We start from the raw sequence: 72,089 nt of genomic DNA, 5'->3' as shown, positions 1-72,089 counted from the left end.
TAGCGAGATTACGTTGGCGCAATGGAATTTGGCAGACTTTAAAAATCAGCGCCTTTGTTCCCTGGATCCTGATACCAAGCTCCAGCTTCGACATGGCTTACCACGACGTCAGGTAACTCATCTGTCGCCTATGGCTTGGTGTAGCTTTTACCAATGCGTAGTCTTACCTCATCAGAATGGCCACAAGTCCAGATTCTGAAGTTTGCGGGTGCAAAGAGGCGATAGCGCATCATCTGTGTGATTGTCGCCGTTTCAATGCACAAAGTCCACAGCACCACGCTCGACAGGATTGATAACCGCCCCCTTACGGAAAGCAGAATTATTCGACCCTGGTCTTAGCCTTCGTCGGTATCAACTGTTTTAAAACCGCTAGTGTGCTTTTTAACGGAAACGGGATTCTCTGAAAAACTAGAATGTGCGAACTGATAGGTTCCTTTTTTCGTCTTCTCGTTTTTTTGATCTGCTATTGTTTTCTTATCTTTTCTGCCCTCACTCCATCTCCCTGTGCAAGCTTCCTCTTTGACCTCTTGCTTTCCTTCCTTCAATGTCTTCTTGGGGCTCTTCGATGTTTACTTCCAGTTGGTTGTCAGTTATCCTTCGAGGTGTATAATTAAACAGTTCGAAAGCTGAAGTCTCGAGTCCAGCATGGAATGGTGTGTTGACGTCGAACGTTGGTTTGGCAAGGTATTCACACGAGAAGTCGACGTCGCCATCGGCATTATAGCGCAAAAGCGGGGGCATTCGACAATTTGCTTTCTCAACAAGTCCTTTGGTCCATGGTGCATATGGCAAGGGGTAGATCTGTTCATCGTAGAATATTGGTACCCCATTTTCGCTCCAATCTACGTCCCTGTCTTTCTATCTTTAAGGTTGCGCCTAAAATTTTTTATTCCATGGCTCGTCCAACAATTCTCAGCTTCCTCTAAAGCTGAAGCTCCACGCTATACTGCCCGATGTGTGCCAAGACGAATTAAACAGCCAACAGCCTGCCAAGACGAATTCTCGTTCTCTTGGCAGGCTGTTGAACATTACCTTCGTCTTCCCCAAATTAATTTTCAACCTTTATACTTTGTCGGCTGAGGTCCTCAATGATTTATTGGGAGTTATCTCCATTATTTAAATAGAACATTGTCACCTGCAAACTGGAGGCTGCTGAGATTTCTACACATTCAGTCTCCACGTGTCGCATAACTGCGTGAACGCATTGCACATGACTTCCGCCTCACAATCGCTGTTAGGGGCACTGACTAGATCTAGTACACAAATAATAAATGGCTGCGAGGGCGGCCACCACTGTGGCTGTCGCGATAGAGCACAGCACACGCATAAATCAGGTGATATTGGTTTGAATACCACCAGCGGCAAGTGGGGCTTTTTCCAGCATTCATTTACCCTTTCCTTTTTATTTTTTAACGTAATAATCAAAGTATCTGTTAGTTTTCGCTATGCTTTCCTTGGCTTCACTGTCGGTTGACCTCATGAGATTGTATAGATAACGCAAAAATCGAGCCTCTCCCGGCGCCCCTGATTCTCCTCGCTCATAAAATTGGTTACGAAGTATTTGCGGCGCAAGCACGCTTATCTGAGAAGAAACGGGGAATGTTACGCCACGACTACCGCAATCGCGCCTCGTTCATTCTGAGAAGCGAAGGAGTTTCCTGAAAGTCATGGGGAAGCAATGCGAGTGAAGAACGCCGAGTGAGAACGCTCCCACGTATAGTCGCTTTCGACCCTCTCAGAGCGAAGGAAGTGGATGCACATTAAATCGAATGCGACCAGGCATGAACGGCATCGCCTTGTTTCAACGACTGATCGCCAGTGCAGCACTTGCAGCAGACCGCTTGACACCTTGTTTAACGGACGGCCTCGAATAATTGTAATTCCCGCCATTCAACGTCTCAAGGCTACACGCGCCGTAATGCAGGGGCTCTTGACTTACACCGGTGGCGTTTGTCAACGTGCTCCGAAAGCCTAAGAAAGAGGACGCTCTTATGTATTCGGGCTTCATCGCACGTCGCACTCGGCAGACGGTTATCACACCCGCGATCCAGGCGCAATGCCAAGACGCGTTACTCGCTCCGTTCCTCAACCCGAATGCGAGTATTTACATTTCGGAGTCCTCGAATACGTCCGGATCGGGACTCGGAAATGTGGTACTAGTCCTAGTGAACAATGCGCTTTGGGCTCGATAGAAAGAAATTAGGGCACGGAACAAGCTGGTCAATTCGCGCGTGCGATCGCCAATCGGAGCTTACCACTGTTCTTCTTCTTCTTATTATTATTAGTATTATTATGCTCTAAGAACGTTTTTATAGATGAACCACATGGCTTTGTGTCAGGGCGCTCCATAACAAAGAACCTGGTCATATTTACGATCCATGGTTCCAGTGCGGTACATAGTAGGCACGAATGAGACATTCACAGGCACATTACCTAATTATTAGCCAAAGATGATTCAATGGCCGGCGACTTGGTTTTCGCCGCTACTTCGTGCACCGATAAAGAGTGAAGCAGATACAAGCGAAATACTTAACCTGGAACCACAGTCGATCACCACATGGCGCAACTAAACCCAAATTATTCGTCCATAAATTTCTTCTTCAATTTAGAATTTGCACCCTTGAAAAAAGAGTTGAATGACGGGTTTTTACTTGTGAAACTTGCGATCTCATTACGAGGCACGCCGTAGTGGAAGACTCCGGCAAAATTTCGGCGACCTGGTGGTTCTCTAACATGCACCTATGTGTTTTCGCATTAGGCCGCCATCGAAATGCAGCTGCCGTGGCCGGAATTCGATCCCGCGATCTCGTGCACAGCAGTCCTGCACCGCAGCCACTAAGCAGCTACGGCGGGTCACTCTTGAAACGGTTGATTGCATTGTACCTTCGTCGCTTGGCTGCGTTTCCGGCTTCACGACATTCATCATCATGCTGCTGCGTTCGGCGCTTGGCGCTGAGCGTCCAGAACCGGATGTTAATCCGTGGCAAGTGCATGACGCCGTTGTTGACAGTGTCGCCTGTGTTCTATTCGCGGCTCCTCGTATATGCCCGCTGATCTTGAGGAGTCCTCACAATACGCGGCGTTCCCATAGCACTATCCCAACACAAATGAAATGCCTTACTGCATACGCGGTGTTCCAGTTAACTTGGACCAAGGCTTAAAAAAAACCCCACTAGCTCTAGAGAAATTGTACCGACTGCATAGTAGCCGTAGTCTTGTGTACTTACAGGCAGTATATTTTTCAACACAAAGTATTGGTTAATTATTTGCTTTCAATTAATGAACTTTTTAACTATCGCTTGAATCGCCAACATATCAGCTACAAAGTTGTAGGGAACCTCAAATAACCTCTGAATCAAGCATTTGTTTCGTGCTTACATTTACGTCCTTCGTTTTGCCGAGAAAAAAAAAACAAAAGCGCGCGAAACATAAAAAATTACCGACGATTACGTTACTTCCTAATGCGAAATTTGAGCGCAGCAAATAAGCTGTTTCACCTTTTCGATAGATTGAGGCAAAGAAATCGAGCAACACATGTATGCGCTATCACAGAATTTTTTTTTATTTTTCACACGTATTCCTTTAACAAAGACTCCACTAGGTAAGCTTCTGCTTCGGCGGCACGCACCTCTGGATTCTGACGGCGACGGCGCTGGGCCTCTGCTCTGGCAGCTCGTTTAGCAGCAGCAGCAGCAGCAGCAGACGGAGGACTTCCATCGGTCGTCTCGCTCATGGCTCAGAAAGAACTGGCAGATAATTTCGCAGTGGCGAACGGCAGCGGCAATTTCGGCTCGGGCGGTGCACATATACAGATCCGCCGCCACCGATCTGGCTCTCTGATTGCCACCGCACAGGGGTTGCACTGGAGGAGGAGCGAAGAAAGGAATTAAGTTCGAGCCGGCGCTTTGACAACCGGAGACTCGCAGGAAGAGGGGGGAGGGGGGCGGCGTGTACACCCAGCGGCAAACGATGGGGGCAGAAGCGCGCGCAGCAAGCGGACAACACGATAAAGGGAGGAGGGAAGAGATAGCAGCGACTGACTGATGCCGCTGACGCCGATAGTGAGTCAACCCCAGCTGCGGAGTTGGTTTCAGGGACAACGCCGCCGATGCCGACACAAACAATATGATACCCTCGCTTCCGCAGCGCTAAGAACCAGGTCTAGCCGTGGGAAGGTGGTCACGTATTCGCCGACGTGCCGGGGCCTACGTGAAATAACCGGCGTGTCGGCAACTGAAGAGCACCCTATCCGCCACACAAGAACAGAGGGGGGGGACCCTTTCCTCCTCTTTCTGCATGGCGGCGACGGTGTTCTATGCAGTCACGTTATCTTGACTCTCTAGCGGCGTCAGCGGCATCCAGCGGTATCAGTCGGTCGCTGCTAGCGCTGGGGGGATGAAAGGGGGGCGGAGCTGGTTACGAGGCCGACGACAACGCCGACGACGACGCGAAACCCAGGAACGGACGCCAAAGAGCTGCGCTCTAAAAAATGCGAAATAGGTACGCGCTAGCGCGCTGCCACTCAAGCGCTCCCAAGCGATAGCCACGGATACATGTGTTTACTAGCGGCGGCAGCTCGATACAGGGCTTCACGGCATGTGATGGTCGTGGTATCATGAGAACACGCAGCTGATTCATTCACAAGCGTAGCGGAGCCGTAGGGGGGGAGGGGAGGGGGGATGTTGAAGCCAGGAAACCGTGACGGCGCACCTGGAACTAATTTTAAGCACTCCTCCTGTTCTGTAGATAGGCGTGCCAGGAAGTTCTGTTCCTTTTGTTCCCTTTAGCTAAAGAAACAAATCTTGCGCAAGCTATGTCCATCTAATGCGTTTTGGCGGATCTGTGCAGTCAGTATATTATGTCGATTACGTAATTTTTGCTTGACGTGTCAGTGCGATATAATAATGGAGGATCTCAACGGTACCACGCCAGTGACCTGCTCTTCAAGAAGACAGCCATGCCCTTCGCGAATGATCAGAAGGCTAAAATGATCGTGGCTCTGGGGGCGGCGCACGGCGATAAGAGGATGACAGCCAAGCTATTCCGGATGTGGCATTGCGGAGGACACCCTAGTCCGTCACCAATACCTAGGACGTACGAAGTCCTTTGCGGGACGGGTAACTTCACAAAAAGGCGACACAGGACGCCGACGGTAGTTCAAGAAGCGGAAACGGACGTTTCGGTATTCTTTGCTGCTAACCCTCACGGTAGTATACGCCACGCCAGTGCGGAGACCGGAATCTCAAGGTCATCAGTGTGGAGGATTTTAATAAAAAGGTCACGTGCACCCGTACCATGTACATCTCTATCAGAAACTTCAAGACCGAGGCTTGGAAAAGAGACTTGGCTTTGCCAACTGGATTTTCACGAAATGTGAAGCAGAACCGGAATTTCTCACTCGCGTGCTTTGGACAGATGAGGCTAATTTCTCCGGAAACGCACAAGCTAATCTTCACAGTGCGCATTACTGGAGTCGTAGGACTACTTACTGACTGCCACAAACACTACATCAATACCAGTGGTCGTTTAATGTGTGGTGCGGTATTTTTGATGGCAACATCATCGAACCCATCTTTTTTGACGACATCTAAACGACGCAACGCTACGTAGCGTCAGCGACATCCTGGAGGGCCTCGTGAAGGACGCCTGTTACAACGTTCCACTTGCATACCTTCGGAACATCTGGTTTTAATACGGTGGTGCTCCTGCGCATAGTAATAGTCAGTCTCGAGCCGGTATAGATCTGTACCCTGGCCCGCAACGTCGCCGGACATGATGCCGCTGGAGTTCTTGTGGGGCTACGTGGAAGATGGCGTGTATAGCAGCGAAACTACAACGCCGGATGCCCTAAAGGCACAAAAAAAGGAGTCTGCCGCGAGATTCCGACGTCGTTGGTGAAAGCTGCAGCGGCACAAGTGTTGGGAAGAATCAAGTACTCTATTGGGCTTTAGACGGGGGCGTGTTTGAGCACGTGCTATAAGTGGCAGTGGAAAATAAGCACTACAAACTGGCGTAAAAAGTGGCTGTTTAACGCACCATCATGATGTCACCCTATCCTTACATAAGACAAGCTTGTGACATAGGTAGAAACAGGTGAAAAACTACTTTGTTTTGCCTTTTTTCCGGAGTTAAAGAGACAGAAAGCGTAAATGGCTAGAGCAGTTGCACCTTTGGATGTTTCTTAGTGGGCGTCTGAGACGCCTTACGTGCTTTTGGTTTATTTTTCATTGAAATAAACTCCTGAGTAGCTCATTTCTGCTCAACCGGGAGGTGCTTTGTTTTTTTCTTTTTTCGTGTTCTTTTGCGAACTGTATTTTTTAACATTGGTTGGATTTCTTTTGTAGCTTTGTTTCATTGTACGCGAAGGCTAAAGCTATGCCTGAGTGCTGGCGCTTACCCCACCACGCTATTTAGCTCTCGAAACTTCTCGAGCCATCCTTCATGACGAAGCCTTGCACCATGCGGCGATAAACGAATGTGGCCGTATATGTTTCAGAGGTTGCTTGGAGGCACTTGAGTACGGGCGTGTGAGCGCGCATATATTTCATATTTCGCGTATTTCGCGGACTTTTGTTTTTTTCTTGGAAAAAACAACCAGGCACACTTCACCACGGAATAAATGCCTGATTCGGACGTTATTTAAGGTGCCCTAAAGCTGTGTAATTGACATGTTTGCGATTCAAGCATGTTTCAAGCATTCAGAAAGTTCACTAATTAAATACAATTAAATAAGACTTCATGATGAGAAAAATACTAGCTGTAAGTACACACGAATGCCGCTACCACGAAGTCGGTGCGATTTCTCTAGAGCTCTCGGATACTTTTTAAAAATCTTGGTCTCCAAGTGGGACACCCGGCATGTATATATATATATATATATATATATATATATATATATATATATATATATATATATATATATATATATATATATATATATATATATAGACAAGACGACTTTCCGCGACTGAGCGGCAGGATATCAACGCTCAGCACACACAGACGAGCTGAGCTTATATACATATATATATATATATATATATATATATATATATATATATATATATATATATATATATATATATATATATATATATAGGGGTTTTCTTCAAAGTTCAGCACGCAGGACCCGACGTAAAATACGCAGGAAAGAGACGACGAACGTTTTGGGAGACTTCTTTTTCTTACTCAACGTTTTCGGCTGGTGGACCAGCCTTCGTCAGAGAAGGCTGGTCCACCAGCCGAAAACGTTAAGTAAGAAAAAGAAGTCTCCCAAAAAGTTCGTCGTCTCTTTCCTGCGTATATATATATATATAGTTTGGATGTCGCAAATGTAGAATATTTTCTGACGACCCGCACACTTTACGTTTACGTGTATAATGTATGCGTGTAAGAAAATTCTGTACGCCTAATTATACCGCACGTACTGCTCTAAATGAACAGGTTTATTCCAGGATTCCTGTAGAAGGATCGACATTTGGCGAGTTGGTACTGGTTGAACATCTTGAAGGGGCAGCGCGAAAAAACGACGACAGAAGGCAGGAACACACAGGACAGCGCTGAACTCACAACTAACTTTATTCGAAGGCATACATACACTTAAGTACACAACCCATAGCCACGTGCTCTCCCATCCATGGCGTCATATCAGTGCGCAGGCAAAAAAACAAAAACACGCGAAACCATTTAATCTAATACTACGTTATGGAGCTGCTTAAAAATTCAAATTCACTATCATGCAAATTTATCGATGGCATGCTTACACAGCGCGACCCTTTTTTTCTGATATAGAAGGCCTCAATAATCTCCCTCGTAGTCTGATTTTTGTGCGTGAAAAGTGAAAAGTGCGTGAAACAGGTCGTTGCCTCAATATTAGATTGTCTGAACATAGGCGCTCACTAACGGGTAATGCCTACTCGCATGTCGCGCGGCATGGCTCTGAGCATGGGTGCACTCCAATATATAAAGACACCACATACTTTTCACGCACAAAAATCAGACTACGAGGGAGATTATTGAGGCCTTCTATATCAGAAAAAAAGGGTCGCGCTGTGTAAGCATGCCATCGATAAATTTGCATGATAGTGAATTTGAATTTTTAAGCAGCTCCATAACGTAGTATTAGATTAAATGGTTTCGCGTGTTTTTGTTTTTTTGCCTGCGCACTGATATGACGCCATGGATGGGAGAGCACGTGGCTATGGGTTGTGTACTTAAGTGTATGTATGCCTTCGAATAAAGTTAGTTGTGAGTTCAGCGCTGTCCTGTGTGTTCCTGCCTTCTGTCGTCGTTTTTTCGCGCTGCCCCTTCAAGATGTTCAGGATTCCTGTCTGCGTCTTTTGTTGCGAAATGAAGGAGGCATTGCGGAGATCACGCCCTATGTTGCTGAAATATGGGCTTATAGCATACACTCTAAAACAGTCGCCCCCTTCGGGGTGTATATTTGCCACACAACAATAATCGTCATGTGTATTGTCCGCATTTCCTTTCTTTAACGCGGCGAGCCCGGTACTTTCCAGTAACGAACGGCATGCGCATTATCAGCGTGACATAGCATTCTCTACAGGAAGGTAACGAGCACAGCATTTTCAAGAAAGGAAATGCGGGCAAGACAAAGGACGATTATTGTTGTGTGGCAAATGTACACTCCAAAGGGAGTAAACTTTTCTTAGAGCATACATCACTCTTTCTGTTAACTGCTCGTTCGTGGTTGAATTTCAAAGAAAGTAAGTATTTCGTGGTGCATACATTTTAATTCCACATTTGGATGCGTTATTGCTTGTCTTGTCCAGGTACAATTCCAATAGATGTCGCCTACTTCTTTGCCAAGTAGAAAGTATAGAAATTGGGGGATGGGGGGGGGGAGCCACAGTCTGTCGTTACAGCGGCAAAACTTGGCGCATGTCTTGTGTCAACCACAGACTTATGGTTTCACCTTCACAGTGTGAGACGACGCCACTACTGTTCTGTTGCGACAAATTCTATTCATGCTATGCTATAGGCGCTGCAGTAAGAAGTCGCCCGCAGAGAAGTAATACACTGGGCCACTGTATTAGAATGTGTCTACTACGAAATATGAGTGCCACCGAGCCAGCAATTTAGCCAGAATAATACCGCATGCATACCTGGCATGCCACCTGTAATTTGATCGAGATGTCGCACTAATGGTCTATGGAGCGGTCGTGAGCGCTAGAGACAGCAGCGTGAAGTTAGGGGCTCATTTCCCTTAGGAGAATGCTCCATTAGGAGCATTCTCCTAAGGGAAAGGAGCCCCTAACTATAGAAAGGAGGAAGGAGCCCCTAATTATAGAATGCTCCATTAGGAGCATTCTATAGTTAGAGCATTCCAGGGAAGGTTTAAGAACACGTTATTGAAATCGTCGTTAAAATCTTTACTATTTTCTTTATTAAATGTTCGTGGAAGCTGATCCAGTTCGATGCCCGGCTACCGTACTCGCTGCGATCGTTGCGACTCGAGTGGTGGTTGCATTAGGGCTTGTTTACGCTTGAGCCGCCTACCGCCGTTGCGCATATCGAACACTTCTCCCCTCTTCGGTGTCTCATGCTGGTCTCAGTTAACATTTCGGCGTTGCAACCGCGCTTCTTCGTTTTACGATGCTTTCGCCGTGTTTCTTCCAATTATACCAAACACAGCAGTATACGAGGACGAAACAGGAAGTGATCAGTTGCAAATGCTTACGCCTCATTTAGATAACTCTCACAGCAGATTCTGCGCGCAACTTTTCTTTACAGCGAGAGCTGTAGCTCACGCCTCATTTCGATAACTCTCACAGCAGATTCTGCGTGTAACTTTTCTTTTTTTACAGCGAGAGCTGTATATGACTAACCTTCCGTAGTTTTTACGGCGTCCGGCAACAGCAAAGATCATCATGTGGGCCGATCCTGGTGGTAGTGCAGAAAAGGTTCCAACCTAATGGCACATAACCTTGACGACAGAATGAATTCTTGACGGTAGAAAGAATTCCATTTGCGCCACGTGCACTGCTCACCGACTGAAACGCGATACTCGGATGGTATGGCGGCCAGTGATTCCTTCGCCACCGGTGAGCGCCGCGTGATCGCTGAGGAGGCCCAGTTGTGTCGCGATGCATCGAAATGACGATGCGTTTTCGTGTGACACAAAAGTGCTTGAGCTCAATGTCCCCAGCCTCCAACGGCGACGCAATAAACTGCCGGCCGCCGTGCTGTCTGAGTATTGCGTTTCAATCGCTGGGCCCTGCACCTATTCGCATGCTGCCTCTGAAACCGTGATGCGTTCAAAGGGTCCGTCGTACTCGCTAGTGGACAGCAACTACGCTTAACGAAAGGATCGGTATAATTTGCGCGCGGCTCCGCATGTGGGCGTGCGTGCGTGCGTGCGTGCGAGTTAATCCAGGTTTTCACTCGTGTTTCGACTCTTTGTGCACTCACATAAAGCTTCGCTATAGGCAGATTCCAATTCGTTGTATATGCTCCATTTTGTCACTTGTGCGTTCATTTTCTTCGACTTATTTAGGTCCATTGACTGCGCTTGTTTCTTTTTCGCTCTTTCATGGCATCTTTCATATTGTTTCTGCGCTTTCTTTGTTCTGCAGCCAGCGAAGCTGGGTCCAGTCTATAGGCATTGGTGCTCTTTGTATGGTCTGGACGTCTACGAATGGTCCATGGTAGTGGCCTGCGGTAAGTTTTATTTGAACCGCAGGACATTTCCGAGTCTCACAGTATCGGAGCGTAGACAAACCATAGTCGGCCAAATCAGTTCTGTCAAGTTCGTCTTTATATATGCTGCCTGAAGACCACAATGTTGCATATAGAGCCCTTCGCAGTATAGTTTTTTACACTTACCCTGGCAGAGCAGTAGTGTTGCAGGACATTTCACGAACCCTCGGTCATCCTTGCCAAGGACGCAATTTTACTTTATCCCTTGTTAACACATGCGACTTCTCAAAACTACGGTAAGCAAAAAAAAAAAGCAGAGTATGTTGTTTGCAATGACTGGCTTTTATTGTAATAGATCCTGAAAAGAAGGGAGTAACGGAAAAAAAGAAAATTCATTGTCAGATTTATTGGCGGCAAAAGTAGCGATAGTAACTGCTATGGACACGAGACGGACGACGACGGGCGGGAGAAACGTACGGCTCAGGGTCGCTAGAGATTGCGGCACATTTTGAAATATGCCTGGCGCGGCTGTCTGTGCCGTCGCTCATGCGACTCGTGACGCAATTTAATCGCCTGTTTCTTCGAATTTCGCCGTCATGTGCGCTCAGCTTTCAGACGGCGCATGTCCCATAACGCAGGAGGGTGTACAAGTTACGTCGACGTGAGCAGGCTACTAATACGTGAGCCTCACGTTTGCCTCGGTAAGAAACAAGCGAAACGTGGGAAATTTGTCTCGCTCGCCATACCACGCATGTTAGGCCCTATAGGACCCAACCCAATAAGGGTGTGTTGTGTTTCGCATACATATGTGTCTGTGAAACACACGAAAGGAGATAGGAGTGTTCTTTTCTTCCATAAAACAAATTCGCCCCGACCATTCCGAAAATAGGTACCTCAAGAGTTATTATTCGGTTAATGGTGCAACGCACGACAGCCCGTTTGCTGCAGCACTGCTTCTTACAGCAGCGGAGGTCATCTGACCACTGCACTCATGTGCCTGTAACTCGCCACTTGGAAAACAGCAAGCAATAAGCTCTCTTGTTGGATGTCTTCTTAGTTCACGTAGCGGGACCATACACACATCGAAAAACAAACAAACAACCAACAACAAATGAAGTTTGCGGTAGCCTTCTGATCTAGCCTTGAATATGAAGGCTCGAGCCTTCTGAAAATAAACTAAAGAGAGTGGTTACCACGACGCAAAAGAACTGAATTTACTTTCGGGATACGAACTACGAATGACATCAGCCCTGTTTAGAAATTGCCACGTCTGTAGCAGCCATAATTTTCATAATTTTCCTTTTTTTCCCATGCCTTCTTCTTTAACGCCCGCCGCAATATTATTGCATCCGGAAAGCAATTCACTCACGAAACGGTAATTATGCGTGGAACGTAACTTTCCTCTTTCTGCCTCACTGTTCTTTTTTTTTCTCTCTCTCTCTCTCTCTTTTAGAGGGCAGTTGAAGCCGGAGGGTTCTTGGTCTAAGGAGCCTTCCCACCTCCGGGTGACACCGGGCCTTGCTCGGGACACTGTTTCGATCAATAAATGTTTCTTTCTCGCTCTCTCTCTCTGCTGCGACAGACGCTGTCCGTCTCGCACTCTCAATGTTGGCGTTACGCTGACACTTAATATTCGCTCGATGATGAACGTGGCCGTGGTCTTCATCGCACTGCTAGCTTTGTTCTCACAGGAAATCTCCCAGAGAAAATTACAAACCACCGTACACGTGAATATGCAATAGAAAATTTTTGATATTTACATGATAATCTCCAGCCGACCTTCAACTCCCCAAGCCTTAGCTTTTGAGAATGCATTCACGCGGAAACGAGAAGAATGTGACAGAATGCCGCTTAAGCAGTGGCATTACGTCAGTGGTACTTTAGGTGTGGTTTCGATGCTGCATAATACAAAAGCCAGCTTTTTCGATTAATGGGACATTTGAGGCTTTCGCATCAAAGAGAAATAGAGTAGCCACAATACTTTCGTCCTCAGTCTTGTAATGGCAGCCAGTTAAGGACATAATCGATTCTTATCTGCGGGTACCGGATTCCTAAAAAAAGTGGGATAGCCAAACACTCGCGAGTTCTTCGCGCGCGTTACAGGATGGCAGGCGGCCAAAAGTAATCTGCATCACTCCGTCATTGCCCTTAGAATTAGTAACAAAATATGACCGAGTTACTTCTGTCAGGTTTCCTACACACTCCGTTTCTGCACCACCTTTCCGGTGGTGACGAAAAGTGCAGGGAATTTCTCAAAGATTTACAGTACTAAACATGGCCTCATGATGTGTGTGTGTACTCCTCATCATCTATAATGGTAAAAACTCGTCAGCGGTAGAGAAAGAAAGAGCTAGATTCAGTCAACCAGAACGACGAAACTTCACGATGGCAAAGCCAACGCATAGACACTTGAACCGGCATACATTAATCTTATTTTACGTAACAAAGGGACTTCCTCATTCGGGCACCTGTGATTTATTCATATCTGGTTAACCTCCCTGCCTTTCCTCTTCATTCTCTCTCTCTCTCTACGATAGTTATTGGTGTGATAGCCAGATCTGTGTGGCGATAGCCCGTCATGGACAGTACGTAGAAAATGCATTTTTTTCTAAACAGAGGTAACCGCCTAGCATGAAGTGTCTCATTTTATTCGGCATGCAAATGATGTCTACGTTCTCCTCCGAGCGTTACCCGAGTTTTGTGTAGGCTTTGTTATTGTAGGATTTTATTACCAGTGTTCCTTACCCTTGCCGACATACCCTTACCCTTGCCGAGGAATAGGCACAGGAGGCAGTGTCAAGAAGCGACATTGCTAAACAAATTCAAGTATATTCACAACAAGACAGAGCTAACGAGCAAGGCATACACAAAGCACACAAAGCACAAGGGAACGACGCAGCCGCTGCAACAATAAAGAGTTTTAGGAGTTCGTACGTGAATCACTATCCTTAAGTTAGCGCTGCCTATAAGTCAACAAGAAGGTCGGCGCTCTCATGGCTAGTGTACGTTCACTTAGGCTCTGACGGGCAGGTATGGCGTAGCTCGTGCTGTTGCCGCTCGTTCTGGTGGCCTGAGACGGTGCGAGGTTGTCGCGATGGTGGGCGGCGGCGGCTGGTGGAGATGGGGGTGCAGATAACACGTACCAGGGCCGTGCGTCAGGGCTGCCTAGTAGTTGTCCCAGGCACTCGTACAAACCCAAGCCTGGCGTTCGGCACTCCTCACTCGTACAACCGTCCTCGACCTCGGCAGTGAGCCTCAAGTATTACGGAACCCCAGGCGGCCTCCGATCTCGCTCCTGCTGAGCAGTTCCCGGTAGGCTGCCTTGGTCGCTGGCTCCCGAGCGTTGGGGTCTCCAGGGAAGTCAGCTGCGCCTGATTTCCGCTGATGACATCCGTCGTCCCTCTTCTGCCGTCTGTCTTCCCCTCTCCCTTTCCATATACTTTTTAGGAGCACGATTGGAATACATGGCCGAATCGCTGCGCGCCGCATCTTCGGAGCACCACGAGGCCACCGTACATTGAGCCAGATGATTAGCACACGCGGTCCAATTGTGATTGACCCCGCCGCCACACTTCGTCATCATCGTCTTTCATATCTTTTACAGCGAAGCTGTATGCCTCTACTCTCCAATGCATTTGTCGTGTCCGTGGGGCAAAAAGTGCCTGGGCAAAAACCCAGCGCGCCGCGTGCGCCGCTGGGTTTCTTGCAGCACCACCAGATCGCGCTTGCCTCCTCGCATCCGCGGCAGCAGTGGCGCCTGCCGTGTGGAGGAAAGAATAAACAGAACCAGAAAGCTCGCCTTCGTCCAAAGAGTTCCGAGTAAGCTTTTCGCGGCAAATATTACGGTTGCGTAAGCTGCAGTTGCCGGGAAGCGGTAACTGTAGCATACGAAGCAGGAAATGACTTAACTAGTTTTCAACCGTAAAAGAAGAACCCACCTAGCAACTGATTTCATTTGTGCTCGAATAGCTCAATGGAAAGGCCTCGCATAGGAAGCCCGAGGAGCAGCACCACCACGATGAGCGGCGACGGGAACAGCTGCCTCAATATGCACAACGGCCTCGTGCTCAGGCTAGGTAGGACGCAGCGGTTCCTCCCCAAAGCAAGCCACGCACAGTTAGGACGCCTGAAGAGCTGCGCGAATACGACGAGCGACGAAATGATGAGCAGCGTCAATATTCATAACAGCATCATGCTCAGGGCTCGGCAGGACCCAGTTCTAGGCTACGTAACATTGGTCTATTGGATCAGGTGATATGCCATGGCTTCGCTAGCCAGCCACGTGCATAGCGTGGACTAAAGCCCATTTTTAATGAGAGCCATTCCTGGCGTCACTCCAGGCACTTCGCGGTAGATAGGTCGGTTGGCAGGTAGGCGCTTCCTTTCTAGTCTTGTTTCAGACTTCTGTAATAATATATTCACGACCGACACTGGAATTGACGCTTGGAGCTAACTCTTGGACAGCAGCCCAATATTCTAACCCCTAGGGTACGATTGCCGGCGTAATCCTCTCGTGCGAAAGCCAACAAGCATTTTGAGACGTTTGGCGCCTGCGTCACTTGCTAGTTTCTCGTGTTCTTTCCTGGTAACAGCTCGCGATTTGAGACGCTGTGTTAAACGGATGATAATGATACAACATTTCATACGAAACCTAGAACAGCTTGGGTTAAGGGAAGACTGCTTAGGTCCCTTGTTCGGGACATTGTTGACAAAAACCGCTGCCCCTGCTCATTCAACGAGGGCTTGTTGCTCCTCCAGATCCGAGCTGGATAGGGCTGCCTCCCAGACCTCCCACGTTGCCTGATTCATTATGGCAATACGGCTATTTTACTGAAAAGCGCGTGGCATATGGTATAGCTCTACCTTCTGGCTACAATATTTGCACCGCGTCGAAAATGAATCGGGCTCAATGGTGTGAAGCTTAGCCGCTTTATTAAACGACATAGTTTGGGGCCGACGGAGGTGGGAATTCTGATTTATTAAGACCCTTAGTGGGCACCGTGTGCCTTTGCTTCTCAAGGCGGGAATGCTATGATATCTCTGAGTATATTTGTAACGAAGAGGAGGAGCCTATATATGTAAGAAATGGAGGAAGTAGAAGGAGCCCGGCGAGTAAATGATCGGGCCTAAGCGTGTGCACGCTGGCTTTCCTTAACCCCCTGGTGCTCTAGTACTCGTATCAGCTGCCTCCCAGCGGCTCGAGCCCTAGGTTTACTCTGAGTTTTGCAGGCCAGCGGCGTGATTCCACGACGCATATAATTTTTATGAGCTGAGTGCGAATCTGTAGAAGATGCACTCCAACGCGGAGTGCGTCGCGGCCAGGGCTATCGCCACTTCCTCCATAGCCAAGGTTTTTCAGCAAATCCGTTTAACGGAGCGGCCCCGCATCTCCCAGTAATTTCTTCGTTGCAGCTAACGACACGTAGAAACGCGGAGACGTTGTACCGCTTTCATGATCGGCTCAGGTGAAAGAAGGTCTAACACTTCATTGTAGGATTGCAAATGCCCTCGTTGTCTTAACATACATCTCATGATATAGCCATAGGTAGTACGTAAGATTGTGTAGCACTTATGCGCAAATCGCGTCACAATTCATGTTTCTCTCGCTCTGCCAGATCCAATACCTATGAAGAACCCAGCAAGCAGCATGCCTTAAGCTCTTTCACCTTGTAGGAGTGCCCGTCATCGACACACAGACTCTTGTGTTAGGCACAGAGCTGTTCGTCTTACGCAAGCACATTGGTCCACCAGGCAACGGTTTGTGTAATAAAAGAAATGCTGGGTTAGTGAGCTATCAGGAAAATGCTTCAATCGCTCGAAGACCGAGAGAGCGCTGCGTATAACAGGTTATTATGTCTCGTCGAGGCGCTACAAGGCTTTGAAGATGAAATAGTAAAAGGAACATCAATATGGTTATCGACAGTTGGAGACGCATGTCACCTCAACGAAGCTACTTGCTGCGCAGAAATGCAAGCAGACATCTTCCCCGATTTTCTGGTCACCGCGATTATGGATCTTGGCCAACGCTTGAAAAGAGCGTAAATACTTCAGGGGATATAGTAGAGCAAGACCAAAATTTAGTTTCCTTGACAGCAATTTCTTTGGTCCAGGCTTGTAAGAAATTACTTCCAGTGGTTTTTAACGACTTTCCAAATACCCCTTCATTTTCCTGTGCTCACAGGCGGACACATTGTGGCAGGAGGTTGATTTAGTGCAGTATTTTCTCGGCGACACAATGGACTACACGCAATTGTTCATATAGTGAGTCAAAAGCTGTTCCGGAATTTGCTGCTGCCCGGCTACGTGTCGGTGAAAGCACTGCCGTTATCGTGGCCTCTTGAACTTCTGGACACTCTCTAGCCATCGCAGAATTCTTCCGTGCCCCTTGATAAGCATCCTGGCCAGCGCATTGCACAGATGAACATATCCCACAAATGATCTCGGCTGTAAGCAAGTCATCGATGTCATACGTGGTGATGTCTGTGCACCAGAAAGCTGGAGATGAAAGAACACTGTGAAACGATAGCTAGGTCAGTCACCTGTCGTTCATGTTGAGAAGACCATTGATGGGAATAATTATTCAAGAAGTTGTCTTTCTGGGACGTTCGTGACATCGTAACCTCGCAGACGCCGCGCAGGTCGGTCAATAAGAAGAACATGATGTCCTTTGCATGCTAGAGTCAAGAACAAGTTTCTGTTACACAGAAATGATTCCTTCAAGGTCTCAGAAACTTGTACTCGGGAATATGTAGGATCCTGTCGTATGTATTACAAAACTTTGGTAAGCCCCTTGCTGAGGTTTCTGCTTATTTTTGACAATTATTCATACCGGGGAATGTAGATACCTATATTATGTTCGTTTCGCACATCACATTATTCGGGAAGCGATGTTTAAGCATCCTCAGAGTACAATCTGTGAGTCAGCGTTGCAGACCTCTCGGTATGCAGACATCTCGGAATGCAGATCCTTACTCGTAATCTTGATAACAAAGCTGACGTCATAATTTTTACTAGCTTTTACATAGCAGCAAGCAAAGGTCAATAATTTGTCCCGCAGTCTCGGCAATGGTAATCTTGCTCCCACAGGCAGCATTCACAATGAAAGAATAAACATTCACCCACGGTTACCATACTTCATGCGAAATTTGAGTGCAGCTCTATATGTGTCTTCAATTCGCTATGTATTGAGGCAAATAATTTAAGAGGCACATGTAGCAGAGCCGGCGATCGTCGAAAATTTCATATGCGGGTCAAGCGCGTCGGCTTTTGTACATGGCTCGTGGAAGGTTCAAGTGTAAACACTGGTGTCGCGTGGCTTTCAGAAAGTACTACACAATTCGTGTCGCGCATACGATTAGATTAGAAAACAATCGCGAACCAAGGCAATCGAAACTAGCGCGAACGAGAGCTGACGCGAGCAAATGATGGTGCGAAACGAGCGGTCCGACTGAGACCAAGTACGAACGAGTACGCATCAAGCGGTCGGGCGGGTCCGCATGACACCAGTTTCCCGCGAGCACATCACTGAAGAGGCCGCTCTCGCTGTTCGCCGCCATTCGCGACTCTCGTCTCTCATCTCCTGCTCCGCGCTCGGTCGTCCATCTTTCTCTGTGCTCGCTCGCTCGGTTACGCCACCGACGCCGACGCTCGCCGTAGGAACGGGCGCCTAAGAGCTGTGCTCTAACACGGCCATTGACTTGCCGATCTGGTGATGACGGTTCCCGTTCACGTCGGAGCTCCAGCGGCTGACAATTTGCACAAGCGAAGCCACACATTGACGCAGCTAGAGGTAGAACTGATACTTGAAGGACTGGAATAATGTTTGTTGACACTTTAGTGTGCACAAACCATTTGCATACAGATGCTGGCTGCGTGAGCTTTGTGGAGCGCTCGTAAGGAAAACGTTCGTTCGTTCACTCACTCTTTCGTTCTTTCGTTATTTCATTCATTCATTCGCTCGTTCGGGCTATTCGCTTATGCTGACAATTAGCGCCGATTGTTTCTGCACAATTTTCTTAAGCGAGGCCTTCACTGCAGTTTTGCACATAAGGTTTAACACACCACAATTTGGCTCATCATGATCTCCAGTGCAAGGGGACGTCTATACGACGCTGTAACTGTTTAGGGATGCACAGGAAAACATGATTCACACACCGTACTTTCAACTGCCTGGGTAACTCGTCTGCTTCAAAAATCGCTTTACGCAATTCGATCGTACGAAACAGTTTGTGTTTGAAATACGGATTGTTGTTGGTAGTAGCGTTAGTAGACCTTTATGATCGATGTCCGTGTCCACATCGTAGATGGCGACAGAAGTGGCGTTGCTTTGAGGTGCATTGAACCAGTGGATAAATATTTTCCCCATCTGAGTCACAGATTTCATTGTCAAGGATAGTTCGTCGAGGCGCATTAAGAGCGATTACACTTCTCGCATTACTTATCACTACTGCTCTGGCGATAGGGGTGTGAGCGAACAGGTTTGTTATGGCATGGCTTATTGACATGAAACTTACACAGGCTTGAATTATGGCGGAACAATTTCTTGAACAGATTATTTGTGGCCTTGCTATAGCCCCGGTCAGATTCCTTGGCGTTCATGCCAGAGAAGCTCAATGACCTTGGCAGCTCATTTATATTTCTTCTTATGTGGTTGTGTATCTGTCGTCGGCGATTTCACCCTGGCATGGCAATATGCCCCTTCTCCTTGTTCTTGCTTCTCTCTCTGTCCTTGTCTTTATTTAACGGTAAACATGTGACGCACTAAATACCCATTAGGTTAAGCTCAAGTTCCTCTATAGAATCCATACGTGCGAAAGATTTCCAGCTCATGCCAATTACAGCGCCGATAACGATCGCCACATCACTCATGCCTTTAAGCTCGTAGGCGCTGCTCAAGATATATTTTCTCTCTACTACGGTTATAATCATGTTCGTTGATGTGCTCATGCTATAATAATCCTGCAGATATCGCCGTCAGCTACTTATGAGATTCTAACGCCATTATTTCCTTGCAAGGTTCTTGTGGAATGTTGATTGTTCGAGAATGTGCTTACGTCCATGTAGATTAAAAAGTACTATGTACAGGCACGTGTTTAAATGTTATGGTATTTTTGGTGCATGCCTTAGACCAGTGAAACGGTATTTTTGGCAGCACAGCGCGGTCAGATGAGACGAGATCAACGTCTCGGCGCCAAGTTCTCGTGCTTAGAAGCGGCTTGACGTTGTTATGAGTCACGCGTGGCCATGACGGTACCCCGCCGGCGTGTCGTGACCAAATCGTTTATAAAAATAAAGCAGTTTCTAACTTCCTTGGTTGGGCAATTGGCGCACCGGCGACGGAATACGAATGCGATTACGCAGCTCTTCTCACAACAGCGCGTCCATTTTCTCGTAATTGACTTCAGGGAAAAAAATCGTTGGAGGAAGAAATGCACGAAGAATATGCAAATGCTAGCGTATATGAGCCGCGCCTGTTACTCGGTTTCCAACAGTTCCGCAGGATAGTGTCATCTGCGGGAGTTTATTTATATGACATGCTTATTTTGATATTATTTTTTTTGTTATGAAGAAGTTACTATGAGAAGAAACTCGCCGTACGGATGTATTCTATCAGCTGATATTCATTACCAAGTCTTCTTGAGGATGAGTCAGTCCTGTTTGGGGGGTGATCAAAGTTGAGGAAAAAGGATCGATGGTAGGAGAAAGAGTATCCTCTTTCTCTTGCACTCGATTCTTTTACCGAACTTGCCCAATAGCTTGCAGTGTCGGTCGGTATAACACTTTTACAAGAAGAGCAATCAGGGCTAGGTTCTGCGGGTCCTCGAATGTAGAGATGGCAGTTTGGCTGAGTTCTTCAAAGGAGTGGGCCGGTGCTTTTTTGTCTGATATTGGATTTGGGAACGCGAATGCGTAGTCACTCTGTGCGGTTAAAGTAGTTTCGTGAGCATTATCTGACCAGAGGGGGCACTAGGTGTCAAGGGTAACGCTTTCGATCAAGCTGACTCGCGATTTTTTTGCTCGCAATTCCAGCATGTCGTGGAATCCGTATATTTTCCGCAGGAATCGTGGTGTGTACTTGAAATGAATGGAAATTTGGTCAAGTAATTTGGCTGCTTGAAATAATCTACAGGTTTTTATGTAATTTGTACATACATGCGTGTGGCAGTGGAGGAAGTGTTGCGGCTTGTTGCTATTGTTGTAGCTCATAGTTGCGCGATGATGCGCGAGTAGGAGAGGGGAGAGAAGTGTATTCAATAGGTGTGCCCCTGCCTACCATCCCTACAAAACCCTTTCTACTAAACTGTTCCTCAAGCCTTCCCATATTTCCATATGGTTCCGATACAGATTTTATGAAATTTCCTCACAATTCACATAGAATGCATACAGATTCCATAAGAGTTACATGGAAAACTTATGAAATTATTGGAGTGGCACACTGAAGGTTTCATTAAGGTTGTAAATTCTCTAAACTGGGCCACTATTTTGTCCTGGGTGCAGGCTGCGTGTTTAGGTAGGCGTTAGTACTGCTGCGACGAGGGCTAGTTGGTGAAACATCATGGCTAGGCGTGTTACTTAACGCTTAAGAAGGCCGAACATAGCAGCGATAATAAGAAAGACAAGGTAGCTCATCACCTTGTCTGTTTTCTTGTCTCCTCTAACCTTCCCTTATTAAGCCTTAAGCCGAGGGTCATCATCCCAACTAGGCTTGTTTTGTTGGCATTTGCCTGATCAATTTCGCGTAGTAAAATTTACCGAGTTTTCTTTGTTAGGTGCGTGTTTATGAAGTCACGTGTCGTGCGCTCTTGCGTTTACGGATACCCACGAGCCTTATGACACTGCAAAGCCCATCGACTTGGTATATAACTGTACTTTTCTTATGTGACAGGGGGTATAGCACCACCAGCTGAAATCCTCTCACGCACGCAGGCACGCAGACACACACACACGCACGCACGCACGCACACTTTCGGGTACAACCATAAAGGAGTAAATTGCCGCGTGCAAAAACCTCAGGATACTATTCCCTGCCATGATGAAACTCCATTGATAAACAACTTTGTCTCTGCACTTCAATTTTCATTCTTCTTCATTCTGCGATAATCTCTAAGATGCATTTCGTGAAAGTGGTAGATGTATAAAATAGGTCGCCGTCAGAAGTGGTCGCGTTGAAGTTTTATTACGGTCCTTTTTTGAGCACAGGGCTGTTGTCGAAGTTACTTTCGCGCAGCTTATGTGCAAGGCTTCGTAATTTTTGTTCCAGAGTGGGAAAATGCGCTCCTGTTTACATTTTAAGGATCATACAAAGGCTTATTCGCACTCTGATTTATTTGTGAGCCACATTCGCCTCCGAAGTTGTACGTTTACCTGAAGCAGGCACACATCGTTTCGTTTGCATGAAGCGGTTCTCACGAAGTACTCGTCAGCGTCTGCTTTGTGAGAAGTTATGCTGCTGTCCATTGCGGGTCTCATGTGCAATCCCCCAAACGAGGAATTCGTCAGATAATTGATAAGCCATGCACAACAATTTTAAGGGCCACCAAAGGAATGAGAACATTGGCATTAAAACAATTATTGCCTCGTGGCGTACTTAATGATTCACGTGGTTTAACGTACCAAAGCAATGTATCTGCTATAAACGACACTGTAGTTAAAAGGTGCCAAGTTTGTTTTCCCCACTTGAGCTCATTTGACGGGCCCACAAAGCACGGTATTCGAGTGTTTTTTGCATTTCGCTCCTACCGGAATGCGACCATTGGGATAGCGAGCCAGCCCCGTGACCTTGCACTTATAACACCCGAGCGTCATAGCCAATGCACCTACGGGTGAAGACTAACACATTGTTGGCTATCGTTCATAATGACTTCATTTATGCGAGGCTAACTTTTGACGAAGCTGTCACCGCGTCCACAGTATTGATTATAAAGAATATTGCAATAGATGCTTTGACGTATACATATAGTAATTTAACAACTCAAAGTTAGGTGTCCCTACTAAAATTTTCGAGAGAGCATGAACACAGAAATGCAGCCATGCGATAGAAATTGAATAATTGTTTGAAGTCACACAGTACCTGCTAATGCAAGCTGGAAAGTACTGGCAGTATTCACCTCGTACGTTGTTGGGTAATATGGCGTGTATGTAAGGCAAAAACAGTGTCTCATTTGGAAAGCTTGCCACTTTTCTGACGTCGAATGAAGCATTTATCAGTTAGATTACGATGCACTTGTCTGATTATCTGTAGGAAGGGATCACAAGAAACGCGATATAAACTGCACAGAACAAGGTATACTTGCAGCGTCAGCTTCTGAGAGCTCATCTGGGTTCATTCGGGTTCTCTTTAAGGACGCCACTGGGGTTACGAGTCGATCGCACTACAAACAATCGGTACGGGAAGACGCTATAAAATATAAAAGCGAAAATTTACGGGACGTACTCATTCCTTATGTATACAATAATGAATGTTCTAAGAGTCCCGTACAATATATAAGGCCGTTATTACAAAAGCTACATCCAATCGTGGTAATACGAGCGACGGCTGTGGCATCATGAGGAGAGTCGTGTAAAATCTTCTAGCAATCCTGACTGGAACTCTGACAGATCTCTGTGACTCATATGAAGTATACAACATCAACTAAATATTGAATTTTGTCAATCTTCGCACGTCTTTCGAAGTTTGCACACAGTTGACGCTGTTCGTGATGCTTGCATACTCAAGTCCCAAATAGATGTGCAATTTTTTTGCGTGTGTGAAACAAGCGTTACGTATGATCCGGTCATTTTCCACATGGCTACATGCATCCACATGCTGTATGAGACATCAAGACAAAACCATCCAACAAATTCTTTGCACGAGAAAGGAGTTGTGCGTTTATACCGATAAACTTGGCATTTCTTTTTTGCAGGTTATGGCTACATGTTGACGTGCTCGTTTCAATTTACGGTTAAAGCTGGCGATGAGAGTCGGTGATCGTGTTGACCCTCTTGCTAGAAATAATTATTGCCGACCCTCTTGCGAAGAAAATTTATTGCCGACAGATCCGTCTTTCAGTACATCAGGACGTGATATGAGCCTTTGTAGCTACACTGCTTGCACATTGCGTTATCTTTTGCTGAAGGCAATAATTTCGCCTCTTCTGAATCCTTCATTGAATAATTATTTAATAAATGATTCTTTTTTTAGTAACAGGAGATTCCAGGCTCAATAGGCGCAAGCAAGGAGAGCCAAAATACGAATTAAATACACACAAAAAAAGTAAATTACATTAAGGCTATCCAAAATCTGTTGGTTGAGATCAGTCGGCATGGCTGACCGTTCCAAAAAAACGAACTCAGAGAAACGAAATACGGTAAGCATGAACGTGTAACGTGCTTCACTATCGTATAATGTTCGATACAGCCATTTACAATGGCATTACTGCCAGTCCTCGAGTTGATCGGTCGGTCTGTTCACAGCAGTTCTGCAGGCGGTGCACCATATCAAATTTCACATCAGCCCTATAGGCTGGCAATTAGGTGGCGTATATGTTCTTAAGCACGCACCAAGTAGGCCTGCAGCAGTTCTTGTTGAAGCGCAAGCCCGTGCTGCGTCTTGGCACGTTAAAAGCCCAAACTTGCCAATGGAGGTTTTCTAAGTACAGATGAAGCACCACGAAAAACAGGGACACAAGACGTTAAAAAACATGAATACACAGATTGCTATTTTTTTGTACCTCTACAACGCTACGGTTACGCCGTTAACTTGACAACTACGTCTTACGTCTCATGCTCGAAACTGGAAAAATAAAAGCGCATTTGCGCCAGAGCGTAAACATTTTCTTGCAGTTAGTGTAATTATACGTCTCGCACACCTTCACACTCCAAAAACGAGCTTGTTCTTCTGCGAAGAAAGCGCCAGATCCGTATCTCGCGTGCCTCGACACTAAAGAACCAGCGCTCAGCTACTAAGAAGTGCACATTCAGCGTCCCGCAAGGTCTGCATTTTGAACGCATCAGCGCATTCCGTTTTAGGAGGGAAGAATTACTCCGCAGCACGCAAATTGTAAGAATTACTCCGCAACACGCAAATTGTTTTCAGGCGGCACAAAGCAACGCTTCATGGCTTGCGTTCTGAGAATCGTTACAAAGCCGTGAGAAACATCGCGAGAAAGACACACTCGCACACACGCACTCGCACACACACGCACAAACACACACACACACGCACACACGCACACACACGCACACGCACGCACGCACACACACGCACACACACACCTCTCTGTCGAGGGAGTTTGACAAAGCTCTATCGTAAATAAAATTCGAGGAACGCACGTCTCACGCTCATGAACATTTAGGCGTTGTTCTAGAACAACGCCTTTTTGTTTTAGCTGTCAGTTTTTACGCTGACCTCCTGAGTAGACGTTTGATTCGCAACAGCAGTGTAGCAACGCCGCCTTCGACGGCAGCCGAATGTAGCGCCAATCTAGCACCTGGTGCCGATACTAGGGCCCGTATAATGTTAACCATTCCTTTCGTTCAATTCTTTTCCTTTCTTATGACTCGTCGTTCGCAACCAGCCGGCATAACGAGGGTAGTCTCGGACCACTGATGAATCGCGAAAAGGAGTATGATTGTAATATAATCTTCGCATTACTCCAACCCAAGTGGCGTTGGTGATGCAGTGGCGCTGCGGCACATGGCACCGCCATTGCGGCGTTCCGTGAGATCGGTAGCAGAACAACGAGATGTATCAAGTCGAAGCGGTGCCGATGGGGAAAACCAGATTCGGCAGCATTGCAGCTCTAGAAGGAAGAGGGCCAAGGAGACAGCATGTGCATTCAGCAAGAAAAACGAAGAAAAGGAAATCAACGTAGAAATGAGAAGAATAGGTTTTGAAATAAAATATTATGAAATAAAAATAATGTAAGAGAATGAGTAGATAATATTCAATATTTAATAAGACAATCGTTTTTTTGTCTTTAATGAAACGGTAGCTTGCAATAAAACCATCCTTATATCTGAATCGTAGCGAGAATGCCTCAAATGAGGCTGGCAAAGTTAGGGATAGCCCAAGTTCACCAAATTGAATTTTAAACGTTATCTTTGCCCGAAACATCGGTGCCAGGATAGAAAACATGATCGATAGATTCAGGTACATTGCAAAAGTAAGACTGAAGAGACAAAGTGGGAGCTGTCTTATGTAAATGAAACTATAACGGTGGAGAACGGTAGAGCGGTTTTGTAAAAAAGCAAAAAGAAAACATCATGTTATTTTCAAGGAAACCAATTATTATTCCATGGAAACATCGATGCTAAATTTCATGAGGCGATGTGAGGGCGGATTTTGCTAAATTTTAATATATGGAGAAATTGGCCTAGCCGCAATAGCATGCAGTTAGCCCTGTAAAAATATTAACAGTATATCTACTATTGTATTCGAAGTTTATGGTAATTTTGTGCTTTCATGTGAGTTCATGATACTATGCTTAGATTATGTATTTTAGTTACATTAGGTGTTGTCACTCTTGATTGTTATGTACACCTTTCATGCATCGCCTCCCTTACTGTATGCCGCACTTGGGATCTGTAGGACATATCAGAATACGTAAATACATCAAATGCCTCAAAGTAGATAAAACAGAGATAACAGGGGCATCGAAGCATGCTCATACGAGTAAATCCGCCATTTCATTTCAAGTACAATTCATGATAACCAAGTGCTGAAAGCGAACAAGCTTGCTCTAAGCGTGGAGAAACCACTGAACAAAGAGCTTTTATAATTGTCGAATTGGAGGATGCAATAAACGCCGTGCCCATGGAGAGCGAGTAATTCATAGTACCAGTTAATGAAGTACTTTGGGGCAGTCTTTATGAGGCTAAATAATATATCGGCCAGGCAAAAGTTTAACACAATTTCTAGAAATCTCTTTTAATTCCATTTTGAAGTCTGGTAAGATATCATTCGAAAGGGAAATTGGACGTATGCAGTCTAGTGAAGGGTCGTAATTGCGTATGTACAAATATATGACATGAGGGCTGTGTAACAATGAACGCGTTGCGTTAAAAAATGTGGATGCCTCAGTGACAAATACATATGGTAAACGTCTCTTTGAAAGATCACCTTATAAATTCTTAGAAATGTCGGAACCCAATGTGCGCGCAAAATACAATCTAGAGTGAATACATAAGCTTCCTGATACAAGATAGTGCTGGCAATCAATCTAGGTGGCCCAAGGCATAAGCGTACAAGTGTAAGTTTATCTAAATTTACAAGAGATGTACCTGTATAGGCGGAGCGGAACAACGGAATATAATACGCAGCTGAATTTCAAAACGGACCGAACATACATTCAACATATCATCCCTAAAGTATCAGTGAGTACTGCAGATGAGTGACAGTGAGCGAGCCGGCACAGCAAACCAATGACACACTGTGCCTCAATTTGTAGTATGTTCAATGTGACTGCGCGAGCAAAGCTTGCCACTGTATGTAACTACAGGGTACTTGGCCAAGTAAACTTGAATGATTTTCTGGCAGCGTTGGCGAGTTACATTGGCACGCACATGCGGAAAGTCAAGAATATCACTTTTAATGACATTTAACAAATGACATAAGCCTCCTAGACGATGAGCAAAACGACAACAAGGTGAAAGCAGGAGCCAATGTTTCGACAAGTGGACTTGTCTTCTTCAAGGCGACATATGCTTTCCTCGCCACAGTATACATAGGTGGGGTTATTCTAAAGGGAAGAGGATGTAAGGCGGGTGGGTGCAGCAACGAGTGAAGGTATGTTAGCGTGTCGAATTGAGAATAAAGGAATGGCTATGCAAAGGACAGGGGACGTCTAGCCTTCCTAAGTATGCCTATAACAACTGGTGTAATGAGGGTATACCAGTTGCAGGTGTAAAAGAATGCAATGTCATCTGCATAAACATAAACGTGCACATTACGAGACAGATTAATTCAACTTAGTAAAATATTAAATAAAACAGGAGGAAGAACGGCCCACTGCGCAACAGCTTGTCGGCTTGTATTTAGACGTAGAAAGACCCCGTTTTAAAAAAATAAAACTCGTTATATGTGAAAAATTTATACATTCGAGTTGTTTCGGGAAATTCATATGTGAAACTTATTCAAGACAAGAAGATACTCTAAGCTATCGTGTGCCTTTGATACACCTATCGTCATTAAAGCTGTGTACTCTCGTTTGCGGTGAGCAAGTTTAATCCGGCTCTCCAGATCTATGTGGAGTAATATGGAGCGCGCGAGATTGAATCCAATCTGACAAGGCCTAAAAACTGCCTCACCCGACATAAAATTGATGATGTGGTCATCAATTTCGTGGTCAAATTTCTCAAAAGTTGATGGCTTTGTTAATGCATTAATAATAGATGACTGAGCTTCTGGTACTTCTCTAACTGCGGGGACGTACAGTCACCTTGTCCTTAACAGTAGCTTTATTTGTAGTTTGGAATCGCGGACCCATTTGAGAGGCCATAGCCTGAATAAGGAACTCGCCAAGGTTTAGCACAATTCGTTACATTGATCTTTACGACGCTTTTCGCACAGAATCTGCAGGAGCCTGAGGTATCAAGGTATTCATACCTAGTGTATTAGATTCCGTTATTTTAGCATATCCATACTATATGCATTTCCGCAATGACCTCGCGACGAGGGATTCGGCATGTATCAATTATTCAAACTATTTGCGGTTCTTTCAACCCTTCTGGGCAAACAGGATCATCAGCATGATGAGCACCACTGCGAAGGAAGCATGACTCATCACGAGAAGTCATTGGAACTAGGACCTACTGCACAAACTCGGCACCATGTGATTGACGTGCAGATGTTTATGGCATGATCAAACCACCACCATTTGACACTTCAGTACACAGCCTCAGTGAGACTCAACTCTCTGTATCATTGGCTCCACCTTGATTTCCGAGGAGTGGTTTGTCCCAGGAAAAGTAGCAATGGCTGTTCCTGCTGGTGTGAGCTTATTATCAACTACCTGGCTATAAAAATACATAGATATCAGGCCTGCCACTGAAAACACCTGCAGAATGTCTGGAGGATTTAGACTTGTGTCTGCACAGGGGATTAGGCCTTTAGTGCAGGCAAGGTGACAAGGAAAGAAACTGCTCACCGGATGTATTGCAAGAACATTGCACTTCATGAAATCCTATAAATGGGCCTTGTCTTGCGAAGCAGCAGCTTGTCCCTCGGCTAAACGGCCGAACTTCGGGGATAAGTTGGTAATGTGCGGAGACCATCCAAAGTTCCATTTGAATCGCCTTATAATTGTTCATTCTAACCACTCTGGGGTGACTCGGGACCAAAGCCCTTTGCAGGACTCCTTGCCTGGCTGGTCGAAACAAACCAGTGACGTGGGTCGAAACAAACCAGTGACGTCGGCACTGAAGACTTCAGCCGAAAAAGGACACCAGTGACAACGCACCAATGTGGACTGCTTTTCCGCGATCCATAAATGTGCACCTTCGGCCAGGGCTCACTCCGGCGAGAATGGCCCCGTCCGAGACTACGCGGTCGAGCTCACAGCCGATCAATGTTCAAGCAGCGCTGTAATGTCAATGGCGACAACAACGATGCCACCCGTAAGTGACGTTGACTGACCTAGCCATTAGGACATTCATTTCGAGCAATGGACTTCACGCATTGATCATTTGTGAAGGTTGGTAAACCCTGAATGTAACGCTAGGGCTAACACAATACTACTTCAATAAACAGACTCTCAGCGATGTAACGCTAGGGCTAACACAATACTACTTTAATCAATAGACTCTCAGCGATGTAACGCTAGGGCTAACACAATACTACTTTAATCAACAGACTCTCAGCGATTACTTAGTAAATGTGTGTGTCGTTTATGTATTTGTTAAGGTCTCCGTCTCGCGCGTCATTATTCGTGACATGGTAGAAACTCAGCAGTCTTCCGCCATACCAACTGCGAAACAACTAACCAAAGGGCCGAAGAGTTGCTATTTCGGTTTGCTCTTTTGGCGCGCCAACTGTCCAAAGGTCTGGGGATCGCAGCTGTAAGTGTACACAAAATACTTGAGGCCTTTCCGCGCTGTCGTGTTGTTACAGGATGGACAGGCAATGAACAATAGATCTTTTGAATCTTCGTGACATTTCAGACATTAACATGACTCGGACATTGTATTTAATGAAAAAATGGAACAAAACGTTTCACCCTCACCACTATTTTAATGCTTCCGCCGCATCCGTCATGTCTTCGACGCTTTCCATCTTACGCACTACTATTTCGATAATGGAGGTTGCAGTCGAAGTAGCCAGCACGGATACTAGCACCATATAATTGGGAGTGGTTAGCGACAACGGTGCTCTCTATATTTTGTTGTTATAGTCGTGTTCGTTTACATAAACATTCGCTTTGTTCTACGATATGTCTCTGCCCCCAAAATAAAGTTATGAAGGTAGCTATGTGTTTGTGCCAGTAGTTTGCTTGTCTCTATTGACACGTGAATTTATTTATCCTTTTTGCGGTAACTGCATTTCACGAGATAACAGCTTAAAGTTATCGCTCAGCGCAAGACGCGCCTGCACGATTTGGAACTTACTGGAATGTTATCATTGATTCTATCTGTTGTGTATGTTGGCACCAAACTTTGTGTAATCAGATTGTATGGGCGAATCGAGTTGTGTAGTATTTTCTGGAAGGCACGCGGACAAAGCGATTAGCTTGAACGTTCAACGAGTCATGTATGAAAGCCTACGCGCTTGACCCGCAGATCAAATTTTCCAGCATTGCTGAAGTTGATTGCCGTTATCTTTGGGCTTGAGTCTTACTTGTTATGCTGGGTGCAAGTTCGCACAGTAGAGTTAAACTCGTGAGTCACCGTTCTGATGCCACGTCATTCTCCCCCGTCACTACAACGCGACACTACCTTTATTCTTTACTAACAAATACACGTAGCAGATTTAATCAAATTACGGTAGTTACAGAAATATGGGCTTTTTATGCGAGTTGCAGCATTACCAGCACGCCGAAGACGACAGGAAAAAAAGCGTCGTGTCTTGTATCCTCGATCGCCTCGTGCGACACATAACAGAACACAGTAGTCAGGAGGACAATTTTTAAAATTTATTACAAGTTTAGAACTTAAAGGCTTGCAATCTCCGCTTAAACATTCTTCGCTGAGGTGCACATCTCAATTATGTGCACGCAGCCTACCGAACAGCAGCACAAGTGCAGGAAGTTACGGAAGTGGAATCGTGCCCGCAAGGCCAACCTTCAGACGCCATCAGACGGTGCGAGACGGCGCAATAACACGGCACCGTAGCTGAACTGCACCCACGACCATTAGAGCGACAAAGAAAAAAAAAAGCCGTGTCATCGCAGAGCTTTCCTTGTCCTTGGCTGTGACCGAAATACACCGGCTGGCTTCAGTTCTCTCTCAAGACGCGCTTTCATTTCGCTGCGCACAATATGCCACTGCCGTTGATTGCTCGCGCACTTAGTGCTTCCGTCTCGGAGGAGCGCGCTAAATTTCCTTATTAGCGTGCGTCGAGCACGTGTCATAACACACACAACGATCAGCCGTTCAAGCTCGGGTAACTCCCCAGCGCTTGCCATGTTCAGCTCGCGGGCGAAACCTTTTCAGAAGGTAATGCCAGCCGTGGCAGTGATCGCTGCGACCATGTTTAGTCTGGCGCCCTTAGCCGAGAGGTGCTTCGCCAGAACTTGCTTTAATTTGCCATTGAGGCACGTGACAAGGCGTTTGAGAATCCAGGGTGGGTTTGGAGTACAACGAGTAAGCTTGACCCTGTGGCGAACTGCGATAATTCATGGTGGAAAGCCCAGCAGTTGATTACACGAAGCTTTTCAGCCTTACGTGTAAGCATTCTCTTGCGTAAAGTGCTGCAGGCAAGTGGCAGCAAGTTGCCTAATAACTGAATATAGAAACTGAATATAATAACTGAGTGGTAAAGGTTTCGCCAAACGCCATATATGTGTCAGCCTACTTTTACCCCTTACTCCACTCTCGCGCATAACGGGTAAAATGCTTTGTACAATTTGCCTCGGTTGATGTACACGTGCGGGTGGAGGAGCGTTCTCATAACAGGTTTTCAAGAACGGTGCCATTTTCAGCATGACAGAACTAGCACGATCCAAAAGTGTGTTCCATAAGAGAACCGTAATGATGCGATTGTAATTGTTTGGGAACTTCATCCAGTTTCCGGTAGGTTTGTGTGTATATAACATCTTTCACGTTAACTTGAGTCACTGGGTGGCTGTTACTGATTATGTGCGGTTTTTCAATGAGAAAAAAACGATTCTTTCAACTACATCAGGGGCTATGCACAAAATTGCGCACGCAAAGACAGCCAATGCATCGATGAAAGCAATGATATTGAAAATGTATCGCGTAGATCTTGAAACACTTCTGGTTGAAAGTGTGCTAGAAGTTTCAATAACATGTACAAGAATGATTCAGTAAAACGAGTGGGAAGGTAGGTGGTTGCGTGTTTCGCAAGGTATCAGTATGTTGCTGTATGCAGAAGGCTCATTACTTTCATTGTTTTTCAGAATGTCTTGCACCAGGCATAGGTTTCAAGCTGCGGGATAAGGACATTTCAAGTCTGCCGGCCACAAAACAGTTAATGTTCTCATGCATATCTTATTTTCTTGCAGGGATTTTTGTCCTGGAGCACACCTTCAGTAAACTTGGCAATTAAAGCTCACTGACCAATTGAAAATTCCTAATATATTGTACAGTTGTAGGCTTATGATTCTAAAGATGGGTGAAATGCGGTGAAAGCAAATTGGCAGTCGACAGAATGAATTGGCCCCTGAAAGGGTTTAAAATTTGCTCCGCGTTGCGCGGAGTCGAAACCCTGTCATAGATATACAAAACCTCGTAGGATCTATATTCAGATGGCGCCATGCTCAGGGTTCGTGGTGACGCCCAGGCTCGGCGACTATCTTCAAAGGGGAACGCCAATAAAGATCATAATCGTTGACAGTTGGGCCAATCGACGCATCATGTTGTGTCGTTGAGCAGAATAAAGGCGGCAAGAAACGATGCGGATAGGTCAGTCTATCCTGTACACATTGTTTCTTTCCGCGCTTATCTCGCTCAATGACACGACAAAATAAAAATAATCGTCAATATCGGAACGCGAGAGGAGCTCCATTGCAGTGTACGCCTCATGCATGATGCGCTTCGGAGGTGGCGGCACAGTATGTCGTTACATTGCTGCAATGCTATTCGAGTTGCCCTAGCCAGTCATCCTCAGATGGTTTCTGCTGGAATTTGTTTTCTCCAGCAGCAAAATCGAGAACGGACACGTACAGTTTAAGAACAAGTTTTAAAGCAAGTAGCTTTATTTGGCTCTTTCGGCCGTTTTAGTGGTTGTTCATTGGTCGGTGCCTTCGTTCGCTGACTCGCTCTCTTGCCCCCCCCCCCCCCTCTCTCTCTCTGTCGCTCGCTCGTTCGTACGGTCACTCTGTCCCTAGCTAGCACTTTTGCTCGCTCTCTCGCTTATGTTCACTTGTTCATTCCCTTGCACATTCCCCCGTTAGCCCGTTCATTCGTTCGCTCGTTCGCTTATTCGTTCGTTCGCATGTTCGTTCGGTCGTTCGTTCGTTCGCGCTACTCGCTTACGTTGACAATCATCATCGATGGGTTAGTGAGGGCTTGCTCTCAGCGAAACTGCTCGATCACGTGTTTCGGCTGGTGTTGAACAGAGTGGCTGGTAATTAGAGTAATTTCAAAAGCAGCAGCGTCGCTTACAGTCACACCTCCGCGAAATGCGAAATGACGCAAGATGCGGACGGAAAGCCCGTCCGATTGACGCTATTCACACGGATTATTACATTGTGAAACCGATGAGGACTGTTAGACTGTGACGCAGTTCGGTAGAGTGTACCGTCCTCGCAATTTCCTCTTTCAAGGGTGTCAGGCTTGCCTCTGGTTCGAAAAAAGCAGTCTGGATTATTAGTAAACACCTTTAATCCGCGCGATCTTCGAAAATATGTGATTGTAGTGGGCGCGCGCGCATGCACATGAAGAATGGAAGTGATCTTATAAGCGTACGGCGTTTCGAGACCTCCGCGGGCCCAACGAAAGCGGGTCCGCAAGGTCACACCGTGCGTGCCTTCTGCTCGCGCGAACCGGATGACGCAGGGCGTTCTCTTTATCGCACCCCAGGCCTCCATTCCGTTCTGTCGGAGCCCTGCGAAAACGAAAGTCAGCCGCCCGCAGGGTCCCTGCCCCTTCCACAGCCACCGTTGTTCGTCCTCGAAAACAGCACGCCACATTCCCTCTCACCGTTATTGCAACGGAATCTCCTTCCTAAACCCTCCTCCTCCGCGCAGTCACCCCCTCGACCGCGCCGAAAGCTCCCCGCTCGCGAGACACGGTGATTCCAGAATCGATTACATGGTGCGTTACGCAAGATCTTGAAGCGAGTGCGGGCATTGAAGTTACGCGCGTGGATCAGCCCCCTCCCCGGGTAAAAAGGAAACCTTTCGCCTTCGACTCCAACGCAAGGACCAACCAATACCAACCAGACCTATACCCCTGTTGCGCATACGATACGGCTCGTTGACGTGACGTCTCCTTTATGCGTTGGCTTTCTTTTAATATTTCTCATCGCGTCGCTCGGGGAGGGAAGGTACTGCCGAGAGAAGGAAACCGACAGGAAACCAGGCGGCTCGAGCGACGGTCGCAATAAACGAACAAGAATGGTCAAGGTGAACCGCAATAGTCGCAACGCGCGCGCTAGACCAGAGCTAGCGTCTTCCTTCTCTGCGTCTTGCTCTTTCTCACGTTGTACTGTTTCGTTCTCGCCGCACGGCATCTGCCTACACACAAACACCACACACGCACAGACACACACTGACACGCTCACACACTATCACTCTCTCTCACACCCTCTTTCTCTCGATCACTACTTGGTCGTCTCTCTCTGCTACGCTGCTGACGCTGTCGACTCTGCACGGCTTAGATGTTTCTATTCATTTATGCTTGATATCGTTTCTTTTTCTTCCGATATTCGACGGCCAGAAAGAAAGCGCGCCGCTCTCCTTTTTCCTCGTGCGTAGGGGCGAGGTATTAAAATGAATCGCTCTTCCGGATCGGCACTCATTGAAAGTTGGATACAGTCGGCGACGAGGCGAAAAGAAAGAAACGCGACAATGTCGGCGACTACGAGCGGCGTGGTGGCTTTTGTGTTCCTCCTGTCTTCATTGTTCGGTAAGCACTGTGCCGAAATTAGCGTTTACGTATGCAACCGCTGGCAAACATTCATCCAGTGCAAACGAAGCAGGAGGTTTAAGATAAGCTTAACTAACCAGTGCGCTACTTTCCGGGAGTTTGGGCTGAAAAGCAACGCACGTGCATGTTTGAGTTTAGGCTCAATCTATGAGGGGCACCTGCCTGTGTGTGCCTTCGTTAGGTCCACGCTTCCAAGCGCTCTATGATGATAATTCGCTCTCGTGGCGCGTTTTAATAATTTCTTTTGTGGTGGCGAGATTGTCCTTATTGTAAAGGGTGTGATGAAGGTAAGATAAAAAACAATGCCTATAAGCTTATTAGGCACTGCGAGGCGTTTTGACCAGATTTAAAGCAAAATTGTTAAAAAATACAAATGGCACCGTGTTTGCTGTAGCCTGCAGCAACAGACCGTCTAACGTGATGCGATAAGGTGATGCGATAAAGTGATGCCGTAGCAGATTACTACAACGTAGGTTCATGTCGATTGATGTCGCGTGAAACGCGCTAAGGAACTGTGGTGTGATGACCCATGTGCTCTTCTCGCTGTTCGTCGTACGTATCTTCCTTTATGGAGATACTGCTGTCTGCGGTAGGAGCCACCATGTAGCTCCTGTCTCGGAAGGAGAATTGTTCTTCTTCGACGACAAGTGATCGGCAGACACAACGCGACCTCATATTCATTTTTTTAGTTCTGTTTCTGCATTTACTTTACCTAGCAGTGCTAGAGAAAGTTAATGGGGCTAGACAAGCACCCATGCACCACGATTGATGTCTTGTTTATTTCTGTGCTCCGCTCATGACAGGCATTCTTCGTATATAGAAAACTTGAGTTGCTCGTAACGAAATCCTTCACTTGCTTGAGTTTTCCCCATCGTTTCTTGGGCTTTTGTGTGGTGTCAGGTCCATATCGGTTTTCTTTCGGATATGAGAGCACCTTCTGTGGTATCGAACGAACGAGGCTTTATTTAAAAAAAGTTTTTCTATAAATCATGGAACGAACGGTTCTCGTGCGCCACTGAAAAATATGGTTAATTTGGTAGAAGCGTTTAGTCATAGAAAGGCACGTGTCGAAACAAGAATGAAGCATTCAGTTACGCGAGTTACATTCAGGTATTTTTTCCCGGCACGAACCATTGTGGAGCTTGCATATGTGAAGCAGTACTACGTTGGTGCGCTAGCGATGCAAACGTACGCCAGTCGTTTGCCTACTATCGTTTTCCACGTTTACCAACATCTCCACCAAAGCAAGCTGAACGACATGGTTAAAGTATTTAAAGAATAACACGGTTCCAGTGCTGACAAGAATGAAATATGGGGCTATTTGTTTCTACTTGCACCAGGAATGGCAAAACAACGAGAAAAGGGAAGGTAGTGTGTGCCTGCGTTTTTTACGCTTCTATGTGGGGCAATTCTTTCCTGCTGCTTTACGATTCCTAACGGTTTTAAAGTGCTTCCAACTGGCCTTTGTAACTTATTCTTGTGCTGATAGCTTGTTCGGTTTATTTGGGGTTTTTAAACATGCAGTTTCTCCTATGTGAACGTTGCAAGGAACTAAGGTGCGTGTCACAAACCTCAGCCGAAAAAGGGAATTCGGTATGCGAAAACAAACATTTTCATTAAGCGCCTTGGAAAATTGATTGAACTGTGACCTTTATGCGAAGCTAGCCTACAGGTCGTCTGAGATTCAAGCTAGCCGTTGTCGTCTAAGATTCAAGTTTGTGCCTGACTACAAAGAAGGAAGATGGACAGTTGCAACAACTGCGTTCCGTCTCGCTCACAGTAGTGCTACGATGACCGTGTGTCAAGCTAACCTAAAGTTTCATGTTCAGATTTTGTGAATGCTGGGTGTTTCTTGCAAGGTCGCTGCTTTCGTCAGTTTTGTGCACTACCGTAGAGAACTACAATCATTGCACGAGCAGAGTGTGAAGACCTGCCACATAACGCACGCAACTCCATATCGTTTGAGAAATATACAAAGCTTTGTATAATAGTATATGCTTTATATGGGTGCTTGAACTCATACGCTTCTGCTCGCAAAGCTTTGCATAGCAGTTATTGAATGAGGATTGTCCACTTATCTTCAATTTCACGCATGGCGCACATTGTTTGAGCATACTTCGCTTCTACCATGGACAACCCAAAAATTCGGAACATTCCGAATGCGTTGTCAATAACATGGATTATTAGCCTGAGGTTGTTATTTCACGAACATTTGCTTTGCAACGTTTATGTGCAGGCTACCAATCACGTGAATGCACGCAGCAGGTCAAGGCATGCAAAGACAGCTAACAGTGTTTGAGGCAATTTTATTCAACCCAACGCAGACATATGGAAGACTAAGTGAAAGGCGTTAGCCCGCTATAAAGCGAGCGCTTCGGAATATTGGTTTTGATTTCCAGTTTACAGAGTCCATGAGAAAACCCCACCGTGTCCCCACCTTTGCTTCTATCACTGCAGGTGTCTCCCACGCACAGCTGAAACCTGGCTGCAAGATAGAGCAACTTCGCGAGTGCGGCTCAGACTACGTGCCGTTCGTGACGCGCACGTACCTCCACGAGGGAGGAGAAAAGTTCAAGCAGGCATGCGAGTAAGTTTCAGCAGCTCTACTGTATCTTCCGCGTGAGCGTGGTTTGTTGTGCGACGCTCGACTTCCGCCCACATTGCCGTGGTGTCTCGACGATTGCCTGCGCTTGTGACTGGTTTCTCGTATCGCATAGTTTTTCCTTCGGCGTGAGCGTTGTTCTTCGCGTCTACAGTGTGATTGCCTCACTGCGTGTCTAAACGCATCGACCACACTCCCACGGAATCTACCTCATTGATGTTTTTATTTTCGTGTTCTTATTTGTTGTGTCACTTTTTCCCCCATCTGACAATCGAGTATTGTGAGAAAGCCACTGCCAAAAAGGGTACGCATTTGGGCTGGTTGGTTCATGATTACGAGCGGTAAACATCGCTAAACAGCAGGTCGAAGAGAGGAACAGCGCTGTGGTCTGTCGTTCTAGTGCTGTTTACGGCTCGTAATCGCTGTAAAAAGTTGTCAACGTTTAAATATCGTCAGATGTTTCAATCAGCCAATCAATCCAGCGTTCCAAGGCTTCTGCGCTGCTTTGCAATCACCTCGTAGCGGCATTTGGGGAGCCTTAGCGCCAAGTTGATACCCTGCCGTACACACCCGAAGGCCTGCCCTCGCGCCGCTCTGAAGCTAAGCGCAATATGACCCGCATAATACGACGAGCTATCCTGCTCCGCTTAGCCGCTGTCGCGAGCGTCTTGGCAGCCACATAGGGGTGAGCAGATAATTTGGCATACATGTGTTTCGAAGTGTCGCGAAAACGTAAGGGCGTTTCGCGGCTATCGGAAAACTAGGCGAAATAATTGAAAGACCAAAGCAGAGAAAAAAAAGAAGAGAGTGTTGCTATGTTGTACTAATGCAGTCTAGAGCAGCTTAAATGTCAATTATCGCTAGTGTTACCGCCCCGGCTGCTTAACCGTGGAGGCCGCAAACGGTTTCTCGTAAGTGATCGCTGTTAATGTTTTTTGAAAGGACCTCGAAATGCGCGTATGAAACAGTGATTACTTTCGAGCGCCTTTTGTCCCTAGTCAACTAACGCAAAGCAACTGACATAACCGATAATTTAGTCTTGCCTCCGTTCGGTTTTCTCTCAAGTCCTCGTGCATATTATAGTACTGCTTTCTACATCGCACTTCGTCGATTTCTATTTCGTGTCATGGTATTGCTGCGCATATGTGAGAAACTTCAGGCAGCAGGTGCACTAAGCACTTATTGAAACATCACCAGAACCTCTGTATATGAACGAGCAGCAACCCTTGTAGCACCGAGCTCAAAACAGGCGCCAGAACACAGTGTTTCGCGGATATTTTATCACTGAGGCAATAAACTGAATTGTAGTCGCGAAACTGGCTTCTACGCGGGCACCTAGACGTCAGACATACAGAAGCTTTCTTTTAAAAGACACAATTCTGTGAGGCGTTCCTGGAGTCAATGCCAGGGCAAATCGCTGTAGCTTGATTCTGGAGGCAGTGACCTCAAATGAGGATAGTGACACTTGACTTGAATCTATATGTGTGCTTTTTCATGTAAGTTTAAAGTGTCCGCCTTTATTTCCTTCAAGCAGGACGCCTCCAAACTTTTTCCGCGGTCACAGGTTTGAAAGCATATTCTTGAGCTTTTCCGGAATCATTGCCTATCCGTGCTTAGAGATTTGAACGCGCTCGGTGGCAAAGTTTTGGTGGTTTTGAATTGGCATTAGTTTTTAGTTAAAAAAAAACAACCTTTTTATTCGAATTCAGACTCCTGCCTGAAACATACCCACCGCTTCGATGATGAAATTTCCTGATTCGTGGAATGTAGTAATCGGCACAACTGCTTTCTTATTAAAATGAAAATAAACACAGAAATTCTTGCCGCTTTTTTTGTCAATGACTACTCCTTTTCACTTCGTTAATCATATTATGAATTAAACAATAAAATAGACAGATATACCACTTCTTGCGGCGGGTATTATTTAGTAATACAGAACATGGATAATATTGGGTAATTTAATAATGACAAGAGGTTGCCAGACTATGTATGAACGTCTGCCGCGAAAATTTTCAGTTGAAACAAAGTCCGCGGTTGTTGGAGGTCATCATAAAGGTTTCACGCGAACGCATGAATGAGACACCATTTCGCACGGTGCTGTGAAACCAACGTTCATCACACATGCGAGTGTCTTCTGAGAAGCATCGAAAAGCTCTCATTGCTTTCTCATGTACTGCTGTTGGATGGACATGAACCTAGAACTTTGGCAAGTGAGAAGTGCCCATGCAAATTGAACCGATGCTTGCGGTGCAATCCAGTCGAATGCTGAGTACATATTCTCCCAAGTTTCACAGTGAAAACTCCATATTCCGACGGTTACACACCAGTGCGAGAAAATTCGGCCTATAGGCTAAGTGCATCTTTCGTAACTGACGGCCCAGCAACACTGCCGTGGACTATTTTGTTATCTTCTCAGTTCTTCAACAAGTGATGAAACTGTCCTATCGCTGCAACTAAAACGTCCTCTCATTCAAACGAAAGACAAGCACTGGTTTCGCGCTAAAATTAGTAGTCTGTCATGGTGAATGCGCAGCCCTATGGCGTCTCCATAGACCAGATGCCGCTTTCAGAAGTTTCAATCAATCAATCAATCAATCAATCAATCAATCAATCAATCAATCAATCAATCAATCAATCAATCAATCAATCAATCAATCAATCAATCAATTGCACTCGAAAACACGGCAAAGCAGAATCAATAAAAAACTCAACAGAACATATAGAAAATAAGGAACGAAAACTTACATGATTGAAAAATTTGCGGCTACGTCCGAATTCGGAACAGACCTTTGTTTTGTTGTATTGGAATGTCGAAGCAGAAATTTTTGAGATGTTACGATATTGACTCATATGATGTTATTGACTCGATATGATGTTACGAAACTGCTCAAGTGCACTACGCGAAGGGATAGCTGTGGTAAGATGATAAAAATAAAAAAAATCTTAGGGCGAGAGAAGAATTTTACGACAGAGCTGTAACAGAAAATGACAAAATGGAACCACGTTTCATTTTTCTTTTCAGTAAGAGTGAACGAATGAACAAAGCAGTAAATCAATCCACCGTTGATGAACTGTCTCGCGCAGGCTGGACAGCAAGCAGATCGCTTGCACGCTCAAGTTCGTCGAGGAATGCCTGGAGGGTCTGCCTCGGGTCGCCGCCCAGCTGGCCATCAAGGCGATGGAGGAGAGCTACGAGGCGACTTGCACCGAGGGCACCGACCAGAACAAACGTGAGCGCCGTCTTCTTCGGCGCAAGCAACGCCACTCCCTATAACGAACGAAAATACTCGGAGACAAATCTTCACGGGCTTGACACCTCTCCGCAGCCGGCTCCTTGCGCACGGCACCTTGCTTCGGCATTCCAACTTTTACATAATCAGTAAACGCCCAATTCGAGGACCTTCCGTCCTCTTTAACCGAGGCTTACCGTGCCAGGTCACAGGGCCGCAATATTTTGCGTCCAATTGGCTTTTGTTTCGAAATCGTGTACTTTGGATTAGAATTGGATACCGGTAACATTTTATTTTTAATTCTCTTAAACCACCTTGAACTTCGTTGGTGCGGGTCTATTTATGAGCTTTATTTTCGCCTCTGTGCTCGCGAATCATGAAATGAAGCTTACTGGGTTGACACCTGCGAAACTGCAGGACAGGATGGTGCACAGGGAAAGAGGGGGAGCGATCGGACACCGACATGCAGCTCTGTTTATTAGAAGGGAAAAAAAAACGCTGATGTATGAAACGCCAAAAGTCCCAAGTTACAGTCTCTGCTAAACAAAAATGGGAGTCAAGCGAGAACGGTAGCGGAAAAGAAAATAGTGACAGGCGGTCCACTTATGCAAGTTGCTGCCCTTCCAATATAAGAACGGTAGCGGAAAATAATATAGTAACAGATGGTCGACTTATGCAACTTGCTGCCCTTCCAATATAAGAACGGTAGCGGAAAATAAAATAGTGACAGACGGTCCACTTATGCAAGTTGCTGCCCTTCCAATGTATGAACCTTATCCAGTGATCGAAGCGCCTCCATCACGAAGGCCGACTTAAATCAGCGTTTCGGTTAACCAGTGATAAGCAAACGGGCACCGCACTAACCGATGTGCCAGCAGGTTTGAACTTGCAAAACTATACGTGGACTATGAAAGACGGCTTAGTGGATGGCCGAACACTTTGTGCTGTTTAATATGCACGCAAACCTCAGTACGCTAGCGTTTTTGGCTGCCACCCCCAACGATGAACGATCGCCTCCTATGTGAATCAACCTTGGGATTGAAGAGAAGCAAAGAACGATCCATGGTCGTAGGACACCGCTTTCCGATCACACAACCCTAAACCTCGCAGAACCGATAGTTATAAAAATGTGCTTTTACACCTTCGTTTCGTTTGTGCGATGCTGGTCGATTGTCAATAGTTCTGGCCACAAACTATCCCAGTTTTCCTCGTTGGCACAGGCCGACTGAGTCCGACACACTTGGCAAACTGCAAGTAAACACGGTCAGGGCTGTTCGGCGATGCGCAGCGAAAAAGTAAGGCACTGGAACCTCCTTTTCTTTAACGATTGGTGCCCTCGGCTCGGGGCCCGTATGCCGCGGCAGCCTCGCCTGACCAGCAAACAAGTTGATGGAGACACCGCCGTGCAGGGTTACGTGAACCCGATTCCTGGCTTGACGCGTTCGCGTTAGGTATGTGTAAACGATCGCGCGGCATTGCGAAATGCCGCAAAGAAAATTTATTGCTAAGACTGTCGCTATGTAACTCGCGTAACGCGTATAAAAGCATGGATAAAGAAGGAGAAACTTTGAGCTGGCCTATGAGACTTAGCGAAATGATCGGCCACGCAAGCGGTCACGTTTTTTTCCGCCAAGGAGGATGACGTAAGCGTGGCGTTATACCTCGCACTCGGCATACAATTATTTTCCTCGAGCACACGCGCTGCTGTTATGATTTTTCGTTGCCCCCACCGCTGAAGCTACTCACCCTGAATCAACGCATTCAGCTGTGTTGCATTTCCCGAAGCAGTTTTGAATTCCGACGGAGGTTCTCACAAGTATTCAATCATGCTTGTAAACTTGTTATTTTGGTGCCCTACTTTCTTTATGGTCGAGCTACAGACAGAGAATATAGTTGGCATGCATGACAATCTACACATAACATAAAAGTGGCACAACGCACGTGACATCTCGTACTGCGTTTTGCAAACTTGTTTCACATTTCTGTGACCAAAAATTAGGAGGTTTGAACGTGAAAAACCGGCCCTCTCTAGTGCCTGGTAGTACAAAGTAGGGGCTGAAACGCCCCTGCTCAAGCATGTTCAACCAAACAAGCCGTGATCATCGGTCTATGTATGGGAAATACATTACGTATGTCTATAGACACAGCGTGCAGGAAGAAACTGCAGTGTGCTGAAGCCACTATTCGAAGACAAGGTCTTTTTTACTTCAGATCGAGTGAGTTGGTAGGATCTAAGTATCTGGCCACTTTCTGCCCGTCAATTCGGACAATTTAGGGCCTTCTAGTGCACGCATAACAAAGAAAAGGGCGTCAAAATTAAGCTCGGAAATAAAAAGACGCACCCAGTTAGTGTAGAACTATGTACGGAGAAGTGATAACGTCTAATTAGCTATAAAATGCCGAAATTAAACCCAGTTGTGCTGGGTCAAGCTGCGCGCGCCTAAAATCGGAACCGGAAGTGCGGCTTTATTCGACGTAATATGTGGGCCGATCCCGGAGATAGCAGTTTAAACAACAAACCACACTGTACACTAATGCGCCCAGTAGACGTTGTCTTTCTTCAACTTCAACCGCTGCTGACTCGCCTTTTAATTCTCAAAACTAGTAAGTGTAAAAAAAATTTACATACGAAGTTTGAAACTGCGTAATCCTGCACAAAAAAGAGATTAAGCAGCTCTATTGCAACATTACTGCAACATTAAGAGAAATCGAAAACTGACACATCTTTTTAGTTGAACCATATATATATATATATATATATATATGCTACTGATGGTGGTCTGCTCCAAACCAAGGTCAGTTGCACACCGCTCCGTTACGGCAGGACATGTGGCAAGGGAGCTTCTGAAGAAACCTTTGATGTGCGGAACGCAGTGCAAATCATGCATCGGGATCTCTTCGAGGTCCCGATCCGTGGTTATGTTAACGCATTTCTCTTGCATCTACCGCTAAATCGCCACTGACGTTTTTCTGTCGCATGGGTGATCAAGTTTATAGGCTGGTCAAACGCAGAAACTTATGTATATTGTTACGCAGATAACTAAGACGAGCTCGCCGAAACAGAACACCCTTCTTTAATGATGGCCGACGCCCCAAAAAACACCGGCGCACTACTGCGCCCTTCGTCGTCTTCTCTCTAACGATCGGTGCTTTTAGTGGGCAGCTGACTTCTAGCGATTGGGACTCGTAGTGGGCAGCTTACTTCACGTCATTACTCACCACGTGAAAAAGTGACCGTCCCGGTCGCTGATCGGAGGGAGTAAAGGGCGACAGAAGGCGCGGGAGGAAAATTATCAGAGGGAAACTTCTTGGCGGGCATAGTGCGGTTTGATCCGGACTACATGGACAAAGTCGGCTCGTGGCCGTCGTCGGCTCGAGCTCATAGTAGTATTGTGAGGGACGACTCCGTAGTTCACGTAGCTGGGTCGCCTGACAATCTTGTACGGGCCAAAGTATCTACGCAGTAATTTTTGCGACAGCGCCTGATGACAGATGGGTGTCCACACTCAGACATAGTCGCCGGGTTCGTACTTGATTTTCCTTCGGCCACTCTTGTAATGGCGGGCGTCAGTAGTCTGCAGAAGACGGATGTGGTTGCGAGCAATCTGTCGAGCTTCTTCGGCCTTCTGGACAATGTTGTCAGCATTGTTGTTTCTTGCTACGTTGTCTACCGGGAGCATGGTGTCTAAAGGTGTTGTTACTCAGCGCCCATAAATCAGTTCAAATGGTGTGAATCGCGTGGTTTTCTGAACAGCCGTATTGTATGCGAATGTCACGTATGATAGAATATGGCACCATAACTTGTGCTCTACGTCAACGTACTTCGAGATAATATCAGCGATAGTTCTGTTAAGACAATGCTACTTCTGTTCGGTGGGGTGCATGACGTTTGAGGGGCCGTACAGCGACGGTCGTCATACCACGTCCACATAAGTAATTCGGACTGGCTCCCGCCGTTGCGACTCCTCGTAACGTTCAAGAGCTTGGATGACGTGCCTGATATCGTCGTGCACTATCTCTGCTACAGAAATTTGCGCTGTCGGCGCGTCCGTTACCTGCAATTTTGGAGCTCTTCTGGTACCACAGCCCTGGTCGATTCGTGCAAGCCCTCGAAGTGGTGTCCCGAAGTCATGGTAAGGTGCTGTTCAAAAGTTCCATCACAAGGCGATCGCATTGTATGGCACGCTGTCGAGGGGCCGTTTTCATTGCTGTCGCTTCAGAAAGGAAGTCCGCAAGTGTAGCGGGCGGATTTCGAATAAGCCTAGCAAAGATCTCTTGCTTCTCCTCGCATCAGATATCTGACCTTGTCTTCAGCTATTGAGGCATCCCGACGTCTGAAGAGCCGAGCCATGTCTTCAGTATACGTGGTGACGCTCTCGTTCGGGGCTTGGAATTTTCCCTGTATTACCAACTCCGCTCTCTCCTTCCTGTCCGTGTTGGAGTATGTGGTGCTCAGCTTCCGTCTAAATTCATCCCACGAAGACAATGCCGCTTCATGGTTATGGAACCACACGTTCCGCAGCTTGCACTCTTCTTTCCATCCGTTGCATTCGGCGACCCGCTCGAAATGGTCTAGCCAATCTTCCACGTCTTCAGTAGCATCTCCTCCAATCAGCGTCTACGGCTTCTTGATGATGAACTAGTCGGCCCAGCAGCCGCAGCAGAAGTCTGTGGGCTCAGGATCATCGTCCGAATACGCTCGGGCGACAAACTGTGCTCAGGTTGGAGCCGTTGAAGACGGTGGCTGGTATGTACGTGTACAGGGGTAATATCTCCCGGAATAGTCACAGGAGACGTGTCAGTGGTAGGCTGCGTCTCCGGCAATGGCAGCATGTACCCAGCACCTCCCCCACTAAGATGTCACGAAGATAACTAAGACGGGCTCGCCGAAACAGAACGGCCTTCTCTAATGATGGCCGACAGCCCCAAAAAACCCGGCGCACAATTGTGCCCTTCATCGTGTTCTCTCAGGCGATCGGTGGCTGTAGTGGGCAGCTGAGTTCTGGCGAACGGGACTCATAGTGGGCAGCTTACGTCGTGTCAATATAAATCCACGTAAATCGTAAATCACGATTATGCGAAAATCACGCATCTTAGATTAGTTACCGGGAAAATGGCGGTGCTCCGACTGGCGGCAAAGCTCGAAAAGTGGCCGAAATGGTCAGAATCTTGCGCATACAAGCTGACAGACTTTCTAACTACCGATTTCCGCAAGCCGCGGCATCGCTAACTATCTTCCTTCCTCTCGTCTGCTTCGCTGCTCTTACAGTGTACAACAACGCGGTCAAGTGCCTGAACTCCGTCGGCACGAGGCTGCACAAGTGCATGGACACACTCAGCAACACATTGCATCGCGGCACAAGCAAGGCGCCTCCGAAGGAGGTCATCCACTACTCCTGCTGGTAAGTAGAGATTAAGGTTCTTCTATATATGCTAAGAGAAGTGTGGTCATTGGAACTGCGCGTTGGTGTTTTAATGTTTCAGGTGGGACAGTGTTTTTTTTAGTTTATTCTCCTGGTGCTGAATGTTCGCACAATTGACATCAGTGCTAAAGCACTCAGACCAGCGAGTGCTGGAATGAAAATGGGAGAGTGCGGGACAGAGAGAGAGAGAGCAAGGAGAGGAAAGGCAGGTAGGACAACCTGGCGAGCGTCCAGTGTGGCGTCCCGCACGAGGTTAAGAGAAAGGGGCAATAGAAAGAGCAAGAGAGGGAAAGCATAATCACTATGTGCACGTGGATCGATGCACACGAGGACCACAAGTGGTCCCTCAGACCGGTGCCAGTCCAGTCCAGTCCTGTACCTGTCCATGCGTAGCCTTTTCTGCCAGCGACAGATGCGGCCATAGACCGAAGTATTCTGTAGGGCGCGGCAATCATTCGACGCGACATCTACGATCGCGTGTCGTCCGTCAAGAGCAAAAGATTAGAAGCACGAACATTCTTGAACTTCGGCTCTGCAAAACTCGGTGCGTAGCGCTCACACAAACAATGAAGAGGACAGGTGTACTTTCCTTAGTAATGTCTTTTTTTCGCATCCCTAGGGGCTGGTGTCGGCCACGCTGGGGTCATAAATTAGAGCGCCGTTTCACCCTTGGCCGGTGAAACGTGCCTATATGCCTTAGCGTGGGCCGAACACTGACTGCCACTCGCATTTGTGGGACCGTATTTTGTTACGATTTGTTTGATTTTCTGGGGTATTTCTCACTTATCATTGGCCTCATGGTGTCACGCATCTGTTAGCTCTACGATCGTCCACACGCCACGACGTATGATAAAGGATGAATAGAATTAATAAAAAAGACGCCTTGAATAACGCTGCCGCTTGCCGCTTTAGTGATGGTCAAACTCAAAGCACTGCCACCACATGGGAAAAAAGCAAAAGGAGACGACACCTGCGTTCACCAATCGCTCGTGCAGAAGCGATGCAGGGACCACAGCAGTGGCTATCGTAACTGCAATAATTATTACCTAAAACATGGCTGCGATGACGTGCTTCCAGCTTTAAAATTGCTTGCGGCACCTGTAGCATGTAGCAGCACGGCCTCCGATGTTTCATTCCACGCTTATGAAAGGTCCGTCACTGAAGCGTGCCTTCTGTACACTACATATGCATTTGAAGCAAATCCGTCGGTTCCCATAGCTAGCTGTCCGCGTCAGCTAGCAATTAGAGGCAGGCGGCAGATCAGATTAAGGAGAAGTGCGTCGTGTGGGAATATATTAAAAGAGGAGTAGAGACGGGTTTGCTACGCATTGTCCTAAAATTGTTTCAACTGAACCAGTTATGACAGGTCGCAAAGACCAGGTACGAATCCAGTCAATGTCAGGTAGAAATAAGAAATGAGGTCTCATGGATAGAAAAATACGAAAACCAAATTCCCGGCAATGCGCTGCTAATTATTGCACCAAGAGACAAGTGGGTTCATCGCGCTATCCTTCATACCACGGGAAACATTAGTTGTCGAACAGCCGCACATGTCCTGAAGAAATAAGAATTGAATAAAGAAAGAAATTTATGTGAAAATTGAATTTGCATGTTTTGACCAAGCATTGTGATCAAGATTGATCATCCCATCTGGAGCCTGCTTTTTAATAATCGAAGGAGGTCGGCAGGGAAGCCCTCGTGTATTTAAGTGGTGCCCCTGCCAGATCCCAAGACCAAGAATGCTTAGATAGACTGCCTCCGGACCGTGGACCCAAAGGCACATGTTATCGTGTGAACCCAGCCTAATATATATGCGTTCAAAAATTTGGCAGTATGCGTGGCAAAACGCGAAACCATGACCACAGAGCCTAATTGCTTGGGTAAATGCAGATTCCCCTTCATTACCTGTATTTACTAGCAGCTCATGAAAATATAAAGTTCTTACTTTAGGAAAAGGAAGGTATACGTTTTGTTGTGCTGGGCGAGGACACGGCAACAGGATCGCTCAAGGCGGAACACTTATCTATGCCATGGTAGAACTCGCACTCGGAGTTCCACGGTGGTGTTTCACACGAAAGATGGAACCTAACATACCTCGGCATCGCTGATCCGACGGGAACTGGCCTATTCAGCACTATATTACCCAAGGACAGACGCGACCCGCTAGTCTAAAGTATGAGGAACGATATGCACACTATCACAAGTCTAATGACAATTTTGTCGATGAGTGAAGTTGCACCAAAAACGACTGACTGCTATAATATGTGCAAGTTTTCTCGACGCCTCTTTTTATGGATTGGACTTGTGTAAATAACGAGAACAATTCTTTTATCGATGCATTCGCTGTAGTCCGGGTGATTTTCCCAATCGACAACTTGAGCCACAAATGTCGCCTGCGATATGGAAATCTTTCTTTTTCTCTTTCGCACCGCTCCTCTAGCTTCGGGGGGTAAATCGCTCACATGATTCAATTGTAGACTTGAACTGAAATTGATCCCCACGCATTGCTTCTTCGCAGCGCGTACCATGACGCACTGGAGTGCGTGGAAGACTCCGTGTCCGGCTGCGACACGGACGCCGGCAAGGAGTTCATGGTCGGCAGCATGGAGAGCATCTTCGGCGAGACCCTCAGTCTGGTGTGCGGCCAGTACTCACGCGGCTCGGCGGCCTGCAAGCAGTTGCCGGCGCTGCCCGAACTGGCGCCCGACGAGACCCAGATCACCAACGTCATTGAGCTTGCCATGAGAGTGGCCAGTTCGCTGGGCAAGAAGTAGGCCTCCTGGTCCTTCGGTACACTCACTCCACGTGGACACATGCCTCGCCTTCAACTTACGTCGTGTTACTGATTACTCTGTTCCCTTAGCGGAAGAACTCAGATGATGGCTTAAGGGTAGAATTTTTGGCATCTTACTACAATCTTATCGTGTCATAGAGGCCAAAAGCCAGCTGATGCCGGCGTAAGCCACCCTCCCGATACCTGCTTAAATAGCAGCTGTTGTTGCTGAGCGCGAACTCCGCTCATTCAACTGATTCTCGTCTCGCCATTTTAATGGCATTGTATGAGCGCTTGCGTGATCTACCTGTAGCCATAGCTGCTGGCGTCTGCCTCTTGCTTTGATGTAACAGGTCATCGCTGCTACAGGTCCGCACTAACGCCTGGCGCTGTGCACGAACTCACGCCATCGAGCTTTCATGAGCCTACCACGGAATCCTCGGAAGTCACACTCTCATTTATCATCGCTAGACGAAAGAGAAGGGAAATAGATATCAACCAGGGTTGCACCTCTGAGCGAAAGCTTGCTTTTAAGCCAGGGTTTTATGGATTCCAATTATCCAACCTAAGTTTTTTTTCGAGCAAGAACAGGCTGCTTGCCCATGGTGAGGCCATGAGCTGCGACGCGAAGAAGCAGTTGTTTATCTCCGCGACCAGCGGTCGCTTCCTCTGCATTTACCATGCAGGTCGCACGATTACCTTAGTATGGTTTGAAGCGACAACGGATCAATAAATGTCTACAGAAACCTAGACACAGCTGAAGTACCTATATAAAGTCCATTTTTGGAAGTCATAGTGATAACTTGTCAGCCGTAATCGTGGTGCCACTATCTTTATGACGTCGGGGCAATGCGCATTTTCGAGGAGACTTTTCCACATGTGAGTGCCACAAAGCACGCCCCTTCCCGCATTAGAGATTGAAAGCATACAAAGGTAAGTAGGGCGATCAACTAGACGAACGTCCGGTTTGCGGCTCTACACGGGAGAGGCGACTTGGTACAGTAGCATTCGCTTTGACATTTGTCTAAATTCTTAATTTTGCTAGTCTACGCAGAGCATCCTCGAATCGCCTTGATTGAACGCCTCTCTTTGATATTCATGATGTATGACTGTGTCCTACTTAATGCAGAAACCTTTATGTAATGTCGACTTTTTGCGGCACGCTGTGTGCAATGCAGGAATGCTTATTCCTCGTGAACGTAAGTTTTCTACGTGAGGAGAATGGATGATTGGTGGGTGCCTTCTACACGTTGACAGAATAAGACACACTTCTGTGGTAGAATAAAGAGTGATAGGTTAAGCGTGAACGAATATATGTTTCATTTTAGCCGAGGGATAAGTAAAAATAAAAATATTGACCATTCATTTTGTCTCCTGTGTCTTTAGCACGCCACGAACGCTGAACTATATATGTCACTCTGCGCCCAGCTTTCGAAGGCAACATTAAAATAAGATGCCTAGCGTTAAGACTACGCTACCAGAAGGTGATGTGGATCTGCTGAGGTATTCTCACAGGTGGTACTTTCTTTACTCTTTTGTGCAGTGACACAGAAGTTTATGTCTGTATTGCCTGCATTTGACGAATTTATATACAATTGGACAACGTTTGAGTGAAATAAATATCTAGAAACTATAGCTACACAATGCAAATGTAACGTAAACTCGCCAGCAAACATGTCAAAACTTATCGTGCCAAAAGAAAAAAAAATTCTTCGCAGCCTTGACATGCCGGCAAAAATCAAGTGATAAATCCAACATTCGCTTGTTGCACTATGCAATTGAAGCAGTAATTCCAGTTCAGAAAGCTGCGCTAGTAGAAATTTCTTTTTTTTTCCTATTGCAATAGCAATCATATGGACAATGCAGGCGCCTTTCTGTCGACGATGTCGCCATCGCTGTGACGTTGCGTATAAATTCCTAGGGCGATAACACCATCACCGCGCCCTCCCTACACCGTATGTGCGAGCGAAAGCGTGCGAGGGGGGCCGACGATCGCGGTTCAATCTCGCACGCGAGAAATAGAAAAGCGGCGAAGAAGCATGCTGTCTTCCGTCGCGCGCGAGGCTACCCAACGTTGCGAAGCATCGGGGATGAAAGAAGGAGGGGGGGCGCGGCGTCCTACTCCTGCTGGAACTGCGCATGTGGCAGCTGCGCAACTGAGAGTGATCGGCGTTGGGGGCAGAGTACAGGTGCGTCGACGGCTCGTAGCTTTGTGCGTGCTGTGTGTTCTCGGCGCTCAGTTTGCGTTGAAGCGATAGACAGGACGACGGTCACTTCGCTCGCTGCTGCTGCCTCGCTTCCTCACGCCAGCGTTTTGAAAGCCAGTGTACGTGGTCATGGAGTGCATTATGTTCATGTTTGCTGTGCGCGCTGACACCATGCTTGTTAATTTAGTTAGCAAGCCGATGCTTACAAGTTGATACGGTCGATAAAAGTGGTATCTTTAGGTCAGACTGGAAGGCTAGTTGGTATGACATTATTTACAGAGTAGCGCAGAAGCGCATGGACTAAAAAATGGACGGGATACAGCACTAACGGTGAACTTGGGAACGTGGCTGAATACTTTGCTTACTTGTACTGGAAGACGGTGTCCCGAAAAAGCCCATCGGCAGCGGAAAATCAATCTGCACGGTAGGAGACGTCCGTCTTGCAGAACAAGTAAGCAAAGTACTAAGCCAGGGTCCTAAGTTCGCCGTTAGCGCTGTATCCCATCTATTTCATTTGACCATGTGCTTCTGCGCTACTGTGTAAATGCTATCCTTATTTCGTATAGCTGTCTGCTAATTTGCTGTCGCAATCCATGCTTCGCCTTTCGGGCGAAACAGGTACTTCTTTCGTTGATGCTATATTCTCCAAAAGGTTTCATTGAGCTATTGCCTGCTTCAATCAAGGCAGCAATGCAATAACAAAGAACATTCAGAGCACCTAATGAAGCGCTAGCTTACGAGAACAATCTACTGCCGCCCTAACACATAACCTGAACCCGGGAGCGAGCAGCCCGCGTTACCGTCAGTGCCACCAAGCGGCACAGGCTGTAATCGAGGCGACAGTGCCTTCGGGAGTGCGATACCTGTGGACAGTATATGCAACTCGTTGTTGCTCAGCTAATCGAGAGATTGGCAATGGGTGCGTATCTGCTATTTCACGTTGCAACACCTCTGTTCGTGAAATCGCGATAATGGCGAGCCGCTCTGATTGTGGGACTCTGATAGGTATTATCTGTGCGATTCGAACAGAAGGCGCTTATTAAACTGCATAACTTCTCTTTTCAAGCGCGAAGCAATATATTAGCGTGATACCTAATCATCAGATACTATTTCTTGTTGTCGCGACCGCCATTGGGCCCCCCGTGTGCCAGCGCGGACGGATTGACGCAGTGTGTTCATACCACTTCAAGGATATATCCTTATATATAGACCAGGCGGCTGCTGGCGAATGTGAATCTGAAATGGCGAAGCACACCTTCCGCCCGTCTCTGGATCCCCGAAGCGACAACCGGTTACATATTGTTACGATGGGTGCGTTTACTTAAAGATGAATTGATGACAAGGGGACGCGCCGACACTGAGCCGCTGCAATGACAAGCGCACTTCGTTCTCCTCTTCATACGTCCTTGCTGTAGCTTTAGCGTAACACTCCTCCCTTCACAGACGAAGCCCGCTGGGCGAGTATCTGTTGCGTCCACTCGGAGTTACGGGGATGACAGCGTTTCAGGCGGGGGGCGACGTGAACAAGCTGCGTCTTCTCAGACCGGTAGCCATTGGAAACGAAACGAGCCATTGAATAGGTGACATCAGTTAGGCGATTGGTGATGACGAAATACAATACAATACAATATACAATATGCAGTTATTTCCATAAACGTACAATTTATGGGGGATTCAAGGAAAAAGTTGCTCGCAGCAACTTGACAGGCCTTAAAACGGGTCTGAGGGCAGCAGCAGAAGGCACAGGCACTGATTTAGAACCGACAAAAACAATACATCAGCAAAAAAAAACAATGACAAGTTGGCTTAGACAGTATGCGAGCAAACCGAAATGCAATGAAAAAATAACATTACAAACCACAAAAAAACTACGCAATCCACAGTGTACACTAGAACAACGAAAGCAGTGCTAGAATCATTAACAAAGTAATCAGTGTAGGAAAGAATAAGACATGATTGAGCCGTTGACAGAGGCTAATATCAAACGGAGATGTCTGACGACAGTCTACTTCAGAAAACAGTCACAAACAACGAACTAATTCTTCTCCAAATATCACTGAAATGCTCATATAAATGCGAGTCAGAAACTTCTGGCACAGGCCGCGCTTCTGAAGTGGTGTCCAAAGCCATACTATGTGCCCTTTGTCGTAGGACACATTCTTATGGCGTGAATCGCAGGTGATCTTGGAGAGCTCCTGGGATGTCAAGGTACGGAGCTGAGCTATGCGCTGTGCTTCCTCAGCGCGGCAGAGAGTCTGGGCAATAGAAGAGTCCGCACGAAAAGTAAAAGGTAGACTGTTGTCAAGGAAGCTGCGGGGCGGTCTGACATAAAGAAGATAGAAAGGACTGTAGCCAGTAGTTTCATGCTTTGCAGTGTTCTAGGCGTGCGTGATAAAGGGCAAGATATCATCCCTATCTTTGTGCCTGGAATCGACGTACATCGAAAGCACGTTGGTCAAAGTTCTGTTAGCGCGCTCGACGAGACCATTTGCCTGCGGGTGATACGGGGTCGCGTGGCGAAACTGGCAAGCACAGAGACGCAACAGCTCTTCGACTGCGTCGGCCACGAACTGGCGACCCAGATCGCTCACAATAACACGAGGGGGACCATGACGCAATATAACGGAGGACAAGAGGAAGCTGAAAACATCAAGAGCCGTGGCCATTGGCATCGCTACGGTTTCAGCATAACGTGTCAGATGGTTGACGCAGACTATAATCCAACGGTTGTCGTTTGTTGAGCGCGGGAACGGGCCGAGAAGGTCCACTCCAACCATTTCGAAAGGAGATGATGGTGGCGTCAGAGGGTGAAGGAGTCCGACCGGATCAGTATTAGGGCGCTTGAATTGCTGGCACTTGTTACAATTGGCAACATACTCGTACTTTTCTATATCCCGTCGCATACTAGTTGAGTAGAATCGGCCCTGAATCCGGTGGCATGTTCTGCTGAAACGTAGGTGCCCAGCAGGCGAGTCGTCGTTCATAGCATGGAGCACGTAGTTTCTGAAATTCTTAGAGACCACTAAGAGGAGGCGGGTGTCATCAGCCGCATAATACTTCTTGTAGAGCAGGCCATCTTGGATGACAAAAATATTTTTGACAATTGATTGAACAGCTGAGGCGAAGAGGACATCCAGGCTGCGGTCGTCACGCTGCTCTTCTTGGAAAGTGACCAGGTCGGGAAAAAGAATGTCGTGGATGGCGGCCTTGTCCGCGTACAGCGCCCGGTCCGTCGTACATGTTCCTTCTTTTAGTCCGCGTCTTCGTAGCGCTCTTTTCTTCAAGTATGCAAAACCAACTGCCCCCACCAAGCTTCGGCAGCCAGAAAGTCATCGAAATTGTCGGCGTCACATGCACTTGTTGGTAGAGGAAGCCTCGAAAGAGTCGGCGTCCGCATGATGTCGGCCACTCTTGTAACGGACTGCAAAGTCGAATTCCTGCAAGCGTCCATCGAGCAAGGCGGCCAGACGGGTCGCGGAGACCAACCAACCAACATAGTGAATGGTGATCAGTAACAAATCGTGAAGCGGCGCGCGTAGAGATATGGGCGGAACTTCTGGACTGCAAAGACAACAGCGGGGCACTCTTTTTCAGTGACGGTGTTCTGTTCTTCCTTGCTCAACGAACGACTGGTATAGGCAGTGGCATGCTCGGCGTCACCAACACGCTGGACGAGGACGGCACCGAGACCGATTCCATTCGCGTCGGTGTGCAATTCTCTTGTAGCAGAGGGGTCAAAATGGCAAAGTATTGGTCCGGAAGAGAGCAGGAACTTCAGTTGACGAAACGAGGAATCGCAATCTGCTGTCCAGGCGAAAGGGCTATTCTTGCCCAGCAGTGAAGTCAGAGGGTAGGCAGTATAGACAAAGTTGGGCACAAAACATCAGGAGTACAAGCAAACACCCAAGAAGCTCCTCAGCTCGCGTTGTGAATGCGGTTGTATAAAGCCGCTAACTGCAGCGACCGTCTGTGGGTGTGGACGCACCCACTGCTTGTCCACTAGATGTCCAAGTACTAGCGCATCTCGTTGGCCAAAGTGACATTTCTTAGAGGTGAGGGTAAGGGCAGCTTGTTCAAGGCCCGTCAGAACAGCGCTCAGTCGATGGTTGTGCTCTGCAAAAGTGCGGCCAAAAATGACGACGTCGTCTAGATAGCATAAACAAACCTTCCATTTCACGCCGCGCAGTATCTTTTCCATAAACCTTTCAAATGTTGCAGGCGCGTTGCGCAAGCAAAACGGCATGACGTTGAATTCAAACAAGCCGTCTAGGGTCACAAAAGCAGTTTTCTCTTTGTCAGATGAATGCATGGGTATCTGACAGTAGCCCAATCGGAGGTCTACAGATGAGAAATAGCGTGCGGAATCAAGGCACTCGATAACGTCGTTCATCCGGGGAAGCGGATACACATCCTTTTTCTTCACAGAATTGAGACGCCGGTAGGCGACACAAAACCTCCAGGACACATCTTTCTACTTCACGAGGATGACCGGCGCAGCCCAAGGGCTAGAGGAATCTTGGATGACGCCCTTGGCTAGTACGTCGTCGACCTGTTGAGCGATGATCTTGCGCTCTGACGCGGACACGCGGTAAGGCTTCTGCCTGATGGGATGCCTGGACCCCGTGTCGATTCTGTGGCGAGCCCGCGTAGTTGGAATGCGAACTTAGTGTTCTTCGCGAAATCAAATAATGATGCATGCTTGCTAAGCACGCTGACCAGGGCTTGACGCTTCTCTGAAGACAGTGACTTGTTGATCATATTTAAATAAGGTGATCAGCCTTCAAGGACACCGTGGTGAGCCCCCTGCTTTCGAGATTCGTGTGATGTGTCATCAGTTAAAGCGCCTATGCTGAGACTGGAATCCACTTCAAGAGAGGCAAGCCGCATACCGCTGCGTAGCTCAACAAAGTGGGAGGCTAAATTTGACACCCACAGTGTAGTTGTTCCACAGGCCACAGAGAGGACGCATCGAGATACAAGTACACTTTTCTTCACGACCATCGAAGGCACGCGATGAACAATTGCATCAAATGTATCGGTGTGGACACCGCAAGCAGCATCTCGAACTCTGGATCTTCAATGACGGTGAGAGCGCGTGAACAGGTAGCAGGTTGGTCGGCAAGAGGAGACAGGAAAAGCTCGCCATTACTGCAGTCAACAGCGGCGCCGCACTGTTGTAGGAAATCGAGGCCAAGAATTAAGGTATGAGTGGATTGAGCAAGTACTGAAAATTCGGCTTGATACACGTTATTGTACAAATTCATGGTGCACACACCAATAGGTCGGAGCAACTCTCCACTCACAGCACGAAATGTATTAGCGTTATCCCAGCGAAACATCACTTTACGGCTTAGTCGGGTTTTGAAATGCAGGCTGATAAGGGAGACACTCGCTGCTGTGTCCACTAAGGCCAACAGTAGTAACATTGTCCACTAAAACACGAATCTCGTTATGACACATGGTGACTGGCGGAGGCGTAGGGGCGTGTAGTTGATGATGAATAGCGACCTCACCTCCATTGGTCGCACCGCCTAGTTTCCCGGCGGCGGTGACGTGAGACGTTGCTGTGGAGATGGAGACCTGCGCTGGCGTGAAGGCGGCGGCGTCAAGCTCCGCCGCGCCGCCTGGCGCCTGGAGACCGCGCTGGCGAGTCGCTACGGTAATTCGCCGGGTGGTTTGTCCTGCTATCGGAGTCAGAAGGCCAGCGTGTCCCGTCACCGTGACGATTGCTCGATTGCTACGCCGATAAAAAGTGCGCGGTCGCTCATGGGACGGTGGTGACCTGCGACGGCAATGAGGACAAAATCTGGCGACGTGACCACGAATACCACAATGGTATTCACAGGATGCACCGAAATTGTCAGTAGCAGGATAACTAGCACGGCCTTCCCACTCATGAGAAACTGCAGGTGGTCTGAGTGAGTAACCATCGTGGAACTGATAACTGGGATACGCGTTCATAGTAAGGCTTGGCGCTCTTGAACGAGAAGCGAAGTTCTATACGTCTGCGGAGGGGGCGTTCATGGACGTCTCTTGGAAGTCGCAGTGAGAAAAGGGCTCTCGAGCCCGCGGAGTCGAGAGGGCAGCCGCCTCACGTCGGTCAAGCTCTTCGCGCACCACTTGCCGAATGACTGACGCAAGGTCGGATGGAGTTGGGACCGCGTCAACACTGGCGACGTTAGTTATTTTGGCCTGGCGGCCGAACTTTGCTGTAATACGCCGAGCTTTCAAGGCTTCAAATGTAGGGCAGTGCCGAATGACGCCACTTACGGAGTCCAGACTGCCTTTTCCGAGGAGGAACTGGTACACGTCCTCGGCGATCCCTTTTAAAAGATGACCAATTTTGTCCTTTCCTGTCATCTGAGGGTCCAGGGCCTTGCACAACTTCAGCACTTCCTCGATGTACGTCGTGCAGGTTTCGCCGAGAACTTGAGCTCGCTGCATTAGGGTTTGCTCTTCTCGCTTCCTTTAGCTGCTGGATCTCCGAAGCACTTTCTGATTTCGTCTACGAACTTTTCCCACGTCGGCATGCTTTCTTAGTGGTTTTCAAGCCACAGACGCGGTTCCCTTGAGGAAGAAGGCAATGTTGTTAAGCTGGGCGGTGGCGTTCCAGCCATTGGATCGACTTGCGCGTTGGTAAAAGCTGAGCCATCCGTCCACGTCTTCCCCGGCTTTTCCGACGAAAGTTCGTGGTTCGATGTAGGGCTGCCAGGGGTAGCTGGAAGAAGGTGGCGGGTTGTCGTCATCGGAAGCCATCTGTGGCGGCACACCGGCAAGGGCTTTTTAATGTTGGTTTGATTGGGGTAGTCGCAAACTTATAAAGCTTCGTTCGTCTTTCTATCTACGCCGACGACATCTGAATTTGGACATCGGATATGACACAGCTTGAGCTTTGTGCTGGGCTTCAAAAGCCAGCCTCCTTTACCACATTAAGGACGGGAGGTGTCGTGGGAGATGTGCGAATTGGTGGCTTTTTGATCCGCATATCGAACAGCACATTGATCGACTGACAAGTGATATAGCCCAGCTGAAATTTATTTAGTTATTTATTTATTTATTTATTTATTACATACTGCCAGCCTGGATGTCAGGCCTTAGGCCGGAAGGGGGGGGGGTACATAGCAATACAGTATATAGGAATACGATGTACATTTGGTCGAGCAAGTACGGCATTAGAAGAACCTACGTAAGATGTACAAAGCGAAGTACAAACAATATGCCACGACAATGCGCAGCATCGTTAGCTGTAATAATAATAATAATAATAATAATAATAATAATAATAATAATAATAATAATAATAATAATAACTTTATTTCCATCAGTGATGATGGAAATAAAGAAGTTATTATTAGGAACAATCACAATGGGCATCACAAAGACGATATCAAAACGAAACCCAGACAACGAATGTGTGACGACGACACAATGGCATGACAGTATAGGGATATTGGGATGAAGGGATATGATGAGAATAGCTTGACGATGACTGCACGACGAGAATCGGATGACGAAGCTAGAATGACGACGATGCAACAATCGCGAACATATACCTGTTGCCCAAGCTATGATGCAACTTGTTTCGCTGGATCGACGTAAAAGTGCGTGACTATGACGGCAGGACGAAAGTGAGATGACGGAGCTGGGAGGACTATGATGGCAGCACGACTACTGCATGACGAAGATGGCGTGATGGTGACGGCATAAGAGAGTTCAATGACGGAGGTGTAGTGCCGACAAATGCAACGATCGCGGCGGTTATACAACAACGCCCACATACCCCGTGGTCCAAGCCACTACACAACTTCGTTCACCAGGTCAGCATAAAAGCCGCGACGACGGCTGCATAACGACAGCCATATGACGAAGCTTAAATTACGACGGCGGAACGATCCCGACGGCATCTTGACGATGGCATGGCTATGAATGCAGAACGACCCTTTGACGACAATGGCGTGACGTCGAAGGCATGACGAGAGTCGGATGACGAAGCTGAATGACGACGATGCAAGGTCACGATGGCATCCCAACCGCGAGCTGATTCCTAGCGACCCAAGCTATTAGACAATTAGGCCCACTGAGCCGGCGAAAAGGCGTGGCGAAGACGGCAGATGTTGAAGCTGCAGTGACGACGTTGGAATGGCCACGACGGCATCAAGACCACGAGCATATACTTAATGGCCCAAGCTGGTAGACACCTTGAACAACGGGGTCGGCGTAAGAGATAGGCAGATAAGAGATAGATAAGAGATAGATAGATAGATAGATAGATAGATAGATAGATAGATAGATAGATAGATAGATAGATAGATAGATAGATAGATAGATAGATGGAGTCAAAACGCCTGAAGTACGCAAAGAATGTTAATCGCATTAAATATGCTTTTTTGTGAGTTCACTGTGAATCCTATGAAAGTCACCGTGCTGCGAAACAGTGCGAAGACCACCGATGTGATGGTAATCATTGCTTCAGGGTGATCACAAAGCCCATGCATTGTACAACGAATTGCAGCCGCTTACCTGTAGCTTTCTAATAATCAAGTGCGTTCTAGAAGGGAATATTTAAACTGATTTTCCTTACATCTACGTCGTTGAAATGTTTCCGATTGTTCTGTTGCGCCAAGTCCCCGGACGCTAAATAGAAAAATTTGTCGCTAAACACACAAGTCGCTAAACCTAGTGGCAAAATTGCTAAGATGGTGACACTGGTCCTTGGTACGCAGACAGCAAACTTTGCTTACTTATACGCTTTATATATGGTATTTCGGTTTGCAAGGTAGAAATACTACAAACGATACCAGTCGTAATATTTTGTGCTAATGTTACTAATCTACTACTCTTGTTTGTAGAACTTTGCTTTCATACCAACAACTCGCGTTCAAAAGCATTCATTTTGCCCATTGTACAATTTTAACAGCACATTATTCCTTCTGCATTGGAGTGGCCGACAGCCCTGCATGCGACACCTGGGGCTGCGAGGAGACGATCGCGCAACTCCTCTGTGTCTGTCCACGTTACAATGTGCCAAGAAAAGTGCTCGCGACCGCGCTCGAAACACTGGACAATCGCCCCTTCACAGAAGAGAAAGTTCTAGGACACTGGTCCAGACGGGTTTCGGCACCAAAGGCCTTAAGGGCTTTGCTGAAGTTCTTAAGGGCCTGTGAATTGTGCGACCGCCTTTGACTATTGTTGCGCGTAACATCGCGTTACTGCGTGAATTTTTCTTGTTTGTTTTTAACCGTCGTCTTTCTCCTTTTATACTCTTTACCCCTTTCCTCAGCACAGGGTAGCCAGCCGGTATTTACACTGGCTAACGTCCCTGTCTTTCCTTCCCTTTTGTCTCCCTCTCGCGCATTACTGTATGTTAGCGCGTTTCTTACACTCTATTTTTTGTATATGTATTCACATACGTATTCTAATCATTGCATATTATAATCTTTGAGCGTACTCTACCGCCTTGCACAATGCCTCTAGGGGCCTGCAAGGTACCTTTCAATAAATAAATAATTAAGTAAATAAATAAATGAATGAATAAATAAAACTAATCAGCTTCTTTGGCACGTGAACGTCGCCGGCAGCTAAACATGTAAATAAAGAACTAAGTTAATTAATAAATAAACACGTTGAACATACTATTGAGGGACTACTCGTACCCATGAGCCCATGAGCCTACCCCTGAGCCATCAGTCAAGCGATAACGTGGTGTCATTAAAAATAACTGAATACCTAAACATCGTAGCCAGTATCTTTATATGACTTTTCTAAATTATGGGAAAGAATGCAATTATAGGCCTCTCTAACTTCAATGACTCCTCCATACAATACAATATACAACATCACGGCATAGCAGAAAGAATCGCTACACAGTAATATTACACTATCGAAGAAAACAGTCCAATGGAGAACACTATGTCACAGCCTATCACAAAAACGAAAAAAAAATAGCAACTGATTCTTGAAGCGAACTGCAAGTTCTGTGATATATGTATTTTTAGGGGTAACAAATGCTAAAATCAATTTTCAATGAATTCAACTCATGTTTCGCCGTGTACTACCTACGTAGTACACATCGAGACAGACCAACATCACGCTTAAAATGCTCTACACGGCTGATGTAAATGCACAAACCATATAAAAAGAGCTGCGTTTGCCTGATCCCGACTCCGTTCTCCAATATCTTAATTTCTATTCTTGCCTCGTTTCCTTCACTTTCCTTCTACTATGCGCCGGTAAGGGAAAATGCACATTGAAAGCTCGCGCTTCCTTAATCCTGTTAATCGCGTGGACAATCTTTCATTTACGCAACGTGGGAACGGCGGTCACACGGAGACCGCAACATTGACGATGTTATCACGCAAGCGGCCACAAAGGTGGGCCGTGCCGAAAGTGAGTGAGCCGGTTATGCCGTCACCTCAGAGCGTCAGCCATCGTCGCCACACGGAATGTAGTCGAGGTCTGCGTTATGTTCTCAAGTCTGGGTGTCCCCTGTTTTCCTCGATGTCACTGGACTTTGTGAATGTTTGCTCGTCGCCTATATGGGCGCGGCGTGTAAAAAAAAAAAGCTGGGAAACGAGAGAAAGAGATAGAAAAGTAAAGGTAGTGAGGTCCAACCAGGACGAGAACCGGCGCATTCAGCATGGTATAGCCGAAGGCTAGGGGGTCAAACCGGACTCCCTGCCTTTCCTTCAGGTGCCACCACAGTATTTTACGAACTAGGCTTCTTCGAATGGGATCCTGTACGAATGGCGGCATGGTTGGAGCGCGTTGCGCCATCCAGAGGGCGCTATAACGCCTTCATTCGTTCATTTAACGAAGTGAGAACTACGAAGAAGAAATGGTCAAAATACTAGTGTAGTAAGGATACATACTTCAATGCCTAATTAGCTCGAGCAGGCTCGGTGACTTTATCGCCATCCCGTTTGGAAGGGGACGCCAGAAGAAACCAACGATTTCCTCAGCGTCGCCGACACTGGCCGTTAGGAGCGCGAAGAAGATGAGACAAACGTTAACTCCAAGGACCCACGTTTCATGCTTCGTCTGAGCGCCACGCACCGAGCTGAAGCTGAGGCTGAACCCGAAGCTCGGACAATCACGTTTCTAACCACGATCGCAACCATGCTGAGTAATGGGGAACGTGCTCACGCAGGTGCTGCTTTGAGATCACGGAAACTCTTGCAGCGTGAAAAGCGACTGGACATGTCACGGCGAATGTTTATTGTGCTCCAGTCGTTTTGCTTCGACCGCTCACTAGGCTGCGTGTTCTGGCACTGCCCTTATTTGTGGAAAGATTTAACACAAGTTGCTTATACCTTCTTGAATTTGAGATAAAGCTCCCTCTATTCGTTTCACTATACTTGAGTATATTATCCCTGGTCTGAGTTTGTTTCTGCTACCATGTGCCATACTCCATTTACTCGCCTATCCTGATGCACATGTAAGAGTGTAATACCGAGACTATCGATGCCGCGAAACATGTTTTATTTCCAAGCTTTGTTGTCGAAGGAAGACCAGCTTTTCCTGCCGGGAACTTCACCATTTTTGCGTTCCGATCGCGCAGGCAATGCAGTCTGACACAGCGTCTCAAACAGTGGCGTAGGACTGCAGTTGGAGTGCACCGCTGTTATCAAACGTGCAAACGTGCAAATAGCGGTCAATGTGGCTTTCAGACGCCGTAAAGCGCCGATGAAAAAATGCACAATTACTTTTTGCTTGGCAGATCCCCTGTCGAATTCTAGGCATAGTGAACCTGAATTGTTCAACAAGGGCGCATTGACGTCAGCAATGGCAGACATTCAACTACACCATTACATGCCTGAGCTCTACGACAACTCTTATTGCACTAATTGCAATACTTCCCTTAACGTCTGTCATTTACTCTGGCAGTGCTCGCAAGCTCAAATAAACTCCGAACAGGACAAGCGCAAGTTTGAAAAAGCAATCCGGAGCGAAGAACTCGCTCCCCAACTCTGGACCGTCCAGCAGGTCCACGACGCCGCCAGGAAACTTAACCTACCGGTTCCGCCGTGGGAGACGCCCACTCCATGAGAGCCCAAAGCTCTCGTGGCCTGCAGGACCTCGGATGAAGTTGATTTCCTTCCTTCCTTCAGCTTGCTCGGCCCTAACCCGTGAATTCAGCAGTGAAATCACTAGTGATGTCGCCGGTCACAACATGGCCGAAAACCGAATCAATGAACCGATGAATATTAATTTCAAGTAATTTACATATGTATAACTTTACCGACTCTAACGACGTAAAGTCCTAAAATTTACATAACCAGCAAAGCAGTATCAAATATACTTTGCATTTACTCAGCTTGCAGTGTAGGTGTCGCTTCAGAAAATACTACAGTTCGGGAGTGCCCTCCTACTACCAAACTACAATGTTTTGCATTACTTAGCACTCAACTGGAACTGAGGCTGCAAAATATTTTCGGTTTCTTTTAAAGCGGTAACATTTTCTTGGTTCTTTCTTTGGCCGTAGTCTCCGGACTTGTTCCAGAGTTTACGGCCCCTTTTTTTCCAGAGCTCGATAACAGCGCCCTGAGAAGTGTCTTCTGACATTCTGCAGTATTTTGAGCACGCGCCGCAAAAATCGGCCAATCACCGCGAAGACTGCTTCGCGCCACGCAGAAAAGGGTCGCACGATTGCATTTCGCCAACAAAGCCGCCCCACGCTAGCCACGCATGAGCCATAGCCAAGTTGCGAAATGACGGAGCATCTGACGACAACGCGAGACCTGTCGGTCAATACTGCGGGTGTCTCTTGCTGAGAAGGTAGCAGGACCAGTCACATAGTCGTGGGCCGCCAATGCCACATACAGGTGCAAAGCAGATTGCTTCTGCCCAGAGGATCCCGACACACGGCGTAAATCTACACTGTGAACTGGCGTACTGGGTACCGTGCATGCAGACTGCGTGCCGACAGCGCGAGCAGCATGCGGAACGACCTGCCTTCGCCTTTCAGACAGTACTCAAAGGCCAAGATAAGAGAACAAGCCCTAACATACGGTTCACGTGTACGTGTCAGTGTAGCGCCGTAATAGGGTACTGAGCCATTTTCCTAAAGTGTGACTCCAACTGCCAATGAAATGCTGGTGACTCTATCGAATTTGGGCGAAGCTATCCCCTGGAAGAAAAAAAAATATTGCATTCTTTCTTCAGGTGTACCGCAAAAGTCTTGTGTGCATTGTCGATTGTGTTAAGGAGTACATTTATGCAGAGTGCAGAAGTATTATAACGCGTACACAAAAAACCTACAGGGTATCGTAAGCATGGTTGGTTAGACATTTGCACAGGGTATTTTAATCGCTCGTCGTTGCGGTGGTGGTGCCAGAAGGTTGTGATGCTGGTGCCAGAAGCTGCCGGCAGGCTTAGTCTGGCGAACTAGGGAAGGCCGTACCAGTCTCAAGCTGCGCGAAAAAAAGTATAAAGGTGACAGTACTAACACCTATGCGGGCAATTATTACTTAAAATGTAGCCTATGTGCAGCCATATGCGTGATGGTGGTGGAATGGCAGGCGTGAGACGAAGTGAATTAGTATGAACTTGTGAAACAATGATAACGTTGTGATAGGGTAGTAGTATAAAAGGGTGTCGGAACCAGATTATGGTTTCTGTGTCCCTTTGTCCTGCTTCGCTCTGCATCACTTAAAGTTATGGAAAACCAACTAGCCCAAACCACCACCCTTCCAAGTATCCACTCTACTAGTTCATATCACGATGCTATGAGTGACATCACTCAGGGCATTCAACTTGAATCTCATTCAGAACCTAAGACCAATTGACCCGAGCATACTAGATCTATCTGAGAATACCTGCGTGGCCGGCGAAGTTGCACACAAATGTTAGTTGAGGACTGTAAAGAGATGAGCTAACCCGACTTTGCTCATATTGATGAAAGATTTTTTTTAACTTTGCTGTTGCAGGTGTGCAGATGGATTCTGGTAAAATCAAGAAAACGATATGTCCTTGATCATAAACAGAAAAGAGACAAATTTTAAACGGATGAATCTCCGTTTCTTCCCGTGAAATATTTTATGCAGTAAAATATAAGTTGCAGTTTTTATATGTTTTTTAAGAATATATTTTGACAGTGTACAAGCGAGCACCAGATCAGGTCATGCGTGACAGTAACTCCTAAGTACTTGAACGCTTCCATAGTGCCAATGTGGATTTTAGTAATTGTGCAAGGGACGTGGAAACGATGCAGATTATACAAAATTGGCATTGCTTCACATTTGGTCGAGTTTAGGACATCAGCTAGGGGTCACAGCGCTCATTCATGCTGTTTGCGTCGTTCTCCAGCGATGCGGTCATTTATGTTAGTGATAGACCGGTTGACGACGCAGTCATCAGCAAGCATGCGAGTTTGAGAGGAAACATGAAATGGAAGAATCGTTTGAGTGTAACAAGAACTAGATGGATTTAATACAGAACCTTGGCGAACGTCAGATGTTATGAGAAGGTGATCTGAAGTAGTGTTGTTAATACTGACGCACTGTGCGCGGTTGCTAAGAAATGCTTTTATCCATATTAATGATCAACTTCAAAAAAATTCTGGATAGCGTAAACTGCCTTGTTTAAGGTATTGTACATATTGGGAAGCGTCGGTGCAAAATTTGGCGTTTGAAATACGAGCGGAAGTGTCCCAAAGAGGTTTTTGTTTGATTTTCGCTCTCCCGCAATTGAGAGTAGATGTAAGCATGAAAGGGCTACAGGAAAAGCAGAGTGGTTGGAGACGATACCAGCCACAATCTTAAAATGGTCATAGTGAATGTTCGCAACGGCACACCCCACCACACCACACAACAGCAAACAAACCTGTCTTGAACTGAACAGCATTGCAAGTGTCGCCTCGGCCAAACAGCCATCCACAGCGCTCCAGACGCTGCCGGCTTGGTCACGCAGCGTGGGATCATCTATCGAGCCGTGGAACTCACGGACCGTTGGCATTGAACAGGTAACCCTATCTCAGCGCCAAATGATGACAATCAAGTGTGTTGTGCACTGCATCTGCCTTTTGAACGTCGCAACAGGAAAATAAATATTTAACTTCAGCGTACTAGTAGTTACAGCTTGATGCATGAAGAAACATTAGGAAGAAGTGAGCAATGTTTTTTTAACTTGTTTGGGCAGTAACTAGCCTATGCAATGCGGTCTTGTACGAAGGGTTGGAGGCCATAGACCGCATTTGCTTAAGGTTTGATTGGTTGCCTAGGTGATCTCGTTTTCTCCTCGCAACTTGCCCGGATAGCGACTCTACCTTTTGACTCAAGGTCACTTGAAGGTCGCCGACAGCGAAAGCTAAAAGCATTTCATGCTTAAAATATGGTTGATCCCTCTTTCATAGAAATCGGTAGAAGACGAAGGTGAAACTTGTCTTCAGAGAAGCTGTTGCATGTTTATCGTACATGAAAAATTAGGTTGCAAGCAGGCATCAGTGGCTCCCTACCACTGCACAGCGATCCTTGACAATTGCCACTGAAGCAAAAAGGTGCCGAAGGACTCGCAACAGGGGAACGTCCCCCGGAGGCACTGCATTGCACGCACCGGAGCACTGCGCAATTACGTTATAAACCCCAGGTGCTCGCAAACCACACAATTAAAACCGAACGGGTTCTTAGTAAGTGGCTTCGTGAACTCACGGTCAGCTGCAGCGAAAGGCGCACGATTTGCGGGTCGGTGACCGTGTTGTAGGTTTGCTTGGCCCGCGGCGTCCTGCTGCCGAGTCGCTTCGGCGAAGGTGCGAGCATTTTGATCCGGCTCCGCAGTGTCCTGAGTAGCTAGCTTAGTTGGAACGCGCTCAGCTCCAGGAACGCGAGTGGCAGAGATCGCAGTGCGCGCCGCAAGCGCACGAAGGCATTCTGCTTCACGCTGGCGTGTATCCCACCGGACTAAAGCGAGATTCGCCCATCGACATGGTTGCCCTTCTGTGCCGCTTAGCGTAGCAGTTATGTTCGTTGGTGCCATCGTAAGCGAAGCAGCAGGCGGCGTGTAAGCACTGCTGACTCATGTTGCAGCGGCACTCCGTAGGCGACGAGGCGTCAGGGGCTAATCTGCCGCGAACAGGAAACCATGTGCGCAAACTGCGTCGTCACCTCGTCAGAAGGCCTACACCGCTTACACCAGGCTACACGGCATTGGAGCTTCCGCTGTGTTGAGACTAACGAAGTGCTCATTGTCGGCGCTCGTGTCACGATGCGGTACTTCGCTTCAGCGCTCCTAGATGGCGGCACCATTTCTGTCAAGAAAGCGTATTTGATGTGGTTGCGCCGACGTCATGTCCGTTGCAGGAAGTTGATCGTGGACTCCCGCGTAAAACACTTTCCTGTTAAAATTGCCGTTTTTGATACGAAAACTAATTAAAAACCGCTGCCATTACCGCTAGCAGGAAGTGAGGCATGCCCTTGAACACGCAGCAACTTGCTTCTAGGAACGATAAGGTGGCGCCCGTGGTGGCCCATCCCGCGCTGATAAAATGTTTCAGGTGGCTAACTGCACGGGCCTTTTATCGCAGCTTCCACCACCAGGAGCGCGCGTTGTCTGCTTAGGCACTCTTTAAAGGCTGCTAAAACTGAAGACTATAAAATTACGAGCCCTGTGTTTCTGTCAAGATATAGTACCGATCTCTAACAAATTTCGCCAGAGTGAAATTGGAATGCAGGTTATGAAGATAGACAATGAGTGTCACATGACAGACCTTTGCGAAAGGCATGCTGTGATGAATGGAAAACGTAATTGCTATCTAGGAAGTTCATCACGTGTTGACATGAGATGATGCCTGAGTTTTCACGTACGCTAGGCATGAAAATTGGACCATAGTTCTGGGGTGAATCACGGTTACCCGATTTGTAGATTAGAACGAGTTCACCCATTTTCCAAAGGTCTGGTCGGTTGCCGGATGATAGTGTTTATGAAAACAACTTAATTGGATAAATCACGTAGATAAGTATTCTCGTTTTTTAAAACATTTGATGTGGTTTCATCGACACTAGCTGGCGACGATAATTTGAGATCACCAATGAGTGCGAGTATTCAATCTGATGAATATGTAATCCCAGTTATGGAAGAGATGGCAGGTGAAGGAAAAAATGTTACCGGCCAAATTACGGCAGGAAGCAGTGAACTGACCCGGCAGGCTTCGTCAGCGAACGAAATCAAACAAACTACAAACAAACATGCAGTATATAGGCACCATGAAAAAAAATGCTTTCCGATTCATGAGTGTACCTGGAGCAGTAATAAAAATTTAGGTTTGCATGCTCCATTAATGTTTTGTACTGTACATCCCAACTCCGAGCTTTAAGACCTACACCAGACTACGTCATAGGTTTTATTGGCGTGGTATGTACACATTTGCGCAAAAGTACATTCGCTCTTGCACAGAATGTCAACGCCGCAAGCCTGATCCTTGCCGCCCTTCTGGACCAGTGCAACCTTTGCCATGCCCTTCACGGCCCTTTGACCGGGTTCGGATAGACTTATACGGACCTCTGCCATACACAGCTGCTGGTAATCGCTGGGTCATTGTAGCTGTAGACCACCTAACGAGGTATGCAGAAACGGCTGCTCTACCAGCCGCGACGGCTCGTGACGTTGCTTCCTTCCTGCTTCACCGCTTCGTTCTACGTCACGGCGCTCCCCGCGAGCTCCTGAGTGACCGAGGTCGCGTCTTTCTCGCCGATGTCATTTAAGAACTTCTCGCTGAATGCCGCGTCATTCATCGCTGTACTACCGCATATCACCCACAAACAGACGGATTGACAGAGCGCTTTAACTGAACTCTTGGCGACATGCTTTCGATGTATGTCGCCTCCAACCACACCAACTGGGACCTCATCCTTCCCTATGTCACGTACGCCTACAACAGGGCACCCCAGTCAACAACGAGCTTTTCTCCCTTCTTTCTTCTATATGGCCGCGAACCATCATTTCGCATCGACACTATTCTCCCTTACCGTCCCGACTTATCAGAGGGTACACCGGTTTCCGAAGCGGCGCGGTATGCAGAAGAATGTCGGCAACTAGCTCGCTCCCTTACAATGCGAGAACAAGCGCTACAGAAACTTCGTCATGACGACGGGCGCCCCCACCACCAGTTTTCGCCTGACGCTCTTCTTTGGTTGTGGGTGCCTCCTACTTCGACACAAGGTGTCTCCTCCAAGTTTGTATCCCGTTACCATGGACCTTACCGGGTTCTACGCCAAACTTCTCCGGTGAACTACGTTATCGAACCTCTGACGCCCCCTACGGACCTGCGCCACCGCGGCCGCGAAATTGCGCACGTAGATCGGCTCAAGCCGTATCACGAGCCCTTCGTCCTCACGACGCCTTAGGCCTCCTGTGCGGCTCCGTCTTCAGCGAGGGGGGAAGTTGTAAGGAAGAAGTGCGCCGTGCCGAGCTCCGCAGCCGGATCGCCAGCGCTACTGAAGTGGGGCTCGGGCTAGACGCTGTTCCTGGTTTGACTGGCTAAGCCTACTCTGTTGCGTCTTCTTGTCCGCGTCCATCGTGTCGTCCACAGCCGTGTCGGACTTCTTTGCCATATTACCATTACAGAGTAGTGGTAAAATACTTACATGAAATTTGCTACGGACGGCAAATTTTTCATTCCGTCAGCCAAGGACCCCGTATTCCAAAGCTTCAGCAAAGAATTACGTCATGTACCTGTGGACTCAGTAGGCTGGTCGCCTGAGTCAGCCACTCAGCGGTCGGTTTGAAACAGAATAATGTAGCAAGGGCAGGAGCAGCCGTCCCAGCCCTGTGGGTTTACGTAGAAAGAATACACTGAGTGTGTGCGGAGTATTGGCTACCACCACAGTAGCAAGTGGAAGGATCATCTCTGGCTCCACCGCGAAGGAAGTGGACGGGCACACGCTTATTTTCAGAGCAAGCTTATTTTCGCGCGACGAGCATGAGTCATGCATCACAATGAGGCATCTACAGCTACCTGCCAAAAAAAGAAACAGTTGAGGCCGTCCTCGAAGACCATAGAACTGACATCGCTTTATTTACTGAATCTTGGCTAACACCTGATATTAACGATTCAGAATTGCTCCACAGCAACCGGTCCTTTCATATCTACAGGCGAGATCGAGTAGATCGCCGGGGAGGCGGCATTCTTGCTCTTGTGAATTCAACTTATTCATCTACTTTACTCGAGATAAGCAGCCACAGCGAAATAATGTGTCTGAAAATTTGCCTTCCCTCTTGTACCAATATACTAATTGTATGTTATCGAGCACCTGACACGGATCATTCTTTTATTACGGACCTTCACTCTGTAGTTCAAGACTTGCAATCCCGATTTCCTCATGCCAATCTAATACTCTGCGGTGATTTTAACTACCCGGACATCGACTGGGAGGCTCTTACTGCGTCATCTCGCCAATCTAAAGATTTCCTTGAAATGGTCCTCACTTCAAACCTTTCCCAAGTAGTAAACAAGCCAACACGAGGCTCAAATATTCTTGACCTCATTCTTGTTTCCAGTCCTGAGCTAATCCAGTCCTTTTCATGTTGCAGTGGGCTGAGTGACCACAATCTTTTGTTCTTTAACCTGATGATTGAAATCTCCCCCCGTCAACCGTCCATCAAATACATCCGTGATTATAGTAAGGCTGACTTCGCGAGCATAAACTCCGACCTCGAACACTTTTTCACCACCTTTCAAGCGTCCATGGCTACCAGATCCGTGAACGAAAATTGGTGTCTTTTTAAGCACAAAATCTTATCGCTCATAGACGCCTACGTCCCAGTCATCTGCATTCGCGGGGATTCCACTAAGCCATGGTATTCTAACTCGCTGCGTAAGCTATCACGAAAAAAGAAGCGCCTCTTCCGTAATGCCAATAACTCTGAATCACCTGTAAAATGGGAAACATACTTCGGCATCCTTCGCGAATACACTAGATTATTGCGGTCATCCAAAAGAAAATTCTACAGTCACGATCTTCTAGAAATATTGCGTGTTAACCCCAAGAAATTTTGGAATTTGCTACAGCCCAACAAAAACAGCTCCTATAACATATCTTTAAAAAGACAAGACGGCACAGACGAGCGATCAGACGCGATGAATTCCTACTTCACCTCAGTTTTCACCCACGAGCCAGCGGATAAGAGCATTATTTTACCGAGCCTAAATTTTATTCCAATGCCACCCGTAACCATCACATCTGAGGGAATTTCAAAGCTCATTGATAACCTCAAGCCGTCCACTTCACCCGGACCTGATAACATTCCTGCTAAAATACTTAAAGGCACGAAACATTTCACAAGCCAAATCCTGCAACTCATCTTTACCCAGTCCCTCAATACCAGTCAAATTCCGGATGACTGGAAATCAAGCAAGGTTGTGCCAATTTTTAAGAGCGGCGACCGTGCTGACCCCTCTAATTATCGTCCCATTTCACTAACATGCATCTCATGTAAGCTCTTCGAACATATACTCTACTCCCATATTGCTAATCACCTCGATCACAATTCTTTCTTCTTTCCCAAGCAGCATGGTTTCAGGGCAGGCTTCTCGTGCGAAACCCAACTTTTCGAATTTACAACCGATCTTCACCTTAATTTAGATTCTTCATTCCAAACAGACGTCATCTACTTAGATTTTTCAAAAGCATTTGACCGCGTTCCTCACCAACGTCTATTGTGTAAACTTGCATGCTTGTCACTCCACCCTCTTGTCTTATCCTGGATTCGCTGTTTTTTAACTAACCGCTCACAGTTCACAGTCATCGCCAGCCATGCGTCTAAAACTACTGACGTTATCTCTGGTGTTCCCCAGGGTTCCGTCCTTGCTCCGCTTCTCTTCCTAATTTTCATCAACGACCTGCCATCTGGGATTTCGTCATCTGTCCGTCTTTTTGCGGACGATTGTGTCATATACCGCCGCATCTCCCACAATACCGACCAGGAATCCTTACAAGACGACCTAAACAACATCCAGAAATG

The 72,089-nt window shown here is 47.0% G+C and overlaps 1 protein-coding gene across 1 annotated transcript; it reads left to right on the top strand.

The window, feature by feature from the left end:
* The first annotated feature begins 34,740 nt into the window (after positions 1 to 34,740).
* LOC142587799 (uncharacterized) lies at positions 34,741 to 50,295 on the top strand. The gene is made up of 5 exons (XM_075699068.1): positions 34,741 to 34,881; positions 37,360 to 37,489; positions 40,589 to 40,734; positions 46,004 to 46,136; positions 48,676 to 50,295. Exons 1-5 carry the CDS (start codon positions 34,746 to 34,748, stop codon positions 48,929 to 48,931), a joined length of 801 nt encoding a protein of 266 aa, XP_075555183.1. The 5' UTR covers positions 34,741 to 34,745; the 3' UTR covers positions 48,932 to 50,295.
* Positions 50,296 to 72,089: the final 21,794 nt, after the last annotated feature.

The sequence above is a fragment of the Dermacentor variabilis genome, chromosome 7, assembly GCF_050947875.1.
Source record: "Dermacentor variabilis isolate Ectoservices chromosome 7, ASM5094787v1, whole genome shotgun sequence".
NCBI classification, from domain to species: domain Eukaryota; kingdom Metazoa; phylum Arthropoda; class Arachnida; order Ixodida; family Ixodidae; genus Dermacentor; species Dermacentor variabilis.
Note: the sequence above shows the minus strand (reverse complement) of the source record. Positions and strands in the feature narration are given on the sequence as shown.

Bases quoted from the DNA above. Each gene is read 5' to 3' on its own strand.
- LOC142587799 (XM_075699068.1), top strand. From the start codon at position 34,746: ATGAATCGCTCTTCCGGATCGGCACTCATTGAAAGTTGGATACAGTCG. The intron at 34,882-37,359 runs GTAAGCACTGTG...CTATCACTGCAG, and splicing joins CCTCCTGTCTTCATTGTTCG to GTGTCTCCCACGCACAGCTG. The intron at 37,490-40,588 runs GTAAGTTTCAGC...TGTCTCGCGCAG, and splicing joins AAGTTCAAGCAGGCATGCGA to GCTGGACAGCAAGCAGATCG.